This window comes from Mesocricetus auratus, unplaced genomic scaffold (genome assembly GCF_017639785.1).
Source record: "Mesocricetus auratus isolate SY011 unplaced genomic scaffold, BCM_Maur_2.0 Super-Scaffold_4256, whole genome shotgun sequence".
Lineage (NCBI taxonomy): Eukaryota > Metazoa > Chordata > Mammalia > Rodentia > Cricetidae > Mesocricetus > Mesocricetus auratus.
This window is the reverse complement of record NW_024429182.1, coordinates 31,122,082-31,193,010: the sequence shown is the minus strand read 5'-3', so window position 1 is coordinate 31,193,010 and position 70,929 is coordinate 31,122,082. Positions and strand designations below refer to the sequence as shown.

The following is a 70,929-nucleotide window of genomic DNA, read 5'->3' as shown; positions in this document are numbered from 1 at the left end:
ATGGTTTTAACATCAGCAACTATATGCTGTCAGGCCCAGAGCCAGTACACGCTGTTTCAGAAGTCTCCATCTACTGCACTCCCCCACTTAGCCTTTCTCCTATTGTGTGGTATCCCCCAGACCAGGACAACTGAGATACAGTTTCCCACACTCTATTCCACTCTAATACTTGTGTCTCCCAGGACTCCTGTTTCTCCTTTCTTGTGTCCAGCATCACTCAATTCAAAACACAGCTATTCATTTGTTATTCTGGTCTTCCGGTGGGACCAGGAGCCAAGTAATGGACACCTTTAGTCAACTATTTTGTCCTTCTCCAAATACATGTTTTAATAAAAAGCATTATACTGAGCATACACTAATCTGTTTCTGACAAAGGGAAGGAGAATATTGACATAGATGAGTCTGCTGGATTGCTTCTGGAACTGAGTGTCATCTCTATCCCATTGTCCTGGCTCCTCTGACATCACCATTTCATAGAGCAGAGGTCTCTATGTCAGGTGGCTGAGGGCCTCTGAGTTAGCACAGCTGATAATTGAGTTCCTCTACTCAAGGCTTTCTTCCTGAACCCACCCTGACCTCTGTGATATCACAGCAGGAGCCTCAGGCTTGGCCAGCAACTCTAAGGGAAAAGAAACCCAGTTCTTTAAAGATGAGCTACCTGGATTCTTAGTTTGGGTCATCCCTGTAGATCCCCTACCATCTCCTCTGTGCCAGACCTCTCTCCAAACCTGTACTGACTCCCTTTATCAAGGCATCTCCTTTCTTGCCCTCTTCCATTCTCCCCTGTCTCAGTCCTCCTGTTCCTCTCCTCTGCCTTCTCCCCTTTCCTTCTCTCTCCAATCTCCCCTATGCTCCCAATTTGCTCAGGGTTCTTTTCCCCCTCCCCTTCTTCAGGGGGACCATGAGTTTTCCTCCTTGCTTCCTAGCTCTTTTGGTGGTGTGGATTGTAGGCTGGCAATCCTTTTCTCTATGCCTAAAAACTATATATGAGTGAGTACATACCATGTTTGTCTTTTAATGACTGAATTACCTCACTCAGGATGGTTTCTTCTAGTTCCATCCATTTGCCTGTGAATTTCAAGATTCCATTGTGTTTTCCTGCTGAGTAGTACTCCATTATGTAAATGTACCACATTTTCTGTATCCATTCTTCAGTTGAGTAGCATCTAGGTCACTTCCAGTTTCTAGCTATTACAAACAATGCTGCTGTGAACATAGTTGAACATATGTCCTTATTGTATGAATGTGCATTCTTTAGGCAGTGGTGGAGATGCTGTCTTTAATGCCCTTCCTCTGTGAGATTGATGACCACCTTGGTTACCATTCCTAGAGCCTTGACCCAGTTGCTGATCGAAGCAGAAACAGGTACCCATAGACATACTCCTGAAATCCAGTTGTGGAGACAGAAGAGAGATAACCAAGTGAACCAAGACAGAAACAGTTGACCTGATCTAATGAGAGCAGACAGACCCTAGTCATAAAGTGGGGGAACCAGTATTGAACCAAACCAAGCCCTCTGAATGTGGTTATCAGCTAGGAGGCCAAGGCAGTCTGTGGAAACTTTAACAGTAGAGGCAGGGTTTATTGCTAGGTCACAAATGGACTTTGGGTGGGGGGTCGTTGGGAAGCATGGGAGGATAGGAGGGTGAGGGTATGGGAGGATGGATATGTAAGTAAGAGTGTTTCTGATAATAAAAAAGTAAAAATAAAGATGAGATTCCTACTCTTTTAAAGCAGGTTGCTAATAACTTCCCATGGTTTTGCATTTTCTGGTCGGTTCTTACTCTTCTCTCTAATCTGCCATCAGTAGTCTGCACTTGAGCCCAGTGATGGTTTTTTAATCTAAAATTATTGGAAAATTTTCAATTAAGAGAAATATCTTTTTGTCCATCACGTATTGTTCAACTCAAGTATTAGTCCCTGCTCCAGGGAAGTCTGGCAGTTCCACCCACACCTACGGCTCCAATACTCAGTGCACAGTCTCCAAGCAGGATTTTTGGCTGCTTTGGTTTGGTTTTTCAGTTTAGTTATAGTATTTTATGTGTATGGATATTTTGTTCAAATGTGGGTCTAAATGCCTGGTGTCTACTCAGATGAGAAGATGGTTTGCATCCTTCTAGAACTAGAGTTAAGGATGGCTGTGAGCTGCCACTTGTGTGCTGGGAATGGAAAGAGGAATTATTCTTAGCCCCTGAGCCATCTCTCCATCCCATTTTTTAAAAGTAGTTGACTACTAAAGTGTGTTTTTATTGCGGTTCCTGAATTTGATGTTCCACTGGGTATTGACACTGTGGCACAATTTGATTTCTGCTATATAATTCAGCCATTTCCACAGACCTTCTTGGGACATCACAAATCCAACCTACTCCCTTCCCTGTCACGGAACCTGGATCTCCTCCTTAATTTTGCGAAGTTCCATTGCTAGTAATGAGATAGGCCTATAGAAATCTGGCAAGTGAGTCTGGTGGAGATGCACACCTTTAGTCCCCGTGGTCAGGAGGCAGAGGCAGGAGGATCTCTGAATTCAAGGCCAGCCTGGTCTACAGAGTGAGAGTGAGTTCCGTGACAGTCGGGGTTAAATAGAGAAACCCTGTCTTGAAAAACCAAAAAGAAAAACAGAAAAGAAAAATGGCAAGTGCCAGGAAATAGGACACCAAACAAGATAGTATAGTTCTGATCACATTTCCCCACAATTCTTCTCAAGTCTCACCAAATAAAACTCTCAGGGGCCATCCTGAGAACCACTGAGGCAGTACCAAACACCACTGACGGAGAAGCATACCCAAACCCACCAAACATACACCTTATGAGTCCAGTAGGCCTTAATGCTACCAGTTGGGTAATTGATTAGCCCCAGAAGCGGGAGTGTTTTATTCCCAAAGAGCTAAATAATACCGTGCGTGGGTCAACAATATTGGGCAAGGACAACAGCACTTCACTTAAATAAAAACATATTTTATACCAAGAATCCTGGAAACCACAGATGTTTTCTCTTAGCTGTCCCTGAATAAATGGAGTCAATTGATGTCCACAAGTTTGTAAACCCCAGAAATGTTTATTATAACACTTTGCAGTCCTGTCCTTGCTTGTATCAAATGCTATTTAGCATCCTGGTAAGGCAGTTGCGTTTTTGTTTGCCTTGTTTTGTTTTTCCTCAGAGTATGAGTCATTACTGCATTTTAAATTAATGTCAAGTCTTTAAGGGGTCAACTGAGGTTTAAGGCCTAAAATGAAAGGTCAGCAACACAGTGTGCTGCCTTGATACCAGATAAATCTGGAAGGACCTCAAATGACCTGCCTACAAGCTTCTCTCCCTTTCCACCACCACAGATGAAGTTTACCAACTAAACACCCCTCCTTGTGGAGAGAACTCAGCACCATTCTTGCTTGTCCCAGAGTAGTGAGTTTCAATCCTCTGCCAGCTTGCTGGAGTATTAAATAAGCCAATCACATACGCTCATGGAAACCACTTCACCCCCTTGATACTACAAAAACCTGTCTCACACAGACAGCCCTTTCTTATACAGTCTTCACACTTGCTACTCCTGTGTGACCCAGTACAGCATACAAGGCCCATGTTCCAATCATGTAGCAATATGCTTAATATCTGCTATTTCTCTCATCTGCCCACTACCGGTAGGTGTGTTTGGTCACCTGCACAACCCTAAAAGGAGAAGCCCTCCCTCTCCAGTTAAGTGATCAGAAGATGATTCAAACAGCCCACTCCTACAACTTGCCCATCTCTTCCTCTTTTTGCTATGGGGCTGAGGTGGTTAGAAAGAAAATGGCCCCAAAGGGAGTGGCACTATTAGGAGGTATGGTCTTATAGGAGGAAGTCTGTCACTGTGGAGGCAGGCTTGGGGTCTCATATATGCTCAAGCCATGCCTAGTGTCTCAGTTTACTTCCTGCTGCTTGCCTATCAAGATGTAGGACTCTCAGCTCCAGCACCATGTCTGCCTGCACACTGTCGTGTCCCACCATGATGATAATGGACTAAACCTCTGAAACTGTAAGCTGTCACCTCATTTAAGTGTTTTCCTAAGAGTTGCTGGGGTCATGGTATCTCATCACAGCAATAGAAACCTTAACTAAGACAAAAGTACAGGTCTTACTTTAGACTTCCTAACTTATTCTAAGATTCCTACATTTCCCATAACCCTTCCCAAGAGAAAACTGCCCACATGTATTCCAAACCCAGCTGCATCCCTTCATGCTGGGGATTAGGGTTCCTGCTGCTGTACATCACATCAATATTCCTCTTTTTCCCTCTTTCTTTTGGCTGGAGCCTTTCTTTCCTTTTTCTTTAAATTGTGGGTTTTTAATTTTTTATTTATTTTTATTTTATGTGCATTGGTGTTTTTCCATGGTGTTAGGTCCCCTGGAACTGGAATTACAGACAGTCATGAGCTGTCATGTGGGTGCTGGGATTGAACCAGGGTCCTCTGGAAGAGCAGTCAGTACTCTTAACCACTGAGCCATCTCTCCAGCCCAAGACTAGAGTCTTTCCTAACTAAAATATTGCATTATGGTTTTGATTTATAGGCAGTACTTTTGGCTCTTAGAGTGATGCCTGAAGTTTCTAGCTGCAATTTCCATCTTGTTTGCACTCAGTGCTCTGGCCATCAAAATCTGGAGCTCCCTGCATCAGGGATTCCGTGTCTTTTGTGGTTGCTCTTCTGTAGCAGTTCACTTATTCTCACCAGGGCTTGAGTTTTCCACCCATCAGAGAGCCCCACAATAGGCTGACAAGCTCCACACTAGGCATCCCTCCAACCCTATTGGTTGTAGGACCTTTGGACACGAAGCTAGCAAGCTGGCAGATGTAGGACCATAAGGACAGACCTTACGAGTTACAGGCTGGCTTCCCTTCCACGCTGAGCTTTTCAATTGAAATGCCAAGATTGAGGTGCCCAGCCACAAGATCCCACCGCTGTGATAGCTGCTGTGCATTCCCCGCCATGATGGACTGTACCCTATGAGACCTTGAGCCAATATGCCCTTCCTCCCTCACGGTCTTCTTGTCAGGTATATGGTCACAGTGATAAGTAGCCAGACTAGCTATGTTAGCTATGGGCTTGTTGAATATGGACTCGAATGTTCCGAGGTACATTCCCTATATGCTTGATATGTTAAGAAGTCTCATTATGGATAGACACTGAATTTCATGGAATGCTGTTCCTGTATCTACTGGAATGACAGTGTGATTCTTCTTTTATACTATTAATGTGGTGTGCTAATTCAGTCCCCTTTCTCATCATTGGCCAGTTCAGGTTTTCTGTTTCTTCATGATTAAGTGTTTACAAGTTGTAGTTACTTAGGAATTTACCTGTTCCTTCAAGGTTATACAGTTTGTCGGTGTTGATCATTCACAGTAGCCTCTCTCTCTCTTTTAAGATTTATTTTATTTTTAACTATGTGCATTTGTGTCTGGAAGGAGGTATGTGAACATGAGTGCAGGTGTACAGGGAAGTCAGAAGATGGCATCAGATCCTGGGAACTGGAGTTTCAGGCAGTCGTGAGCCACGTTACGTGGGCATTGAGAACTGAACTGTGGTCCTCTGCAAGACATCTATTTAATAAGCGTCTCTCCTATAAATACTTTTGCAACATCTATAAATTTAAGTCACTGTATGTCTATTTTAATTTTTCACATTTTTAAAAATTTCTTTTCAGATACAATTGTCAGTCGGGAACATGTTTAATTTCTACAAGTTTGTTAATTTTCCACGATTCATCTTACTATTTTTTAGTCAGAAAAAGTGTTTGATATTAATTTAATTTTCTGAAAAAAATTAAGATGTGTTTTGTGACAACGCATGATCCATCATGCAGAACATCCCTTGAACAGTTGTTGGGAATGTGTTTTCCACAGCTGAGGGAGGAATGGAGGTCTGTTTGTTCTGAAATGCAATTCAACCTTCTTGCTTCTTATGTAGGTTTTCTGACACATGACAGATGGTAACCTTAGTGTTGGCCACCTTGCCGAGATCCTCAGCAGCCTAGCTGAGGATGTCCACAGTCATGGTAGTAGCTGTTGGAGCCTTCAGTGGCAATGTCCCCAACATCCTCTCAATTTATCTTCCACTGAAGAAGTTATGGCTGAAGGCATACCTCTTGGCACTGTGTCTGGCTTGTACTCCATTTGCTAGGCACAATGGCTTTATGTTCATATAGCCATGACAGGACTAGAGCTCTGGGGTCCGGGGTTGTCGATAATGGTGTATGGTATATAGGAACTGGTGAACCTGCTGAGGAGAATGAAAACATGGTGGGCACCCATCGCTCAGTGGCTCCAGCGTCAGTGTAGAAAGGCTGGCACCCAGAGCATAGGCATGCCCAGAGTAACGTTGGTGTCCACGTACAGGTTAGTTCTGTATCGTAGAGTCTTGTGTCTGAGACGGGAGCAGGCAATGCAACCGAGGAGCATTGCTCCAGACTGTGGGCATTTCTGGGGTGGTGTGTGTTGGGGTCTCCGAAGGCTGGCAGAGGTGGTGGGGAATGTGCAGTCAGGTCTCCCTCTCTGTGGTTTCCAGGAGGAGTGACTGTTGACTACTCCATGGCAAAAGATACTGGCATCCTTTGAGGCACAAAGCCTCTTGGGAATGCAGTCATTCCGCCATACTGTGCACAGCTGATACCACAGGACCTTTCCTTTTGTTACTCGCTATACTGGTGTCTCAGACTTGCATGAGCAGGCGTGTCTGCATAGATGCTTGCATCAGCAGGCCTGTCTGCATAGATGCTCCGTTTAACTCTGCTCTACTGGGTTGCAGGTTTTCCATGGGTCCGCTCAAGGTTATTTTGTTTTTATAAATAGCTGTGGGTTTTTTTGTGAGAGGATGAAGGCTTCTATCTCCTATTTCATCATCTTGGTAATGTCACCTTTTCCCAGGTTGTGTTTCAGGAATTTTCTACCACTTTGAATGAATTCTCCTGAATATTAGGGTTTTTTTCACTCCACATTATTCTTTTATTATTTATGTTTTCTAATGCATGGAGTTTCAGAAGTCCAGAAAAATCAAGTTTTCTGATCTGACAGATTTAGGAAATACCTTAGTTTTTAAAGATGGAAATATGTATCATATGGGATATATGTGTAATATGTAGAATACCCTCTTACAGGTTTCAATGATTATTGTACTACCATTCTTATTTCGCTTGTATCTACAATTCTGTCTCTGTCTCTCTCTCTCTGTGCACACATACATACACACATACACATACATACACACATACATACATACATATACACATACACACATACATATTCAATTATGACAATGACATCTAAAGCAAGAGTTATTATAATTTTAGATAATATACCTTGAAATGCACAAATATTAGGCATGCAGATTTGACAAATGGGGATTATGGCACATGCCATATCTTTATAATGACACAGCCAGTTCTGTTTTCCCTCATAATCCTTTGAAGGGGCTCCTCAACTTTCCAGGAAAATGTTGTTATGATCAACTGAGGTTAGTGTTGCCTTAGGTTTCATAAGTGGAATCATAATGCATGGGCTTTTTCATTTAAAGGAGAATTTGCCAGAATGGGTCTCTCATTAAGGAAAGAGAACAAAAAAAGTGACAGAGAAGAATGAAAATTAGGTAGTGAATAGTAATTGAAGCAATTTAAGTAATGAGGACCAAATGAGCTTAGAAAAAGCCCATCTAACTGAAGTTATCCCTGCCCTATGCTTCCAAATAGAAAAGTAGTGAATGTGTGACTCAGCACTGAGTTTGTGACCAAGACTCTGGCAGCATTCAATGTTTAATTTCAGTACCAGAATTCAGCAGAAAATGTATAATAGAATTCTTTTTTGAAGTTCTTCTTTAACCTTAGATGATAATTTACACTTATGGAAAATATAAAGACCTTCACATTTTCTGAAGTACAGTTCTATTATATAGGTGGGTTCTACACTTAGAACAACAGAGTCACAGCAGTGGGAATACATGAATGTTTTGGTCAGAATAAAACCCACTCTTCATTGGCTATATAAAAATGAACTGACTTGTAAGAAGATCCCTCCACTGACACTGGATTTTGCAGTAACTTAACCTTACCAGCCATGTATGGCCTGTCTGCTGGTGCACACATTCAAGTCAGCCCCCTCACCTCACAAAGACTTCTCTTCCTTGTAACCCTTCTTGATTTCTATAACTTTCAGATTCTCTGAATATACCTGCTCACCCCTTTCTGGGCCTTGTGTTCTGTCTGTACATAACCCAAGTACTGCTCTAGTCTTCATAAGTGAGACTGACCAAATAAGGCATTAAAAAATCAGGGGAAATATTGAACAGTCCATTTTGAAGACAATGCCAGAAAGTTCTTTTTGCCGTTTGGTGGCACGCACTGTCTTCCTGAAATTTTGTGTGGGTGCCCACAAGGCCAAACCCAAGAGAACATTTCCAATCCTCTCACAGAATAGACACACCAAGGGCAAGAAACACCACAGTGTTTGAATAACAACAGACTGTATTGATAATGATTTCTCAGCAGGAGCCTATTTCTTTCTTGGAATGGCAGAACAGAAAAAATAAAAAGTTAGGTTCTGGCTAGTGTCTCTAGAATATCACATTTGGACATTCAGATGTTGGAATTGTTGAAATCTGTATAACACCTCAATGTTATATTTAGAACATATTGGTTACAGAGTTTTTGAAATCTGACATTTTGTGTGTGTACACACTTATGTGCCTGACTCTCTCTGTCTTTGTTCATGTCTCTCTCTGTTCCTCTCTCTGTTTCTGTCTGTCTGTCTCTGGTTCTCTTTTCCTCTCTCTGTCCCCCTCGTGTGTGTGTGTGTGTGTGTGTGTGTGTGTGTGTGTGTGTGTTTATGTCTTTATCTTTTATCTAGGAATTGAGCCCTGAACTTCATACATGCTAGCCAAGCACTCTACCGCTGAATTTCATGCCCCACCCAATTTTCACAATCTGAATCTGTCCATTCCCCATTCTCTTCTAATCCATATACCTTTTGCTGTTCTCTGAGATAGGGTCTCTTATAGCCCGGTCTACTCTTGAACTAAGCACGCAGCTCTGGGTGATGCTAACCCATGCACTTTTGACCCATTTGCATACAATTTTTATGATTATAAGACATGGCCACGGTGACTTTTTTAAAAACCATATTATTTCTGACTTTGGGAGTTTCTTCTGTGGTTTTACAGATAGAGCTCGGGGCTCATTCACATTAGGTAGGGACTCTATCAGTGAGCTACATTCCCAGTCAGTCACTGGTTTTAAAACTTGATTTGGGCCAGTGCCTGGGGACTACTATTGAGACCCCACTCCTGGCAGGAGCCAATGCACGCTAGCATCCTGGTCTCCTTATCCTCCCACAGGTCCAGGCAATCCGGGGCCTGTTTCTGGGCTGCATTCCAGTGCCTAGGGACTGCCACTGAGTCTCCCACCCTGGCAGGAACCAAGGCACCCCAGCGTCCTGATCTTCTTTCACTATTTTCAGATGATATGATAGTTTACATAAGTGACCAAAAAAATTCTACCAAGGAACTTCTACAGCTGATAAATACCTTCAGCAAAGCGGCAGGATACAAGATCAACTCAAGAAAATCATTAGCCCTACTATATACAGACAATAAAAGGGCTGAGAAAGAAATCAGAGAAACATCACACTTTACAATTGCCACACACAACATAAAATACCTTGGGGTAATGCTAACCAAACAAATAAAAAAACCCGTATAGCAAGAATTTTGAGTCTTTAAAGAAAGAAATTAAAGAAGACACCAGAAAATGGAAAGGTCTCCTATGCTCTTGGATAGGTAGGATCAACATAGTAAAGGGGGCAATCTTGCCAAAAAGCCATCTACAGATTCAATACAATTACCATTAAAATCCCAGTACAATTCTTTACTGACCTTGAAAGAACAATTCTCAACTTTACATGGAAAAACAAAAGATCCAGGATAGCTAAAACAACCCTGTTCAACAAAGCAATGTCTGGAGGCATAGCCATCCCTGACTTCAAGCTCTATTATAGAGCTATAGTCCTGAAAACAGCTTGATATTGGCACAAAAATAGACAGGTAGACCAATGGAATTGAATTGAATATCCAAATATTAACCCATACACATATAAATACCTTTTCTTTGACAAAAAAGCTAAAATCCTTAAATTGAAAAAAGAAAGCATCTTCAACAAATGGTGCCGGCATAACAATGCTGGCATGTAGAAGACTGCAGATAGATCCATGTGTATCGCCATGCACAAAACTTAAGTCCAAATGGATCAAAGATCTCAACATAAATCCAGCCACACTGAACCTGTTAGAAGAGAAAGTGGGTGGTACCTTTGAATGAATTGGTACAGGAGACCATTTCCTGAACATAACATCAGTAGTACAGACACTGGGATCGACAATTAATAATGGGACCTCCTGAAACTAAGAAGCTTCTGTAAGGCAAAGGACACAGTCAGCAAGACAAAAAGGCAGCCCACAGAATGGGAAAAAATATTCACTAACCCCATATCTAACAGAGGGCTGATCTCCAAAATTTACAAAGAACTCAAGAAGCAAGTCTCCAAAACACCAAAGGATCCAATCAAAAAGTGGGGTACAGAACTAAATAGATAATTCTCAATAGAGGAGTCTAAAATGGCTGAGAGACACTTAAGAAAATGCTCAACATCCCTAGCAATCAGGGAAATGCAAATCAAAACAACTCTGAGATACCATCTCACTCCTGTCAGAATGGCTAAAATAGAAAACACCAATGACAGTTTATGCTGGAGAGGATGTGGAGAAAGGGGTATACACTCCTTCATTGCTGTTGGGAATGCCAACTCGTACAGCCACTTTGGAAATCAGTATGGAGATTCCTCAGGAAAATGGGTACCAGTCTAACACAAGACCCAGCAACTCCACTCTTAGGCATTTATCCAAAAGATGCACATTCATACAACAAGGGCATCTGCTCCACTATGTTCATAGCAGCATTATTTGTAATAGCCAGACCTGGAAGCAACCTAGATGCCCATTAACTGAAGAGTGGATAGAGAAAATGTGGTACATTTACACAATGGAGTACTATTTAGTGGGGGAAAAAATGGAATCTTGAAATTTGCAGGCAAATGGATGGCTCTAGAAGAAACCATCCTGAGTGAGGTTAACCAGTCACAAAAAAGACATACGTGGTATGTACTCACTCATATATGGATTTTTTAAAGATTTATTTATTTATACAGTATTCTGCCTGCATTCATATCTGCATGCCAGAAGAGGGTGCCAGATCTCATTACAGATGGTTGTGAGCCACCATGTGGTTGCTGGGAATTGAACTCAGGTCCTCTGGAAAAGTAGTCAGTGCTCTTCACCTCTGAGGCATCTCTCAACCCACAGCTAAACACTGAATTGAACTCCTGGAACCCAGTGACAGAAAGGGAGGAGTGATGGGCAAAGGGGTCAAGACTGGGCTGGTTTAGCCCACAGAAACAGCTGACCTGAACAAGGGGGAGCTCTTGAACCCCAGACTGATGGCTGGGAGGCCAGCATGGGATTGATCCAGACCCCCTGAATGTGGGTGTCAGTGAGGAGGCCTCGGCAATCTATGGGGCTTTGGGTAGTAAATCGATATTTATCCTGGCATACAAATGGACTTTGGGTGCCCATCCCACAACGAGGGATGCTCACTCAGCCTGGACACATGGGGCATGACCTAGGCCCTGCCCTGAATGAAATGACAGACTCTGGAGATCCCCCAAGGAGGGCCTCACCCTCCCTGGGGAACGGAGTGGGGATTGAGTCGGGGGCTGCAGAGCTGGGGGGGTGGTGAAAGGGAGGGAGAGGGAGCTGGGATTGACATGTGAAGCAAGCTTGTTTCTAATGTAAATTAAAAAATCTTTAATAAAAAATAACTTGATTTGGTTGCTATTCAGATAACAGCCAATATGCCGTTTTGAAAAGAATCCTGCTGTGGATACTGGACACCAGTGTTTAGTAGAAACTGCTCTTTTTATACGTGAAATTTCTGAAAGTTGTGGAAAAGCACAGTGCTCTTCCTGCAGTGAGAGTCAAAACCATTCAAAATGCTTGAGGGGGTTAAGGAGGAGGCTCAGTGATTCAGAGCACCCAGGCCCCACCAGGGTGCTGACAACCCTTTGTAGTTCCTGTTCCCGGGGATCTCATGCCCTCTTCTGGCCTCTGAGGGACTGCACACATGCAGTATGCAGCTATAAGGGCAATCAAAAATACCCATTCACATAAAATACAAATAAATAAATCTTTAAAAATAATGCTTCAGTATTAAAATATCACAAACTAAGTTTAATTATCACAAAATGATTCAAAATCTTTGCAGCAGGAGTCTACTGGATGCTCACTGATGCACTCCAACCCTGAAGGAGACTTGTCACATAAGTAACTTTGCTTTGGGAAGGGAAAAGCCAAGTGATAGGAATTCTTCCACCATTGGGCAGTGGTGGTGCACACTTTTAATCCCAGCATTCAGGAAGGCAGAGGTAGGTAGATCTCTGTGAGTTCAAGGCCAGCTTGGTTTATAGAATGAGTTCCAGGACAGCCAGAGCTACACAGAGAAACACTGTCTCAAAAACAAAACAAAACAACAACAACAACAAAAAAAGAGGAGGAGGAGGAGAGAGTTCTCCCATTAACTTTATCTCTGACCATGTTATTATAAATCTCTAAATCTTAGTTTCTTAAGGAGATTTCAGTTTCTTCCTTCATTGAAATATTTTCTTTCCTCATTCTTCTTGAAGCCACACCAGAAGTCTCTGGTAATAAGCTGAGGAGAGACCACAGCTGTTTCCGTACTTGGAAACTTAATAAAAGTTATAATTAAATAATCTATATGGCTAAGATAATACAAGAGTGACCGATGAAGCGTTTGTCAATTCAGTGAAAAGATGATGTCATAGGAAAAGGAGAAATTTTGAATAATCAGCAGCTCTGAGGCCAACTGAAACAGGCTTTAATACAGTTGTGCTTAAGGGTGGTTGTTGAGTAGATTGGCTTTGGGTTTTGTCTCTCGATGCACTTGGGAAAGACCATTGCAGAAGTAGATGTATGAATGTGAGTTATTAATGAACTCAGCGTCTACATCAAGAAAAGGAGCTCAAAGGAAGGGTCTCATAGTCAGAGGACCAAGGGGCCTGGCTAGATAGCCCAGCAGCTAAACCCTCTGTAATGTCTTTAGTACCACCTTGAAGGGGCCTTAAGCCACATCTGGCCACATCAGCAAAGTTTGCATATCAAATATAATTCTAAATTTAAAACTCTTGACCAACCATTTTGGGTACCATAGGACACCACTATTATGCAGGTGAGAGAGAGACAGAGACAGAGACAGAGACAGAGAGACAGAGACAGAGAGACAAAGAGAGACAGAGACAGAGACAGAGAAACAGAGAGACAAAGAGACAGAGACAGAGTCTTGCTATGCTGCTCAGTCTGGCCTCAAAAGAACCTCTAGCCTCAGCCTCCAGAGTAGTTGATGTTGTGGCAGTATTCCATCATGCATGGATCCATCAGATAAAATGAGACAAAATCTCCATCTCTTTCTTCTATAAATTCTTTCTATGCATTCATTTGCTTATTTGTTCATTTATCTAACCTATTGTTTGAAATCATCATCTATGGATACAATGAAATATGATATCAACCCATTTCCCTCCTCACACTCCTTATGGAGCCCCATTTATGTCTCTAAACTTCATCATCTCTTCCTCCTCCCCCTCCAAACACTGAACGTTGTAATTCATTGTGCATTGGTCGCCCTTGGCCTCCCGTGTTCTTTTGTGTGGGACAGGACATGCTAGCAGATGCCTGTGAGAGTTGACAGCGAGTGGAAAGTCTGAATGATAAAACCTCAAGCAACAGAACATTGGTGTCAAATTCAGAACAATACAATTTATTTAATTTTGCACTTTGATAAATGTAAAACATACACACACAAGAAATTTGAATGCTATTTAGAATGGTGCCATGATTTGGTTGAGTGGTAGAAATTTTATTCTAAAATAGTTCAACAAATTCATTTTGAAATTTAATATTCTAAAATAAAAAATGCATTGTATCAAAATTTTGATCATTTAAAAAGCTGTAAACACCGTGATTCAAGCCAGCCTTTCCATGCTTTGAGTTGAACCATGTGCTTTGAGCATACACACGACTTCATTTGTCTGCGAAGAATTTATTCTGCTCCCTTCGGACTTTTTCCAGGCTTTCAAAAGTGATCATTCCTTTTGGCAGCTCCAACTTAGTCTTTTCTGTTTCTAATATGTCTTCGGCTTCACCTTAAATAAAATGCAGAAGTGTGTAAGGCAATGGGGGGGTGAGGGGGCCATCAGCATTTTGTGAGAGGGCTTGATTGCTGTTCCGGTGAGACACTGTGTCACTCTCTGTATCTGTGGCCTTACATCTCAGAGCTAAGCATTCTGGAAACCCAGCTGCAGCTGGGTGTGGTGGTACATGCCTATAATTTAGCACTCTGGCGGAAGGACAGAGCCCTACAGGGAGACTATGTCTCAGAAACCGAACCAAAAAATGATAAATGCATGGAGGAGCTAGTTATAACTACCTGGATTTGACCAATATACAACACACACATACAAACAATTGCAAATTTACACTAAAAATAAGTAAGCTGTCTGCAAAAAATAAAGAATACTTATAGAAATTATTAGAATTCTTTCCCAAGGGTTTAAAATTCAGCATTTCCAATCCATGGTCTAGATGATCAACAGGATATAAGGTAAAGCCTTGATTTGGTATTTGCCAGTTCCCATAATGTAAATGCTCCCATCATGACCAAACTCAAGCCACCAACGGGATGCTGCTGAGGCTAAAGTTGTGGCTGCATTTTGTTGCATCTGTATGCTGCTTCTGCATTTGCATAAATGCAGATACCATTGATACAAGTAATCTATAGTTATATACAATAGAAAATAATTAGAAATAGATGAGTTCTGAGTGCTTAATGCCTTTATTTTAAATACCTTTTATTTAAATACAATAAATTTAGTGTTTATTATCATTTAATTCTAAGACTGTATGCTCCTATTTAATTTAATTTTAGTAAACAACTGTGCCTCACACCCACCATGCAAAATTTCTAAACATTTATCAAGTCAGTTCTTATCCTCCTCTGCTGAAGGGAGCAGAGATGTTGGTCATTGGAATCTTAGGAAAATGATCCCACCAGAATCTACATAAGTCAAATAAGTCAAAGATTTATAAGGAGGGGATGCATATGCGCATGTGTATGTTCATGTGTATATATGTACATGTAGAGGCTAGGGGTTAACTTCCAGTGCCCGCCCTCAGACATTATCTATTCTTTGTTTTCGTTTTGAGACAGTATCTCAGACTGGTCTGGAGTGTGCCAAGTAGGCTAGGCTGGTTAGCCAGGGAGCCGAAGAGACCTGCCTGTCTCTGCCTCCCTGGTACTACTGAGATTACAAGCCTTTTACATGGGTACTGTAAACCCTCACGCTTGCAAAGCAAGTACCTTACTGACAGAGCCATCTCCCAGGCCTGATTGGAGATCAGAAGATTAATTAGGAAACAAGTTGAGGGAGACTTACTTTTCATTCTTTGTAGAAGTGTTCCGTAGCCCAGGTCATACTGATAGGTGAAAATAAAGCTGAGTGGAACTATAGGAACGAGAAAGGCTGGCTTCTTTTGCTTTATTGCTCTGTTTCAGAAATAGAAAGATGAACGTCAACAATAACTAGCAAATGCACTTCTTGTCCTTGTAAGAAAAAGCACTTGCATTCTGGAAGAATGTTTCCATCTCATAGGATATTTAATTTATCTGAGTCTTCTATAGAAATTGAATTTCCTCGCCCAGAATATCTCACCCAGATTCTTTGGTTGGGGTGGGGAGCTATGACTTGCTAATCTTTCTTAGACTTCAAGTCTTTGATTGCTCCATTTAAAGCACACAAATTCAGAACCTCTGGGGATAAGTACAGAGGCCATCCATCTTGCTGTCAAGTGAGCCTTCTTTAACTTGTGGACTAGAGAAAAAGAAGGAATCGAAGGAACTAAAGGCAGAATGAACTGTTACTACCCTTGCTCTACAGAGGAGTTAAGCTAGGGGAGGTTTCTTTGTTTACATGAATACTCTTGGGTTCAAAGTCCTACCTCGGTCAACTTAACAGTGCTATGATCATGGCAAAGACTGCATTATTTCAGAAAAATCTTAGAATAAATTGTAAACATACCCAGCTGCTAAAGAGATGGTGGCAATGCCAAAAAATGTGCCAAAATATTTGAGGAATTCCCGAGACCAGGCGATCTGCATAGCCATTTGCCTTTCCCTCATCTCATTCTGCATGGTCAGCTGCCTTTCCAGCTAAGCACAGAAGACAAAGCAAGGTCACTGCCTCTCATCTTGCAACAGTGTTGCAATCTGCTTTTTCGCATGGTCACTCACCTTTCGTCTTGGAACAGTGTTACAATCTGCTTTTCCTTCTTCGTTTGTTCTGATGTATTTTTACCTTGTTTAAATCACAACAGGCTTTGACTAAATTGCTCTGAACAGCTCTGCGTAACTATCACTTTGGCAGTGACAATCTCTTAAACTGTATACAAAACAGACATTGTTTCTGCTCAAAGAGGTCTTGCCTTCATTTTTGTGGACCCAGCCCTCTGTTTCCTATGAGGAAAGATCTGTGGGGTCACTAGACATATCCACCTTGCCTGCCTTTGTTGTTAGTTCGTACTTGGAAATCAGTTTTGCCTTCCATCCATGTTGCCTTCCAAATATACCCAACTACAAATTGAAATGCCAGGCCCTCATCAGACAGTGATGAAGGGGTGTTTCTTTGAGGTGTCAATAGAGGGTTTTGCTTGTCACCTTCTGTGTCTTGTGCCATTTTAGTAGGTGCCTTTCTTGGCTTTGAACAGCACAAAACACAGGACACAACACCTGATTGGATTTAAAAAAAATACATAGAAGCAGCAGTAGTGGCAAAATGAAAACCCAAGCCCATGATTTGAAGTGTCTGCTTTTTTGAGAGAAACTTGTTTCTTGGCTTCTTAATTCTAAAACCTTGACAGTACATATATATCACCATCAAAGCTCAGAAACAGAAAGTTAGAGTTCATGATGAAAGAAAAATAATGTGACTCGGTTTCCGGTCATGTCTGCATGGCAGGAACTGAGAGGAGATTGGTAAAAGGATAAGGCTTGGCCACACGACAGGAGAATGTCAAGCAAACTCCAGGTGTGCCCAGGCATCCTGTAAACAAAGAGGATTCTGGGAGGGGGAACCAAGGTAGAGTGACAATGGTCGCAAGGCAGACCTGGGTTCAGAGCAGGTCTGGGAGAGAGTTGGGTAATTCTCAGCTCCCCAGGTATCTGTGTGGTTCTCATGTCAGGAAATGTTCCCAGGGGGGAGCTAAAAATCAGAAGCAGGTGACATACCAGACTGTCACTAAACCACAGGGCCTGGAGAACTCATAGCAGACACTTGGGCAGAAAATAAGTCATAGATAGTTGGAGAAGGCAGTTGGATCTCAAGGATCCATAGCATGGAAAAGTGTAGGTCATGGCCAGATTCACCTGGAGCATGGTCAATGCTGTCAGAACAAATCACCTCATATTTCCCAGGTGGTTGTAAACAACAGCAGAGACATTTCCCTCAACCAGAGATGCTTCCTCTAATGCCTGTGCCACCTGAAGTCTCCTAGGCCAAACCAAGATTGTTCCAAGGAAAAGTGAACCGAGAAGAAGGAGCAAAAGGCAATTAAGCCACTGGGCCTTACCAAAATTTGCCTTTGTCAGTAGATGTTGAGGTTCATTTTGAGTTCCATTAAAGATAAATAATATGCCCTTATATGCATGAATATTGAATGTATAAAACCCATCCTTGCAAATCACTTAGTTCCCAAACTTGTATAATAATGCATATCTCTCAAAGTAATATAAATGCAGCAATTAGTAACTTGTGTTCATATAAAAAGGCATCTAGGAAAAAAAAGACACAGAAAAATCCAACATCAGTATCTTCAGCCATAAACATCTGTGGAGTTCTTCAGTGTAAACATCTGTGGAGTTCTTCAGTGTAAACATCTGTGGAGTTCTTCAGTGTAAACATCTGTGGAGTTCTTCAATGTAAATATCTATGGAGTTTGTCAATGTCCCAGTATCCATCCCAATAGCCCACAGCTGTTATCCATATGTTAACTGTAGGTAAGTCAGCGTAAGTTTAATTCAGTTTATTTCATTTTGCAGGTGGTTTAGGTAGCTCTGGTATGCAGCTGGGATTGAAAACTACTGCCTAAAGAGAACTATCGCAGGATAGATTTTTTAACCCCCAGTAAACATCAAGTGGATATCAGTCTGAAATTGATGACTGGAAACTGTCAAAGGGAGTAAGCAGAGATTTTTGTAAGGATCATGGGACTAAACAGTATGATGTAGTGGAGAGTGCAAAACACCCTGTCCTTGTCATATGCATAAACTTTATGGTAAAGAGTGAACCCAATGTATCAAAATTTTGTAAATCAGCCAGCAACTTAGAGGATGCCCAACCTGGGATGAGGCTATGACGAGATCTTGTGACTACAGGACAAACACACGATGTAAGGAAGGGGAGGGGAACTATCTAACTAGGCAGAAATGGCACTGTCAAAGATCAAAAGGACTGTTCTCAACACTGGACTCCAGTTGTAAAGCTCTCTCTCAAAGATTACAGGTTAACAGTTCTACGTCAGGCTTGGTAGTGCATGTCTGTAATCCCAGAACGTGAGAGGGAACATAGAATCGTGAGACCAACTCGGGCTCCTGCCACCCTGTCTCAAAGGACACCACCACCACCACCACCACCACCACACACATACACACACACACACACACACACACACACACACACACATACTCACACACGTTAATTTACAGCAGTGTCTGGCACACTCTAAGTGACACATTGTGTATTTATGTGGTAACATAGTATTGTCAAAGCTCTCCAGCTAAAGACACCTAGGATACACCTATAATTGAAAATCTGTTGTGGCTAAGCGACTGGTTGCAACAAAGGAGACATTGCAGTGGTGTCTTAGTAAGGGGTCATCAGAGAGAACTCATCATGGATCAGATGGAAGGGAAACAGGGAGGGAGGGAAGGAGGGAGGGAGGGAGGAAGGGAGGGAGGGAGGGAGGGAGAGTCCATTATTGTTCTAAAAACTCTGAGTTCTTAAGACCAGTGTTGGTGGCACATGCCTTTAATCCCAGCACTAAAGAGGCAGAGGCAGATGGATCTCTATGAGTTCAAGACCAGCCTGGTCTATAAGAGCTAGTTCCAGGGCAGCCTCCAAAGCCACAGAGAAAATAAACCTTGTGGCTTTGAGGTCTTGTTCAAAAATTTTAAAACAAATAAAACTTATAGTTAATGTTTTCCTTTGGGGAAATAAAACTAAAAATAATTATGCCTTAATAGTATTTGGCATCTAAACAATGTGTAATAATTGAAAAAATTAAACTGCACCCATATTTAATAAATCTGGGTGTCCAACAGCATAACTGTCATAATAGATAACCCCCTAACCCAATAGTTAGATTCAGTAGTCTATATCGAAACCTAACAATGAACCTAAAACTAACATCAATTTTCCTAATAGTGTGCTTTGAATCTATTAGGAAACATGATCCAAACATTTTTTTCCTCTAAGAAAAGTCCTACATAAAATATTTGAAACATGTCAGGACAGAGAGATACCACCACTAACTAGCCAGGGTCTGCACACTGCCACGACTAAGCAAGCACTGACTAAATATGTGACCTTTGGAAAAGCCTCTACCATTCTGTCTTTAACAGACACGTTAATATATAGCATTCTTAGCTCTTAACACAATGTTGAACTCATTGGCTGCCATCTCTACCCTGTTCAAGAATGTATGATCCCATGAGAGAAGAAATCACACAGTTTACCGCAGTATTTTAGCTCCTAATTCATGTGGCACTTGATAGGCAATTCACAGTTTATGTAAATGTCTGACTGTGGTAATGTAAGAAAAATCCATCAGTGTGCCTGGAAGTGTTTCTTTTTATTACCACATTTGGATCTATTCTTTCTGATTACATGACCGTGCTAGAAGCATGACCAAAAGCAAAAGGCAGGGTGTATTTCACTTTCCAGGTCCCAATCCATCACTGAGAGAAGCAGGTCCAGAACTCAAGTCAGGAACCTAGGGGTGGGAACCATGAGGGAACATTTTTCTAGCCGGGGTCTCCTGTTCAGCCAGCTCTCTTATACAGCCCAGACATACCTGCCTAGGACTGATACCGCCCACAGTGGACTGGGCTCTCCCACACTGGTCATCAGTCAAGACAATCTCTTAGGGACATACAGGCCAGTCTAATTAAAACAGCCCTTCAACTAAGAGTCTCTCTTCTCAGATGACTCCAGGCTGTTTCAAGCTGACAATAAAAAATTAACCAGGGTAGAAACACTACATCTTCCATCTGCAAGATCTAATTTCATTAAAAACTAGGAGAATCTATACTACCTTAAGTTTCCAGCACAAAAACAGGTCAAGGGCTGGCTATCATGTTTGGTTGGCTTTTGTTTTCTCTCATGTTGTTGCCTGAACACAGCAAACAACAAATTAACATTTACTGCCCCCTGATCTGTGCATGGATGGCCATGCTGCTTTGCCGACAGCCGCACTGCATAGCATGGGCTGGCAGCATCTGTATTTCTCTCTGTGTGTTACCTTTTCTGGTTTCCATTCTATCTCAGTAACATCAAACTTTCCAGACATTTGGGCACTCTAAAGTTGTTTAGGTGTGCCCTCTAGTGGCTCTGTGGAAAATGTTCATTTTTAATTGTAAAGCTCATCTTCAGTAAGAGGTTGGAAGAGGCAGTTTCTCTCCCTATCCCCCCAAACTAACCTCTCTTTCCTCTTTCCTCTCTCTCCCCTTTCTCCCCTCCCCCCTCCCCATCTCTTTTTGGTTGCTGTACTATGTACTGAACCTAGGACCTCATGAATGCTAGGCAAACACTCTACCACTTAGCCACATAGCTCCTAGTCCTAATACATTGTATGAAATTCTCAAAGACTAATTTTTTTAAAAAAGAAAAGAAAGTCTTCATATCAGTCACCAACCATCTGTACAACTGCATAGTCTCCTGAAACTATGCAATGCTTATGTTACATTCTTTGAGTGGAAGATGGACTGAATTCAGCTGATGTAGTATGAACAAGGTTTGCATTAAGGAATAGAGGTTGACTCAATTCAAGATACTGTTGAATGTGTACATGCACACATACAAGTGTATAGTGAATCTGATGAGTCTTGCTTGTATGAAAAACTCATGGTGACCAAATCTCCCCCATCCGTGGGCTCTGATTCTCCTCCCTGGAAGGCTTATAGAAATACGCAGTTGGGGAGAAAGGTAGAAAGGTGCACTTGAGCCCAATATACCAGCACCTACTTCTGAACACAACTTCCAAATACTCCCTGCTTCAGATTGCTAAAGCTGACCCTACCCAAGAGGGCTGCAATATGGCTAGCTTATGCAATAGAAAAAAAAATGTTGTCTCAGTTCCGGAATCTAGAAATCCCAAATCAATGTATCCAATTCCTTGACAAGCTATAGGAGACCTCTGTCTCTAGCTTGTAAATGACTATGTCCATATTTGGGGTACAGGACCAAATGTCCTCTTAAACGTCACTGACAGATCAGATTAAGACCCACCCTAAGGATTTATTTTAACTTGATTACCTCTATGAAGACTCTATCTCCAATGAAGTCATATTGGGGTTAGGATTCCAAAATTTTGAGGGGACTCAATTTGGTTAGTAATTGAAGGATCAGAGAGGCTAGAGAATCATTGCTTTGTTGTTGAGCATTTGTTTAAGATAAATTTTGCTCTATTGAAGCCGTGTGATGCTCAGGTATGACATCTCCATTGTGGGGTGGGGAATCCAAAGCAAGACAAGCACAAGGAAGGGGTCTGTCAGCTCCTCAAATGAACATGGCGTGTTTGAGGGTACAGTGCATCAGGCCCTACCTAGCCTTTTCTCGGTTCCATGCAGGTGAAGTAGCCATTGCTCTAGGGAAAATTTTACCCTGTCTTCTTCCAGATGAGAGAAGGCTGCTGGCTCACGAGGGGCTGTGTTCCTGGGTTGGGTTCACCTTTGGGTTAGATAAGCTGAAAATTGATGACCTCAATGCCACACCTGGAAAACCTACTCATTGGGATTGACTGGCGAGGACTTGAGGTTGTTCTCTTGCCTCTGGTCAGTAAAGTGACTACCAGGAACCATGAACATTCCTGCACATACTTGATGGATGGATCAAAAAAGCCAGGCCCTAGCTTGTGTGCCAGTGAACAACTCTAAGGAATGTTCCTCTTGCTCATGGTTCATTATAAAAGCAGTAGATTACCTTACACTCAGTGTTCCCCATACATGACCTAAATTCACAGAGAGCAGAGCATTCACTTACACCCAGGCCCAGCCTCGTCACCTCTGGGGAGTAGCATGAGGAAGTGACACCATGCTGTTTCCGTGCAGTGATGATTCCTCTAACTCAGGACTCTCTGGTTTCCTGTAACTTCCAAGAGGAATAAACCCCCAAATCTTCACAGATCCTGAGGTCATGGGGTCTTATTAAGAAGGAAACTTCTGTAGTTTCCATGCACAGGTGGCTCCAAGTTTCTGAGATACTAGGCTGATTCCTGTACTTTAGTCACCCCTGGTCACTGCCAGTTACAGAAAAACAAAACAAAACTTGCCCATTTTTTCTATTTCTGTATTTTCACCAAAGAAACCATTATACTGCCCAGGAACCTGGATAAATCTTTAATAGCAGCTGGGTATAGTGGCACATACCCATAACCCTAGCACTGAGGAGACGGAAGTAGGAGGACCAAAATTCAAGACTATCTTAGACTACACAACCAGTTTGAAGCTAGCCTGGGCTACATGAAACCCTAACTTTAAAAAAAAGATTTTAATTGCAATAACAGTAACTCCTAATACAAGCAACAGGCATTATATAATACACATTCTATATATATCATACATAATGAGTATACTGTTTCCCTCTTGGAGTAACTCTGAAGGGCATATTGGCTCTATGGTACAGACCAGAAGACCAAGGACAGATTGGGCATGCCATCAGGTTAATCAGGATTCATACAGGCAGGCTGGTTCACCTTTCACTTATACTTCCCAAGAGTAGTGCTTTCTACCCTTAGAGACATAACAGACCACCGGGGCACCATGATCTTTGTTTAAAATCTCAGCAAAACAATTTGGGCCGAACTTTTTTACTTTCAGATGTGATTTATAACATTTAAAAATACTTTGACAACTCATAATGGGCAATTCAGCAATGTCTTTGATTTTTTTTCTAAACATCTACTGTATAATCCAAGGTCAAGTGTACAGTCTATAGCAGTTTTCTAATGCCACATTATCAAATTATTATCAGAGGTTAAAGGGCAAAAGTGTGGCTCTGCCTCTCTGAAGGTGGCAGGGGAAAATCTGCTTCTTTGGCTTTTCTAACTTAGTGAGACTGCCTGCCTTTTTTGGCCATGGCCCTGACTCACTCCATCTTCAAAAGCCTGTAGAGTGTCTTTCAGCTTGGGTTTGTGTAAGCTGTCTATGTGTGGCAGCAGTATGACATCTTTGAATTCTTTCTCTCTCTGTTTCTGTCTCTGTGTCTGCCTCTCCTCTCTTCTCTCTCTCTCTCTCTCTCTCTCTCTCTCTCTCTCTCTCTCTCTCTCTCTCTCTCTCTCTCTCACACACACACACACACACACACAGAGTCTCCTTATAAGGGACCTGGGAATTATAATGAACCCAATGAATAATCCAGGCTAACACCTCTTTATAGGATACATGCAGTAAAGCCACTTTCCATGGAAGGTATCATATTCCTAATACATGCACAGGTTCTAGGAATCTGGGATACCTTGAGGCAAGGGGATATTCCGTTCATAATATACTCTAAGCAATTACGTGTAGTGTGAAATTTTTGAAACAAGTATCTGAATTGGAGGCAAGGGCCATTCGCCAACGAGCGAGTCATCCACTTCATCTCTTGAGGGTGGTGCCCAAGAGCATTTTAATTAGGGGTCAAGGAGAGTCAAAGAGAACACACCTCTAGAGAACCAGAGTAGAAATTTTATGTGATTAGGAAAATAACATCTTAAGTAACATGTACCTGAAGTCGGGCATGCATAGCCATAAACTCCTGTTGGTTTTTCATGTTTTCATTCATAGATTTTGAGAATATGAACCCCATCTTGACCTAAAGCATAAAAATGCAAGGCAACTTTAAATTACAGTCTCTGTATATCCTTATACATGCTCTGAACTATCAACAATGTAAAAAGAGAGAAACCTACCTAGGGAGTAGTGTAAATGCTAACTAGCTGTTTAACCTCAGGCATACTTACCCAGCCTGGCGTCATTTACTTAGCCAAGACCCACAGATTGAAATGATTTCCCTTCTCTTCCTACTCTGTAAACACATAGTGCCATGTTCCCTCATGCTCTTCCCAGCTCTAAATCTAAGGCTATCCATCTTCTTACTGTCTGTTCAGTAGACAGTAAGACCTTGCTCTGAGGGTGTGTGCTCAGAAGAACTTTTGTCTGTCCTTCTTGAGCCTGTGTTTTAAGAATCAGGTGTCTCCTGGTCAGTGTATCCGTGTTCTTCCTGAAGTCACATGCTCCCATCCCTCTTTGACACACATCTCATCTCTACCTTCTTGCAGCTGATACCCCCTACCTATCCTCCAGCCTCACCTTCATTCTCTCCAAGTTACCGAGGTCCTCAGGGGAGGGAAGGATAAGGATGCTTACCTGCCCTTGCTAACGCACTGTGAAAAAAAACTCCGTGTGTGAGTGTATATGTCCATTCATGTGTGTGAGTGCAGGTTGGTGCGTCACGGCACATGAGTGCAGGTCGGAGGACAGCCCAGGTATTGGTCTTTTTTTGTGACAGTCTATCCCACTTGTTGCTCTCAGCTATGTACATCAGACTAGCTGGCCGAGAGCCACCGAGGGATTCCTGTCTCACCACTGGGATTGCAGATGTGTGCTACCATGCCCAAATTTTCATTGGTTTGGGGGCATCCAACACTGGTCTTCATGATTTATGGCAAGCACTTTATGCATTAAGCCATCTCCTCTGGCCAGAAATGCATTTTTTAAAAGGACTACATTGTAGAGTTTCTCCTCTCCTTCCAGTGAAAGTTATAGCCCAATAAACTCATTGTAAGTTGTAAATATCATTGAGAAAAATTCATTTACCACACCTAATATACTGAACATCATGGTTTACCTTAGCCTATCTTAAATGTACTTAGAACACTTACATACTACAGGCCTCTTTGTATAATAAAGTGCTTGATATAACTTATTAAGTAGTACAGCAAAGCTAAAAACAGAATGGCTGTTCTCGTTTACTAACCTGAAAATGATTAAAATTTGATGTTTGTTTTCTTATGAATGCATGTTGCAACTGTGACTCAAGTCACACAGGCACACCCACATCAGACACCGCTTCAGTTTTCATCTTATGACCTTATCTTGCCTAACAGCTGCCTAAGAGGGCTGTAAACTGCAGGTGGGTCAGAACTCCCAGTTTCGTTCTAAATCCAAGTGAGTATGTACAGAAAACATTTTAGTCATTGACGTTTCCCTCAGAAGACTATGTGTCACAACTTCCCTACTTTCTTCAATGTCATTTTAGTAGGCTGTTTAATACCTTCACATCACAGCAGCCAATCTTGATGCTTTACACACAGGATTTATATTTATTCGGATCCCAGACAACAGCTATCTCCACATCTTTCCTGGATTTAGAGTAATTCGGGAAATGAGCAGGGGAAGAGTGGGAATACAGTTGGAGTGGTTACCCTGTTAGTAGGGTGAGCGGGACCAAGGATGTTTCCCAAGAGTAGAGTGGGAGCTGAGAGCCAGGCTTCAGTGACTTCTGTGTATTCCAACAAAGAACACACCCTGGAATTACATGGCACTTGAACCAATCAGCTGCAGAGCCCGGCAGAGGCTGAAGTACTTACCAAGAAGAAAGAGCAGATCCCTAAGGATTCCTTATGACAGTTCCTTTCTGTCTGTCATTGTCCCACTCAGCACCCTATGAGCAGGGACAAAGGACACTCATGGGGGAGGGGACCTATCAGCTTACCCTGTTATCTAAGTATCAACAGCCCAGATGAGTCATTTCCAACTGAGCTTGCAGGAGAAACACTGCCATCCCTCTTGCTAGTCTCTGTGGCTTCTACTTGCACAAAATAGAATGATTCCACTCAAGGAAAACTTTGGCTCAGGCTACTCACCATCCCTTATTTGTCTTCTGCATGTAGGAATGGAAGGCTGAATTTTTATATCTGCTGCAAACATTTTCAAAGAAATTGATTGTTCTCTAGTGCACGCGCGCACACACACACACACACACACAGATCCAAGTCCCTTGGCACACTCCTATGGGGGGTGGGCTCTCCCTTGTATGGGTGGGACAATCCTCATGTCAATCATCTAGAGAAGAGAAACACTCCCAAAAGCTAGGGTCAGGCTTACCTCTTTCTGGGTCTTGAACTCTTGGACTTGGACTTTGGATATGTCAGGAGTAATTCTCAGGTAGATGAGTTAAAGCCAGAGGGAAACCAGGAACAATGTCCCTCTAAGAGACCGCACCTGCAAATGAGTATGCCATACCTTGTAACTTCACCCTTGAACAGTGTTTTCAACTTCTATTCTCCTATACCTAAGAAAGCCAGTAACAGCCTTTTCTTAGGGTATTCCAAATACCCTCAATTTTCTCTCTCCCAGAGACAAAACATTAGCAACAGCTAAATAAGAGGAGCCTTGAATTGACTTTCTTATGGGTAACACAGGAAACAAGAATGTTGTGGAGGACAGAAAATATTGATGTGGGTCCAGGTTGCTCCTGATTTTTGCTTGCTTGCTTGGGGGTGTTTTTTTTGGGGGGGTTGATGCTCCAGTTCTGCACAGCCATGATTTTAATTACTGTGGAAAGGTGTGTTTCTGGGGGAATAGTGATGGTACAAATCTCAGACTTTCTCTGCTTGCCCTGGGAGCCAAGATTTGATTTGGAAAAAGAAAGAATTTGTGACTTCTGTTATCCAGATCTCTGTCCTGCTTTATTAACTGAATTTGTGGCTGGTCACATCACCGCAGTCATTCTCAATCAGTCTTCCAAATTATATTTCCTATTAAACTTAAGCAGAAGCACATAGCCTCTGGGGGTGTTTTCTGTCATTGTTTCCACTTTGACTCTGTGGGGGCAGTTTACTGTCATGTAGGTATTTCCCCCTAGAGTTATCCCGTTTCCCTCTCCACTGCACTCTGCAGACTTTTCCCAACTTGGTGACAATACTACTGAGAGATCACAAAACCGGGTTGGCGATACCTGCCAGCCTCGGGGGCATTAGCAGAACCCAGAGCCCAGGCCTTCCCTGCCCAGCTGGAGCTGCTGCTAGGCGGGGATGTGTAGCCAAGCCGACCCTCCCTCCCTCCCTGAGGTTGAATGCACTCACGCGACACAGTGCTGGGACGGTGACCACCGCAGAGGCCTCTAGCCAGAGCTCCAGATGGATCAGCGTAGGACTGTGCTTTGCTTGGCGGAGCCTAGGGATTGGACGAGCTTCAGCCAATCAGCATGGCCTTTGGATCTTTCAAGGGCTCCTGTTCTAGCGTCCTGGGGTGTCCTTCCGGTGCAGGCGTCAGGAGCAGGGAGGTGAGTGGGGCGGGTCAGAGCCGCAAATTGAAACCTGCAGGATGTAATCTAGCGGATGATTTTTTGAGGAAAGGCAGAAGAAGCAGCATGGAAATGTCATTTCAAGTCCCCGGAATCCCGAGCCTGTAAAAATGCCACCATCAAATAGCTGAAAGGTAAACAGGAAACAAAAACAAAGAATTTCTATGTTACCTTATGCCCTTTCCAGATTACGTACTCCTACCAGCAATGTCTGTCTGGAGTAAGGCTCCCCAACTTCTGAAGAAACACCCAAGGACCCATTAGCTACCCAGCGGTTTGGAAAAATAGCGTGTACTTCACGCTGTTTTCTTTAGGAAGAGCTCCCTACCTTGACCTTGGCTGGCACCACACGGTAGAGAAGGCATCTAGCCTCTTCCCAGGCACAGAACTCCCAGACTTGTGTGGATGCTCTTAGCTTCAGTTCTCGGTATTCTTTCTGGCTTGTACAGTCTTCATTTCAAACATTTGTTCAATAGCCGGATGGGAAAATTGCAACAATATCTTTATTCCTGTTGGTGGGAGCCTGCGTGTTACCAAGAGTAAAAGCTTTTGAAGGGAGCTGAGCCACAGATAGTTTTTACGCTCGCAGACAAGCCATGTCTTTTTCCCACCTGGTTACCCGCACCCTCTCATTTTGTCACTTCCATCTGCAGTAGAACTAATGTCATCTGATTATCGTGCTTCGAGGGCTGAATGAGGAAATATATTTAGATGCACACAAGGTTTTCCATCTGCGTATAGCATTCAGTAGATCATAAGTGGCAACAGCGGCAGTTTCTGCTACCTATAGTCTTGAAAGCACCAGGGAGAGCGAATGGTTACTAAAGCCAGGTGAGAGCTGACACTTTGGGAGGATGCCCAGCGGGAATAGAGGAAGCCAAGCCCCCTTTTGGGCAGAGAAGGTGAGAAAGTCAACCTTAGGAGGCACGGAGGTCCTTGTGCCCACAGATGAGCTCTAGAGAAACCAGCAATGTTAAGCAAGAGGGGTTGTATCTTCAAAGGGAGAGATGTATAACCGGTTTTCTGCTCAGAGGCTGGGAGCAGAGGTGGTTAATAGCCTGATGAACTTTTCATTATCTCCCCCAGATCCTTATCAAGAGCTTGTTTTTCTCAGTCAGTCTATAGAACCTATTTTTATGAACTATGTCACATGTAGTCAATCTATAGAACATGTCTTTATGGATGATGTCATATACAGTCAATCTAATTAATTTATTTCTTGCCTTTTTAAAGACTTGCTTATTCTGGACAGTTGAAATAAACAAAATGACTTTTACTGGCTTCTTTTACTTTGACACTATTTTCCACGTACATCTAAGTTATAGCAGAGGGTCTGGTGAAATCTGTCAGTGGGTTAATGGGCTTACCATCCTGGGATCCACATGGTGGAAGGAAACCCATTATTGCAAGTTGTCCTTTGACATCCATAAGTGTTCCATGCATGAGTGTGCACCTGTATACACACACACACACACACACACACACACACACACACACACACAATCAATACATTTGAGATAAAAAGCAAACAAAATAAATTGTATCATGGAACATTGCTCCATTTCTTGTTGGGGCTAAATAAAAGCCTTATATATGGACATAGCACATTTTGTGTGTTCATTCAGAATTGATGGACGTTTGGATGGTTCTATTTGGCCTGTTATAATTAACATTGGTAGTTTTGTGAGCATATTTGCAGTTATCTTGGGTGTATCTGTAGGGGTAGAATTGCTGGGCCATACAGTAAGTTAGAGTTTAACTGAGTAAGCTGAAGAAACATGCAATGTGATGGCAATAAATTAGGATTCTCATTTCACTGTACATCTGTGTCTTAGACACTGGAGCCAGAGTTCTGGGTTTGAATCCCACTTGTAGCGTTTCCTATCATGTAAGCTTTGACAAGGTACATGTGGTGTATGCCTCAACTTCAACATCTCTAAAGTAGAACCAACTCCAGGAAATAAAATTCATAAGACTGTTCTACAAGTTGGGTAGTCAGTCTAGCGTATAGATGACAAAGCCTGACATTTTTAAATACCACATGTTTTGCCATAACTGATACTTTTTAATCATTGTGATTGTTACATTTTATCTTATTAATTGGATAGTTTTTTTTTAAATGATGCTACAGCTTGTCAAGGTTTGTCACTGAAATGCTGTAACTGGAGATGACAGAGAGTCAAGGAAAGCTGTTGTGAGCAGGGGCAGTTATACTTCAGAGTGTAATCTGAGTCAGATGAGGCTTCGTGTGGCCCAGTTGAAGCATTTCATAGCAGCCCAAGAATCATAACCCTGACAGGGGAAGAACGATAAGGGTGTGGACTCTAGTCTGCTTCAGCTGTATGCAAATGCTCTACACAGCCATCAGGCAGGAAGCTCATAGGTGATTCTCTGTGGGTTGCTCTTCAGCTGTGATGTCACCACTTGACTGAACCCCTGCTAACTTCCTTCTCCTGGAACCCGTGCAATTCACATGACCTTGTTCTCAACCTGTGAATCTCAACCTCGTGTCCCCAGAACTGCAGCCTTGTCTTCTCCTCCTCCTCCCCTAGAAAATAGTCCCTGAACTCTAAAAATAGTGCTGAAGAGATAGCTCATCCAGTTAAGGACACTGGTTGCTCTTCCAAAGGACCAGGGTCTGATTTTTATCTTCCATATGGTATCAGTAATCCCAGCTTACAACTATCTGTAACTCCAGTTCCAGAAGGCCTGACATTCTTTTATAGCACAGACATCCATGCAGATAAAACACCCATGCATATGGAATAAATAAATTTAAAAAATAAAATAAAATGGTCTGCCTTATTATATGTGGTACCCCGAGACCTCTCTCTCTCTCTCTCTCTCTCTCTCTCTCTCTCTCTCTCTCTCTCTCTCTTTTTCTTTCTGTCCCCCCCCTCACACACACACATACACACACACACATACACTTTTGGTTTCCATTCCATTTTCTGACATAAAATTCCTAGAAACCTGTTGTAATTGTATGATTAATAAGATTGCTTGGTAATCTTTTGTTCTGGGATATGACCCACATAGCTACTAATTCTTTGGAATTTCCTGAGAGATGGAAGTATCCTCTGTTCTAGTGAAGTGACTCTGGTGAGTTCCTGGATTTGATCTTGTCATCAGAATGGCCAAACTACGGTCAGAGCATGGCACTTTCACCCACAACTCCTGTCCTCCATAAAGGAGAGAAGGGCTGAAAGCTAACTGTGGTGATATTTTGCTTATGATCTAACAAAGCTTGCCAGGAGATCAGAGTGCAGAGCTAAGCCACTAGTTAGCTCTAGAGACCAGGCAGTGGTGGTATACACCTTTAATCCCAGTACTTGGGAGACAGAAGCAGACAGATCTCTGTGAGTTCAAGGCCACCCTGGGCTACATGAGATTGATCCCGTCTAAAGGAGAAACAGAGCTCACACACAAATGTGATCCCAGCACTAAGGAGGTGGAGACAGGAATGATATGTCTGGGCGAAGAGAGGAATATAAGGCAGGAAGAGACAGGAGCTCAGGGCAGTCTGAGGATTCAGTCTGAGAGGTCAGTCTGAGGATTTGTACAAACAGGATCTCCCCTTTGGTCTGAGCATTGGTAGAGGTAAGAACTCTAGTTGCTGGCTGCTCTGCTTCTCTGATCCTTTGGCTTTCACCCCCTGATAGCTGACTCTGAAGTTTTATTATCAAGACCAAAGAGAATTTGTGCTACACTGAACTGATCATTGATGCAGTCTCTATGAAAATTCCTGAGCCAGAGGTTCAAGCAGAACATCTGGAGGGTCCTGTTGGGTAGTGAACTCAAAGGGAAGTGCAAAAGCTCCCCCTTCCCCACCTGACCATACCTTACCCTGTATATACTTTTATCTGTATCAGTGGTGATGTCCTTTCAATGAACTGGTTCACACAGGTAAATTGTTTCTCATAGTTTGTGAGCTACTCTAACAAACCAGAGACAGCCATGGGAATCCTAATTTGTTGTTAGTCCCTCAGAAGTTCTAGAGACCTAGTTTTAAGATTGGCCTCTGCCATGGGGTCCATCCTGTGGGGCTTCACCCTTAACTTGTGGGATGTGACTTTACTTCTCCACAGGCAGTGCTGGAATTGAACTGACCCAGAGCAGCTTCTCACCAGAGCTCTGGGCTTCCATGAACACACCCTCAGCCTGCCTTCTGCAGCTGGCTAGAGTGTCATCTGTAGAATGCTATCAGACGCCTCTGCTTGAACCAACCTTTCAGTTTAGACCTCAGCTGCAATGGTGTTCTCTGAGAGACACCTTCACAGTTCACAGGGGTTCTGCTCTCTCTTGAGGAGGACCCTGTGGCAGATTGTTCACGGCTCTCACCAGAATTCACTTTGTGCATTTCCTTACCACAGAGATGTCTAGTCTTCATCATCAACTAATCTCCCCCGAATAAATAGGATACAACGTTAGAGATGACCAACGTGTTCCATTGTTCAGCTTTGGCTAGCACTGTTTTTCTCTTGTCTGAATGTTTCTCTATTCATCTTGTCCAAATCACAAAACTCAAACCATTTTCAGGGCTCCTTTTCCCTTACTTAGGCTATTTGGTTTACATGGTATATTCTGTGTTGATAGAACATTTTTTTAATTAAAGTCACATCCTGCCTTTCTACTTCTGGAGGGCACCAAATTCATTAAGGAGCCTGATCAACTTCGTGGGAAAATAGAAGTCTAAGATGTAGGAACAGGTGGAGAGATGAGGGTAATCTTCAGATTACTCATATGCAAATCGGTAAGAGCAGGCCTTCAATCCCCAAGGACAGTTGGGACAGTTTCAGTTACCTTTGCTGCTGACTATTCATATAGACCTTAAGCAAAACTTGTAAAACAAAACACCTGCCCCTTCAGTTTTAAAAATAATTTACATCATAGGAATTACTAAGGGACTACGACTTAATCCTCACTGTTCAAATAATTTATTAACCAAGAGAACCCAGCTACACAGTGAGTCTCTCAAGTGAATTTTTATAGATCTGAATTTTTATATGACCACACTAACATATCATAAATATTTCCTGGGACTTGGCTATCATTTTTTAGAGAAAAGAAATATTAACTAGAAATGTGTTTGTCTGTGCATGTGTACATACACACATACGTGTTTAAATTAGACTTCTACATATAAAGTCTATATTTTATTTTCAGCCAGTCACTGAAGTTGGGAAAACTACTTTATTCCACTAATGAGGTTCAAAAGGCATTTGGAAGAGGGGATAGCTCAGCTGAGGCTTCCAAGTCTATTCCAATTTTTGAATGATATTGAGAATCCCACATTCTCTATAGATCCTTAATGCAGTATCATCTCCATCGTCTTCAAAGAACAGAGATGCTCTGAGAAGGTGAAAATTCCATTGTGCCCAAGTCACCCCGCATTCACTCAGCGCACTACTTGAGAATTGCAGTGTAGTTAATAAGCCGGAAAAGCGAAGAATGAAGAAGGTTCTTGAGGTCTAACGGTGAGATGCTTAAATGATATCACAACACGCTGTGGAGTTCCCAAGGCTTCTCCTTGGAAAAAGCCCACACTTGCAGTTCCCAGAAGGGCTTTCTCAAGTTCATCTAGAATAGACTTCCCCCACCTGGATCCTGAGAGTGACAGTACAGTATAGTAGATCCACAGCATTCAGAAAGGGCACGGTTTGAGATGGGAAGTTCTTGAATGGCAAGGCGACTCAAGTTTCATTATGTCGAGGAACTTTGAGGAAGTGACCAAATCCACGATTTAAAAATATGTTTCCTATTACATAGACACACCTCCTTTCTAGAATTAAAGCCCAAGTCGTTTGTCTGTGAACTCTTTATGTTGCATAGCTCTATATGTAAAGTTACATCAAGACGATCGCATATCCAGAAAGGGCTTGAAAGAGGTGAGGGCTCGGACAGTAATTTATTAAGGTGTCTGGATTCTGAAGAGAAAATTGAAGTCTGAGATCTTATGACTTGAGATGTTTTGTTTTTTAAAGCACTTACTGCTCAGGCATGGAAGATTTAAATTTGGGTCCCCAGCACCCAGGGGAGGGCCCCGGGGGCGGGGGGGGGGAATCCCTGGAGCACACTGGAGGGTCGGTCTAGCCAGCTGCAAACTCGAAGTTGGGTCAGAGACCCTCTTTCAAAAAAGAAGGTGAGGAGCTATAGAGGAAGGCAACAGATGTGGACCTCTGGCCTTCACAGGCACCCTTCCCCCCACCCCTACCCCCTACCCCCCACCCAAAGAACACCTCTGTGTTTACTCAGAACTGGTTCTTTTAAGAAACCTGTTTTACAAGAAAGCTAACTAAAGTTTCACTTTCACTTTTAGTTTCGTTTTGTTTGCTTTTCTTTTTCACGTCAGGGTCTCTTGTAGCCCTGGTTGTCCTGGAGCTCACTACATAGCTCGGGCTGACCTCCAATTCGTAGATATCCACCTGCCTCTGTCTCCGGAGTACTGGGATTAAAGGCGTGAGTCACCACGCCAGATCCTAGCTTTGTTTCCCTATAAACTCAGTATTTTATCCTAAATTGAGCACAAAATCCAGTGAGACAGGCGATTCGGTTTCAGAGCGGACGTGGGCAGGGTTTCCACACAAGAGGGCGGGCCTCGGCTATAAAGCTGGGGACTCGCTGGCTTCCTGCCACAAGCCAGGCTGCACCTTCGTGTCGCCGCCAGTCTCCTGCCTACAGGTAGGGAGCGTCTTCTCGCGGAGTTCCGGGACCGGCAGCTTGCAGGGCAAATTAGAGCCAGAGTCCTAGAGCCTGTAAGGATGGAGAGAGAAAAAGGCAACAAGGAAATAAGATGGGTTAACAGCAGAACCGGTTGCCGGGCACAGTTAGACCTCAGAATCGGCAACTTGTCTGGTGATAAGGCACTGTTAGCGTTAAAGCCAGGTTTGTGTGCCACTGGCAGTGTGGTAGTGGTCTTGGGGTAGGCAGCTGGGTGAGAAGGATGGGTCCTAGCGCGACTTTGCTAACTAGCGATGACTGGGTAAGTAAGTTGTCCCACTTGAACCATCTCCTGAGGTCCCCTAAAGGAGTCCTGGAAGCTGAGCAGAAGAACTCAACATAAAACTGCCAAGACGTTTCTTAGGCACATTGACTTTGGCTCTGTCAAAGTTTAGCTTGGGGTTGTCATAAGAAGTAAAAGTACAGTGTTCTATCTTTTTTATTTTTAATCTGAATAAATGATTGCTATGTTTTCCTATGAATTAAATAGCCAGTTTGGAGTTTTTGCTTTTTTGTATCCCATTGTGCTGGATAACTAAAGGACATCGCTCTCTCATTGATGGGTGCACAGATTAATTTTAACAGGTTACTAGCCCAGTTGTTCACTGATCATATACCATGTGCAACTGCCTGGAACACGGCTGGGCATTTTATTCAGATAAACTCTTATAGCTACCTAGTTATGTCTGGGTATCTGAAAGACCTTTGTATGGAATAAAAAAATAAAGCCGAAGCTCCATCCCAGAAAGTGCATGCGGCTGACAATGACAATGACTGTCAGTACTTAGGGAGAACTTTCTACTCTGAAAATATTAGCCTTTTCCATCAGAACAGCATAGATAGTTACCACTTTGCGGTGGGACCGAGTGGGGAGGAGTTTGGACACAGGTTTTAGGACCATTTAATAGAATTTGAAAATTTGGTAAGCCCTCACTCTTACTTTTGAGAAAGGAAGCTTGTATCTGCTCCCCTCCTGCCCTCGTGGGAAGAGTGGTGTCCATGTGTTGTTCTGGACTTCCCCGGGGACAAACCTATTTCCCCATCTTGAAGGAGCCATCTCTACTTCCCCAGCCTGTACTTCATTGCTCTGTCTCTGCTCTCGGCTGGGAATTCATGAAAAGTCACAGTTCTTGCCTCAGGAAGATGATCCTGTGCTCTTAGACCCACTAAGCAGAGCAGGTGCAGAGGTCACAGACGTGGTCCCTGGACTTCCTCTTTTTCTCTCACACTCCCCAGGGCTGCACTCTGAGAGCCAGGGAGGAGAGGGTATGATACTGAATAAGGTGAATGTCGGACCTAATCCATAGCCGTTCAGTAAACCTTTACCACACTAAGCTCTTAAAGCAGACTCATAATTAATGGATAAGTGTTCCAACAGAGTCTACCGTCAATATTGACAAAATCAGGCATAGTCCTGTAGTCCTTCAACAGATATCAGATGACTCTCCAATACTTGGTTTGGACATTTTTCCTATAGTCTCATTGCCATAACTCCTGTGTCATCACATCTTATCTCCTTGGGCAGATGACTGGAGAGAAAGATTTTAAATATGTGTCTAATATTAGCAAGAGGATAATGAGCTACTTTACTTTGCTCTTTTGACAAATGCCCCCCCTTTTTTAAAGACAGAATTTCACTATGTAACCCAGGCTGACCTCAAACTCAAGATCCTCCTGCCTCAGTCTCTCAGACGCTGCTGCCTCTGCCCTTTTCTAATATCAAGGGTTCATAATAGCCAATAAGAAGCCAATGACCTTAACAGACAAAATAATCTAATCAGATAATTATCAAGGACTAAATGTTTATTTAAAAAAATTCAAGTTGCATTTTTCAAAAATTGAATTAGAAAAAAGTTTTAAAATGTCAGCACTGGGTAAAAATGCAATGGTACCAATTTTCACAATGTGTCATGAATTGGGAAAGTACTTTTTCTCCGTTGGTCAGCAAATTCTCTTTAGGGAACTCTACCTTCCAGGCCTAACTTTGAACCTGGCACACAATATGTACTCACCAAACACTGGCTAAATACACAAATACTTATGATTTTGAAAAAAGGGCAAAATAAACCCAACACCCCTCAATAAAGGAGTAAAATATTAATGGCCCATTAAATACAAGACTTATGTCCCAATCTTAAACTTTAAAAGGTGGATATTAAATGTATTGAAGAACTTGGGCTAGAGAAATGGTTCAAAGGTTTAAAGCACTTTCTGCGCTAGCCGGGGGACCCACGGTTATCTGTAACTGCCACTTCAGAGAATCTGCTGAACTCTTTTGGTCTCTGCTGCCACCAGGTACACATACATACAAGCAGGTAAAACACTCATACCATGAGAAATAAATAAACCCTAAACATGCAGAGGGAAACTATCTCTTCAGAGGAAAAAGGCTAACTATTTACAGACTTGTTCAGCGGCCATCGTTTCTCCATCTTGACATGCGTGGCACTGTGGGCATCTCTGTCTCTGCCATCAGGTGCTATCCTATGCCTTGGGAGAGGTCTTGGCAGCATACAAGCCTCTATTTTATCGAATCAGTAGTGACTCTCCTTCCCAAGCAAACTTTGGCAACCAAGTATGTTCCAATATTACCAAATGCTCCCTGAAGGAGAGTGTGTGTTGTGCACTTACATTGTTTCTTTTTATAACAGTGTGTTGTGCACTTACATTGTTTCTTTTTATAACAGTGGCAACAAAACATAAAAATAAATTCACGTGATCACTCTACCTCAGTGAAGATTTCTAGACTCCATTTCTAGGGGCCTTCCCATGGAGTCACTTTGTCTGTCAAATACTCAGAAGGTGAAAAAGCATTAAGTTTTTCTTTAGTAATAAAAGCAAAACTTTGTTTATTTACTCATTTGAAAATCGGACACACACATAAAAAAGGAAGAAACCATTCATAATTCCATCTCTCTTTTTCTATCTTTCTTTAACAAAGTATAAATGGGTGAGAACTTACCTGTGCTTCCTGCAAAAGTCACATCTCACTACAGACCATCATGGTCAGGGTTGTTATAAACCACAAGTATAGTTTTACTTTATACACTACCCTCCAAGTTCCTTCCTACATCTTCGTAAACTCATTCCCTATGTAAGTACTAAATTCTGTCCCTCATGGTATTTTGAGTATATACAGTTTTATTTTGTCAGACCACATGGGGTTTTCAAATCTGGGTCTATTGTTAGCCATGTCACCTCTGTTATATTTGTGTTTATTTTTCCCCCTATGGAGTATTTCTAAGTTGGGAATAAAGAGGCCACATGGTATACACAGTTAAAGTTTTAACAGAGATTGCCAAGCTGATCTTTAAAAAGCTATACAATTTCATACCCTTACCAATGAAAGTCAAGAAATACTGTCTGCCTGTATTTCACTAACTTTGAGGAAGCTATAATTTTGGTAGAGCAAAAGGTCAGAAATGTTATCATAAATCTTGAGTATACATTCTTAGAAAGAGCATCCTTTCCTATGTTTGTATTTATTGTTCTTTGAACTCTGTGGGGCTCTCGTTCGTTTTCCTCTTGACCCACATATAGTTTCCTTACTAAGTTTTAGAGAGTGAATGCCAGCGGCCCTAGTCTTCTGCTGTATACGCTTGTCAAATGGATTGTGTATAGACACAGAGGTCAGGGAGATGCTGGCAGGGAAACTGACTTTGCTGTGAATGTTTAAATGTGAGTGACACAGGAGAGGAAATGTTGATGAACAGACTGGCTGGGGTGTAGTACTAACTTTCTTTGACCACCCTCTTCGGACAACAGTTCCAAGGCAGGACGGCTTCAGTTTCCTCTCACTGCCCCACCAATGCCCCAAACAGTGCCAGAATCAAGAAGAGATATTCAGTGTTTACTGGGTGAATTAGGAAAATGTCAGCAGAATGGAAACTAGGGTCTAGACAGCTACATCTCAGAGAGTGGTCCTGAGGCACACAGACCTTAGTAAATGGGCCAAATCTAATTCTCCTCTCTTCCCACTCCTGTTATTGGTATACTTACTCCCTTTACTGGGGAAAAGGATTATAATCTGGAGTAGGTGAGAAGCAGAGGGGAGATTTTAAGGGGGAGGAAATACTGAAAAGTGAAAGTGAGAATCAGATTTTCTTTGCTGTGAAGCTTTGCCTAAGGCAGGTTTTACAGATGTTGAATAGCGAGTGGTGCAGCTGGAGGAGTTGGGAAGGTACTTTTCCCTTGGCTTATTCTGAATGTACATTATCAACTGGGGAAGGAGTTACAGCTCATTATAAAGATGCTCATCTCATCATACTAATTTCTTTTCACCTGGTTCTGTATAACCTTGAGTTACAAAATGGAAAGTATTGACCTTTCAACTTTGCAGCTGTGTTTCCACACTTAGAAATCAAAACTGCTTCAGTTACAGCTGGCCTGTCTGTGCTTTCCATACTGGCTCTTAGCAGTTATTTACGTATGAGAAGGACAAATCTTCTACTGGTGCCTCATTGTTCGGCTATTTGAATTAAGCAATACTCTTTCTGTGTTTCCCATTACTAGATAAGTCAAGAAACATGACTATATTTGTCATTGTTACCATCTTTACAGTCTGCTGTCACTTGCTAAATGGTAAGCCACCAAATCTTTTCAGTGGGTTCTGTATTTTCAATATTCTAACCCTGAGTTAAAAGTTGAAATAATTTGTGTGTGTCCATATGAAGTGTGTGTGTGTGTTTGTGTGTGTATGTATGTGTGCATTTGCGCACATGGGCATGCACACATGCATTTGTCAGGCACACATATGGAGGTCAAAGGACAACCTTGAATGTTGATGCTCACTTCTAGCTCGTTTGAGACAAGTCCTCTTATTTGTTGTTCATTGCTGAGTGCTGCAGGCAGCTGGCCCCAAACCCTCTGGGGATTCTCCTGTCCCTTCCTCCCATCCCACTGTGGGAGAACTGAGGTTGAAATCACAGGCACATGCTGCTGTAGCTGGTTTTTACATAGGTTCCGGGATTTGAACTTAGGTTCTCATGTTGCACAGCAAGTAGTTTACTTACTGGGTGATCACCCAAGCCCCTACAATAATTTAAAAGAGTGTACTTTGTTCATTAAAAGCACATGACAGTTTTCCTTCTTCATAAACAAGTTACTTGTGTCATTGTAAAGATGAAGGGAAATACAGGAGCTATAGGTATAATTTAGTAGTGGGACGCTTGCCTGGCATGAGCAAAGTTCTGGATTCAATATCCCAGCACTAGAAACAAACAAAAGCAAGCAAGCAAAAACAGGGAGGAATGAACCTGAAAATACAAGTAATACAAAACAAAAACATTATCCATTTCCCATTAAAAACTACTGAAAATTCCTGGGAAAATGGCCCACTGGTAGTACACTTTTATTTATTGGTTTCTTTTAAACAAGACTGGGAATATACTCATTTGCTTGTGTTCTTCCCAATGAAGATATTTTCAAGAAGAATTTTAGTATTCATATGATTCACCAGATAAAGTCATTGTAACCATAAAGTGATTGTAACCTTTTACCCATTTTTCAAGTGTGCTTGGAGGACTTTTCTGTCTTCTGAAGGCTGGTCTTTCTTTTCAGCATTTACCATCACGGCTCCCAAGGAACTGTATGAGGTAGAGTATGGCAGCAACGTCACAATTGAATGCAGATTCCCAGTAAAACACCAGCTGGACCTGCTTTCATTAGTTGTCTACTGGGAAAAGAACGACAATCCAGTTATTCAATTTGTAGATGGAAAGGTAGACCTGAAGCATCAACACAGCAGCTTCAGGGGGAGAGCCTGGTTGCCAAAGGAACAGATTTTAAAGGGAAATGCTGGGCTCCAGATCACAAACGTGAAACTGCAGGATGCGGGTGTTTACGGTTGTATGATCAGCTATGGCGGAGCAGACTACAAGCGGATTACACTGCAAGTCAATGGTGAGAATTCCTCCCGATAGGAAGCCTTGACCTGTATTTAAGACACCTCTGTAATGTTGAGAGCTTTTCATTGTTGGAAGTCCTCACCTACCTTTCACAGAAAAATAACAGCCTGTTCGTTCGTTCCTTCATTCATTCATTCAGACACTCCACCAATGAATACTCTCAGCGCCTGTGTTTGACAGTAACTTGAGATCCAGTACCAGATAATACACAGCTGTGCTCTGCAGTTCTGTAAGATATCAAAGATTAAATGCCAGGCGTTTGCTTCTTATTATCACAATATATATATATATATATATATATATATACATATCTAATTCCGATATCATTGAAAGGAATCATAAAAATGCCCACTCCCTTCAGCACCATCATCCATGGCATGCATATACTATTTGTATATCCCTCCAGAGCCTTTTTATTGGATTTTTAAAAATTCTATCGGTGTTAGCACATTTTTCTTTCTTTGAGTATCTCCATACAAAACCCAATACATATGTATATACATACATACATATAACCTACTGTAAGGTTCACATTCAAAAAGACAAGGTCAATCTACAAAGGATGCAAAATGATGTTAAGTATAGAAGATGCCATCGTTTCACAAATGCTACACATTTGCTCTGGGCTTGTATTAGTGTTACTTGGGAGTGTTGAGGAGGAACTACTAGTGTAAGTTCCTGGATAAGGACCCACAAAAAAATGTCATCAGGTCACTTGAGTTCAAGGTTTGGGACCAGAACTAGCAGAGGGAAGGGAAATACCTTACTAACCACCCCTGCTTTCACTGTTGGCTTTCATAGACCTGAGAGCTGCACCCATCCCAGGCATGCACACAGATGATCCAAATGCCTGCCAGAACCAGAAATCCCCCAAGGCTCCTTGCTTCATATACTTCCCAAAGTGGTGTCCCTCTAATTTGGAACCCCCTTCCATGGTCCGCTGAAACTTCTCCCTGATTGATAGTGAGCTGACTTCTGTTTTCTCCAGGCTTAGATGATCCGTCTGCTTCTTTTTGTTTTCATAATAAGTTTCTAAATATTCAGCTATAATTAGATAATCTCCTTTGATCTTTTTATTCCTAAACTAGTGTGAAGGTCAGTATATTATAAATAGGAAAAGTTCACATTTCTCATAAGGGATCAAGATAACTATTACCTAGAAAACTATGTAGAGATAGGAAAACTATGCCCATTTGATGGTACATTCCAGGGTCTCTGATGCTACCATTGTTGTGAAAATATCACTTGTCTTTTAAGCTTTATATCCATTGTCTTTTACTTATGATTTTTCATTTGTGACCTTCATGAAAGAAGGGATGTGATTGTTCATGTGTTAGTACATCAGCAAATATGAGGTATCTATTTTGTTTCAAGGCATTTAAGGAAATTAGGAAGCCCAAAGGCTGTGAACAGTCAAGGTTGCTGAACCTGGGATAGGGGAGAGAAGAAGGAAATGGAGTTTAAGCCTGTGTCCAGAGGTCTCCCATGGCTTCTCGGGAGTAGCTGATTTTGTGGTGAGGAAGAATGTATTCTAGATTATCTGCTCAATAATATCTCTGAGGCAAAAGGCAACCTTCTGGAACTGCCGGCTTCTCCATGGAGGGATCTCTGATGGGGCAAAGCTGATGGCCAAGCAGACTTGAAGGTCTTCTTGTTTTCTTCTAGACATTACTACATTGGCGTTCTACTGCCAATTCATCTTGTCATTTGCATGCAATCAGTGGTTTCAGAGCTCAGCTGAACTAGATGAAGGATCCGAACCTTGGCCTTGGCATGTGTTGTGGCTCAAATCTGTAATCCCCGCTATTTGGGAGGCTGAGGAAGGATAATTACAAATTTGGCGTCTTGTCTGGGATAAATATATATCATGTTCAAGAGCAGCCTGGGCAACTTGGCAGGATCCTTTCTCAATTAAATAAATAAATAAATAAATAAATAAATAAACAAACAAACAATGGGAACTGGACTGAGGACATAGCTCAGTGGTAGAATACTTGCCCAGAATGTGTAGGACCCTGGGTTCAATCCCTAGCACATTGGTGGCTAGCACATAGGAGCTTTGCTTGCAGAGGAAGTAGAACTCCTGAGTCATCTCCTATGCAAATGATTTCACAGTAATGCTGCCCCTCTCCTCTTCCCTTCTGTAAGTGTGTGGTAATACAGCTTCCCAGGAGGGAGTTAATCCACCATGGGATTTTAAAGGTGAAGCATTTCAAAACTGAAATCTGGAAGTTTTGTATTACCTCAATTATCATTATCTCTTTGGGTGCTATTATACTTTCAAAAGGTTACAGAAGACCCTCAAACATCTGGCTTTCAATTGAAATCCTTAGCTTTAGTCACTGAACTTAATATCAGAAAAAAAGAAATGTCCATTTAATATTTCTGGGACCTTAAATGATATTAAGCAGCTGTAGGAAACACCTTAATCAAATGATTAAGGATTGTCATGGCTCAGCAAATCCTCTGGCTTTGTCATCTATCCCTAGCTAACATGCCTCAGAATATCATGTTTATTGTCTTGTTCCTTCTTCTTGAACACAAACTGCAGGGTCAGGGGTTTGGGTCTGTTTTATTCGTTGTTGTACCCCTAGGCCTTGGCATGTAGTGATGTTCCAGTGCAATAAGAAAAGAAAAAAAAAAACATTTGTTAAAGGAAGAAATGGTTGTTTCAAAAATGATCATCTTGAAATGCTTGCTATATGAACAGGTTTGAATATGGGAAATTTTATTTCCTACACTGTTTGTCATGAGCTATGAGAACTTTCTTAAGACCTACTAAAGCAGTGATGGAAAGGGGAGAAACAGCTCTGCTCCAGGTCCTCCCAATCTGACTCGTGACAGCAGGAGAATTGTTATAGTTAACACTTATGCAACTCCTAATCCATGCACTACACTCTGTGCTTATATGAATTCACTTAATCTTTAACATGACTCTGTGGGGGAAGCACTTGATCATGGCCATGCTGCTTTTTCCTCTTTACTATCTGAATGTGTCTTTCAATAGCCGGCACCTTAGATTCAATGATATGTAGCATTATTATTCCCATTTTAAGGTTTTTAAAAGTTTTCCCAAATTCTACCCAGCTAAAATTATAAAACCAGATTCTAAACCTAACTAGTCTGTTTCTAAAATCTATTCCCTTGCTATGCTTTGTAGTCTGTCTTTTATTTCTGGAGTAAGTATCAAGCTTAGAACAGCTTAAAACTAACTTGAATTTTTTGGTTTTGGTCAGCAAATAGGTAGCAGAGTGTTCTAGATTTAAACCAGAGGTTTTGAAACAAACAAAACAATACTTGTTTGTTTACCCTTTCTGTAAAGCTTTATAAGCTTGTATGTGATTATAAATAATAAATCTGATGCCAATTTGATGGCTTATATTGTAAGAAATTTTCATTTTGAAGAGCAAAAGAAGAAAACTGTCACTGATTTCATACAATTGGTTCAATCTAATACATGATAATGTTCTTGAAATGGACACAAATAGACATCTAAAAGGAGAAATAAATGGAATAAAGAATATTTGTAATGTCTTGCCAGTTGTGACCTCATCAGGTTATGTTATGATGAAATTCAGCATTAACAAATGAGATGGTCTCAATAATCTTGAAGCTTATTTTAGCCTTCTCCTATCCAACTCACTGTTAGTTTTTAACTTCAGAAAGTGGTTGTTTTGCTTTGTGTTGAATTGTTAGCCGTATCTTCAAGCCTCCGTTTCTGCAAGGAGACTTTCGAATGAGCTCATTTTTAAATAACAGTTAGTTCAATTAAAAGTAGACAAAGGTCTGTAGCTTAGCTGGTAGAGTGCTTGTGAACCACTCACGAAGTTTTGGTTTAAAATTAGGTGTGGTGGCACATACTTGCCTGTGATTCCAGTACTTGGGAGATAGAGACAGGTCATCTTTGACCACATAGCAAGTTCAAGGCTAGCCTGGTCTACATGAAACTCTTTCTCAAAAACAAAAACTAGACAGGGGAATTTGAAAAATCCATAGTAATGTAAATATGAATCAACACCCCCCCTTCCTGTGGCAGACAGTAAGGTACAGTGACTGCCATAGATATGTGTGGGACATAAGTAATTTAACAGGTACTATAGCAAACATGTAAGCAGAAGTTCTCATGTTTTCTTGTGGCATCTTCACACATGTGCCCATCTCAGAGATGAAAGTTGTGGAGCTTTACTCCATTGTAGATGGATCCACTCATTAGTTCACCATGTCTTCTAAATGAAGCAAAATTCTCCTTCAATTAACACCCAGAAGAAATTAAAATAGAATGCAAATATTTCATTCCCAACATTTTATCATTGACAGTGATTTTTAAATTTAAACCTTTAATTTCCCAGAAAAACTAAGTCATGTTCAATGTGGGATAGACCCTATTGTGGTGACATTATTTCATGAGTCATTATGTCTATTCAATAGGCATAATTGGTGGTTTAATTTTTAATTGTCCTTCAATATGATGAATACAAGACTGAGGGCTCAAGTGCTCATAAAAGCCCCTTACTTTTGTGTTTTGAAATCATAATTATACCTATTTTATTCATGGTCATTTTCTTGATTCAAGGGCAACAAAACTTCCTGTCATTATTTCAGTTTTGTTTTATCCTAATTGCCTTGAGTCAAATTTCTGTGAAGATATATTATGAAGCTTTTATATCTTTGGCTAAATAGATATAGTTCATATTTAAATAGAAAGACCTTTGGTTTCAAGATGATAATTTACTTTTTTAGTTGAATATTTAGTCTAAACCCAACAAAACCCACCGATGTGCTTATTACAGCAATGTGAGTGTTCCTTAAGCCCAAACTTGGCCTAGATTTGAGCAGAAGACCTGAGTCAGACTAACACACTCCCTGCTGCCAAAATAGCTGAGCTGGAGACATAGTTCTTGAAGAACTGGCCCAAGTTGATACTCTTTGTAACACCTGTGATGGGAGAGAGCTCTGACCTCTTTTTGCTTATGACCTAGCCCCATACCGAAAAATCAACCACAGAATTTCCATGGATCCAGTCACGTCCGAGCATGAACTAACATGTCAGGCTGAGGGCTACCCAGAAGCTGAAGTCATCTGGACAAACAGTGACAAACAGTCCCTGAGTGACAAGACTACTGTCACCATTTCCCAGACAGAGGAGAAGCTTTTCAATGTGACCAGCACTCTGAGGATCAATGCAACAGCTAATGATGCTTTCTACTGTACTTTTTGGAGATTACAGTCAGGGGAAAACCACACAGCTGAGTTGATCATCCCAGGTAAATTGACTAACTCTGTCCCTTATCCCCTAGCATGATGGCTGTCCATCATAGGCTTTCAGTGACAGCTGGCTGAGTGAATGAATAAACAATAATTATGTTTACTAAATGTATGCTATTTTCTTGCATGCAAGTCATAATGCTACTTAATAAACATTCAACAAGTTTTTTTGTTTTTTTGTTTGTTTGTTTGTTTTTTTGTTTTTTTGAGACAGGGTTTCTCTGTGGCTTTGGAGGCTGTCCTGGAACTCCCTTGGTAGTCCAGGCTGGTCTCGAACTTACAGAGATCCGCTTGCCTCTGCCTCCCGAGTGCTGGGATTAAAGGCGTGCGCCACCAACACCCGGCTTCAACAAGTATTTAATGAGTATTCACCATGACAAACTGTATGTTAAGCATTGAGAATTCATAGATGAATAGGACAAAAGTCACTGTGCTCCTGCAGAACAGGGGACAGTTGCAATGTAAGAAACACTCTTATACCTGAGGCACCATGGAGAAGGATTCAAATGCTTATGCTTCAGGATTTGAAACCTTATCACTCGGGAGCTGCCCTTTTCTCTCCAGGGTTCCTGCAGTAGGGAACAAATGCTTGTCCTTTCCTCTTATTCTCCATATGAAGGATTCTTTCCCCCTGTATAGGGATTCCAGGCATTCTCTGATGTCTCAACTCCAGGAAATCTGTCTTGTGCATAGAACATGAGGCTCATGTCTCTTGGCAACCTACTAGATTTCTGTGTAGTTCACTTTCCTTGCAAGGGTTATAACTCACCCGGCAAGGCTACCGTAGGGATTAAATGAATTGTAGTGTATGCAAATTGTTTGATATCTTTGCCTATATAAGTTCAGCTTTTTGTAAACTCGTTAGCTTACAGAACTAGGTGGGATGGGTGGGGACAGTCAGGCTCTGAGCGTTATGAGGACTTAAATCCAGAGATGTTCTGAGGAGAGTTGCTTCTGCTTCCAACTATCCCCCAATGTACATCAACAGTAGTGCTGTAAGGAGTTTAGAGAAAACAAATAAAACTACAGAGAAAAGTCAGCTAATATGAAAACTCAGCCCAGGGTGGGCTTGGATCCAGAGACAGCAGACAAGTTTAGAAAACAAGGAAGATATTCTAACTGGAATTGGACTCTCTCATAAAAGCTGCCTACTAGGTTCCTACCATTAAATGCTATTTCTTGAGGCTGGAGATGTAGCTCTGGTGGGAGAACACTTGCCGACCATCTACAAAGAGCTGGTACCCAGCACCAGATAAGCCTGGTGATGTAGGTAGGGCTCACCTGTAATCCAATCAGAAGTTCAAGGTCATCCTCAGCTGCATGGCAAATTCAAGGCCAGCATGGATTACAAGAGACTCTGCCTCAAAAAGAAAACAAACAAACATCATAATAATAAAATGACAAAAAGCTGTTTATTTGTGGGGCATCCTAGAGTAACTTACACTGTCTTCTTGTCAGTAGCTTGTGTTTGTTTTCTAAGAAATACTTCATAGGTCTAACATAATGTTATTTTGAAATGCAAATAAAACATGTGAACAGGTTTTATAGACTGTGTAGTTACGTATTGTGGGTCTCAGTTGATTTATAGTAGGGCCAAATAGGAACTGACATATGACAAGAGATGGGAGTTGGCAATCCCAAAGCATCCTTGTGCCATGGGACCCATCTTTCACAAGCCTTTAGACAGAGAAACTGGCAAGCGAAGCCAATGATTATAATGTCCAGAGAGTTTCAAACATGGGAGAAGAGAAACAAGCATTGGTCCCTGATTATGACCACAGGCCAAAGCTGTTTAGCAGTGCCTAGTGGTCCCCATGTTCTAGAGTGGGCCTTCCATGCCATGTTGGCTGTTAGCATCTGTAGTAAACAGTGTACAAAGAACTCACTTCACTGAGCTCACCATTTAATATTACGGTCACTGTCTGTGGCACTATGCTAAGCATGTCACAGGCAGCCTCCCAAGAAATTCCTAGCACTTCCATTTTATAGGCTGGATAAAGGACTTTGGAGGTTTCAAAGCCAATATGCAGCAGCAGAATTCAGTCTCTTTCATGTGTGCAAGCCCAGAGTCCTTCTAGATCTTAACTGGCCATTAACTTTTAGTAATTAAGATTGCCCTAAAGCCAAACTAGATTTCAAGAATGATCATTCTCCTATTTCCCATCAAAACTTTATCTTTAGTGAGCATCTTTTTATTTTGTTTTTCAGAACCGCTCGCAGAATTTCTCCCAAATAAGAGGACTCATTGGGTACTTCTGGGACCGCTCCTGTTGCTCCTTGTAGCATCCATAGTCTTCTTCTGCATAAGAAAACGAGGTATCTCCTTCATGGCAGTGGTTTCCGTGCTGCCTGTGGGGAAGTACATGAATGCCTTCTTGCCATGACACTGAGTAGGCAGTGTCAAAGATGGTGCCCACTCTGACTTGATAAGGGCAGCCCCACATTGCAGGGAGTTGCCTAACCCAACAGGCTAGTAGAGTGTCACTGGAAAAATCCTTGACCTTGAGGGTGCTGCATTTCACTTTCAGGGCTCACTTTCAGTTATACAAAGTAAGTTTGAGCTGTGACGTCAGTGAGCCAGGGAGCTAAGTCTTCCTTCAGTCCTGCTCATGTTGCTATATTGCAGCATCTGCTACCTGGGCCTGTGGCTCTGAACCATGTTGCATTTTGGAGGGGTATGAGTAGTTCACAGTAAGGCTGGGCAGCACTGCTGTGTGCAGTGTATAGGTGAGGTGTAGGGCAGGTAGCAGTGAAAGCTGAAGGAGACCCTTCTGTAAGGTTTCTTTTTATATGCAAATAACCACAGACTTTGAAGAGGCCCTTGGTGCCTCTTGGTTTCAGTTGAATTCAAGGCATTCCATGCAACATCCTATTGAGCTGGATTCTGGGTACCTTCAGTTGGAAAACGTTTCTCTCTAAGACTGGTATCTTTACCACAAAGAATTTTTTGCAAGATTTCTGGAGGCAATATGACATGCTATCTTAAATAATTTTCATATACTTATTTCAGTGTTTACCCATCAGAATGATCAAAATCTAGGAAAATGAGTACATTCAAATAATGTCTTCCTGTTGTAAGATGACTTAGAATAAACATTTCCCCCAATGCTTTGAGACGTATACCAAGAGAGCCAGTGATGTATGGACTTGTCTGAAGCCAAATAGGGAAGTAGAACATGGAAGGGAACTCCAGTCCTCAGAGAGGAATTCCCCTCCATCCCTTCAGAGAACAAGTGCATATGTAAAGTGATGTAACTGAGGGAGTGACAACCAGCTGCTTCCAAAGAACAGGCTCTGACCAGAACTGAGCGGTGGCCAGGACATAACATTAAGTTTCAGTGATGCATGCGGACTAGGACTAGACTTGTACTTGCACAAGGAGGCAGTTGTTGCCAAAATTGAATCTGGAAGGATTGGTTGAGAATGTGGATGGCAGAGATTCAGTAGTGCATAAAGTAGCTCAGGATGTTGGCCATCTCTGAAGGAAAGATGGAAAACAAAGTAGACAATCAGAGAGACAGAAGGAGGCACGGAGGGAAGAAGAGAGGGAGGGAGGAGGAGGGAGGGAGGGAAAGAGAATGTGTCCTAAATTGTTTGGGGTTTGGGACCTGGAATAAGAAAGTTCATGGGCTAAAAGCCTGGTGATTAAGGATTAATCACCTTGAATTGAAACTTGAGTCACTGTGGGTCATAGTGTTGTGCTCTATGGAATTAAAGATCAATTTCTTCTCATTCAGTGAGAACTTTAGATGTGGAAAAGTGTGGCATCGAAGACACAAACTCAAAAAACCAAAACGGTAAGTGTAGCTAATAGAAGAGAGGGGCAAACTGAAGTCAAGTGAGGGACGAAGCAGCTAAGCATGGCCCTGCAACTCCAGAGCTCGGGAGGCTGAGGCAGGAGGATGATGAGTTGCAAGCCAGCTGAACCACATAGCAAAAACCAAAACATGAAAAAAAAAGTCTATTGTAACAGGAGAAATCTACTAGCCATGATTTCCTCTCGTTCCAAAAGAGGCTGTTAGTGGGCACTGCTGGCTCCTTGGTCTCAGCCTCAGCTCCCTCAGCTGATGAAATTCTGGGATGGCCCTGTAGAATAAGGACCTTGGCCAGCAGCTTTATGCAAAGAGAATCAAGAAGGGGTGGGTGCTTCTGTCTAGGCTGCTGCTGCTCCTGCTGCAGCTACTGCACATGCAGTAGCCATGCGGCCAGGGACAGTGCTGAGTTAGATGACTGTGTAATTATACAAGTGATTCTGCTGTGTGGTTAGCTGTTGACTGTTGCATGTGTGGGATGTGGTACTTCGTTTCTTTACCCTGCCCCCAAGTACTCATATAAATATGAGGATCATCTCCATTTTATAGTAGAGTTGAGAAGATAACGTGGGTAAAAACACACAGCTTTACCATGGACTTTTGCTCTTATCCTGTGTGCTTCAAGTCATTCCACTACCAATGTCTATATTTATAATAGTAGAAAACCCTCACCCAGCCAACTGCTCTAAATTTTAAATAAGTTATATTAAGTTTTCTAATTCACTTTAATGCTGTTGGAACCCAAAACTGCAATTAAAGTGGTCTAATGATCTTGTGAAGACCCAGGTGACTCCCCTGAGTGCATTGCCATTTATGCTGGTAAATCACCCTGAGGAACCAGCCTAACTTGCTCAGACTTTACATTTTAAAACCAGGGCAGCCCCAGACAAGTAAGCACCGTTAGTCATTTTTCATCATGCGACACAGAATTTGTCTCTGTCTTATTGCAACATTATTAGATGATCTAGCAAATACCCAATTTGTTTTTCTTGTGTATCTTCCTACATTTCCCACACACACTCCCTGCCCCCTGTGGAATCACTATACTATTATCCCTCTCCAGATACGCAGTTCGAGGAGACGTAAACAGAGTTGAGGACTCCAGTCATCAAGGAGGGATTGCCAGTCTGTGGTGTGTGAAAGAAGAGGTCCTTGGGATGTAGGGCCAAGGACTCAAGATGAAACCTGGGAAGAAAAGAGAACGAAGAAAGTGTTGGAAGGGGAGCCTGACACAAAGGACATTTCTTCAGAAGACACCGATAAGCAAGTTGTCCATCAATCATCTTGGAAAAGTGGCTTGAGAATCCCCGACTTAACATCTGGTCCTTGCAGAAGTGCCCTTTCCCTCCACTCAGTGTCTGGATGAGAGACAGAGAGAGAGTCACAAGTGGTGGAGTGTGAGTGTTTTCTATTTATTTTGAGCCTGTGTGTGCTTGTCGTGGGAGTGTAGTTGTGATTGATGCATTCTAAAGCCATAATAGATGTTAAAATGTAGTCACCAAACTCAACGGCTGCTTGTCACCTTGTCCATAGGCTGAGAAGCATGCGCATCTGTGAGGCGCTTGGTGTCCTCTGTAACTACTGGTACAAGTAGGACACATGGAGGACCCATGATTGGTTTGATAGGGCTTTTGCTGCTTGACTTGAGTAATCTTTATTCTCAGTCCTCGAGGCTCTTTGGTAGTAGTTGTTCCGTTTAAGTGTCAGCTTTACAAGTGTCTGATACTACACTTAACAATCTCATTTCATCTCCATAGCAACCCTCATGGTAACCTCTATTATACTCACTTCATAGCCCAAGAAGCTGAGCAGTTAAGTAACTTGCCCATGGGACAAAAGCTATCAGATCTCTGTCTTTCAGCCACTATCCTTTTAGAATACAATTTGCAGCTAAGAAGTGGATTTTTAAAAATGGCTTATTAAGTAGCATTGCATATCACACCATGCCTCTAATACTGTGCTGGCCCTTGAGCATAGGTATGTAAGCCAGAGTACTGGTTAGACATGCTTATGCATGTTCAATACTCAAAGCAATGCTCATCAATAAGGAGTATATATTTAAATGACTCTGGAAAGTAACTCTTGAGTTCCTTGTCTAGCATTATATTTATCCCTGATTTGTTATCTTTGCCATACAATATCATGTCCTCCACATAATATCTAGTATTGTTTAAAAGTTCTTTTTTATTTTTCTATCCAAATAATATTGAGGACTGGAGAGATAACTCAGCTGTAAAATCCTCCAGAACCCACATTAAAATAAACAGTTGGGTATGTCTGCACGCTTTTGATCCCAGCACCGGGGCAGAGACAGGCAGATCCCTAGCTCTGGTTGGCTAGCTGGCCTAGCCTGCGTGGGCCTATGAGAGCTGCTGTCTCAAAAAAATGAAGTGGACAGTGCCTGAGAAATGAAGCCTCCACACACATGTGCACCACACACTCACATACCTACATGACCCTCCTGCACATGAACACACGTGCAATCCAAACACATGTGAACAGGAAGCTGACTCAGAATGGTCCCGAAGACAAACAAAACTCTAGTCCATCACCGTACCCTTGCTACTCCCTTCCCAGAAGCAACTGATACTGGTTTTTGCACTTATATTTCCTCAAAGACAGTTAATATGTAAATATATGTTAAAGTAACTATTTTTTAACTCCTAAATGGTAGCTCACTGTGCACTTGATGTATACTTTGCCCTTTTAATTTAATGTATGGATCCTTATGCAGCTGCTAGAACCTATTTCAAGATCCAAGAAGGGTACTGCCTCGTTTCTCGGTTTTCCTTCCCATCCCTCCAGGTACCTCTCATGCTGTCTAGGCCAGACACTGTGTCCTCTGTCTGTGCCTGTAAAATACCATTTGTAGAACACTTACTCGCTGGCTGAGTTTGTTTTTTCCTTATTTGTGTCTGTTCAAAGGGAGACCATGAGTCCCCAGGGTCTACAGAGTCAACCCAATACCAGGGGTAGCCTTATTTGAAACTCGGTGACAGCAGCAGATCTGGAGTGGTGTTGTTACTGTCTTTCTCCTCTGCTTCTTTTCTCTAACACAGATGTTCCATTTGCTTATTAGAGGCTGTCCCTGGAAATCCCAGCATTGCTCCTGGGTTACTGGCCGTCCTGACCTGCATCAGGAAAAGTCCGTTAGCTCTGTGTGAGCCCTTGAAGGCTCTCATCAGCACAGTAGATTTGAGAATCAGGGCTTCTTGAGGGAGGAAGGGACTAGGAGCCCAGAGCTTTCTTTGTTTTGTCACATGTCAAGAGTGAAGAAACAGTCTCTAGTCCAGCACTCAGGAGGCAGAGGCAGGCAGATCTCTGTGAGTTGAGGCCAGCTTAGGCTACATAGAGTTCCAAGTCAGCCTGGTCCCCAAAGGAACCCTTCTATTACCTGTTAACACAAATTTGTTTGCGGGATGATTCTCATGGCAATGTCTTGTTTGTGTGAATTTTAAAAACAAATACAGTTGATTCACTTTACTTGAAATCTTAACACCATCTCATGGTGTTGTATTGTAAAGGCACTTTATACTTTTGTGTTGTGTATCACCATAACTGGAAATTTTATTTTGCATCTAATTGTCATTGTATTGCATTAATTTAATAAAATATTTTTATTTATTAAACATTTGTTTCTTAAACCATTTCATTTAACCTCCAATAGAAAAAGTCACTTACAATTCCTGCATCCCTGTCTTTATTCTCTAACCCCCCACACATAGCTTTTATGTTTACATAGCATGTTATTGAGTATGACTGATGAAAACGATCAAAATGATTCATTAAAAATAATCTAGTAGGGACTGGAGAGAGATCTGTGGTTAAGAACACTTGTTGCTCTTGCAGGGGACACAGATTCAGTTCATAGCACCACATGGTCACTCACAACCACCTTCTAGGGAATCAATCAATCCAGTGACGTCTCCTGGATCCTAGGTACTGAATGCACATGGTGCATATATATGCATGCAGGCAAAACGTTCAAATCCACAAAATAAAAATTAATCTTAAAACTCTATTAAGCTGGAGAGGCAGAGTCAGGTGGATCTCTGTGAGTTTGAGGACAGTCAGGGCTACACAGAAAAACCCTGTCTCCAAAACAAAACAAAGTAAAATCTATTAAGCACTTTCAGTCTCTTTTGCTTTTTAGGTTTAGGAAAATATGAAGAAAACATTCAAAAGTCTTCCATCCAAATTGGAGATCTGGGGGTGGGGTGGGAAGAGAACAGGGACCTGAAGGGCTCTGCTCCAAGGGCACACTCAGGTCTGCTAGCATTACATTGTGAAGTTGCATGCTCTTCAGTCATCAGGCTCTGAAAAGGAAGTGAGAAACCTAGAACTAAGTAAAGTTCAGAACCAAAGACTTCTCTGGAACCGCAGGGAAATCTGTAGTTAAAAAAAAATGTTCATCATGCTCACTGTTAACTATGGAGTGGATCTCTGAATGTGTTGTCTCTCTTGATCATTTCCTCAGCAATTAAGCTTGAAGAAACTTTTGATCTTTGGATAATTTCTTGCCATTAGATACTCTCAAAGCATGGTGGCTGTTTCTAATAACAAATGACAGACTCCTGATGTTTTTAAAGGAAGATCTGTATCTTTATAGTAATGACACACTATCTACAGCAGTCCTTGGACAATCAATGGGCTTACCAGCAGAAGACCCCATGGCAGGATTGGATCATGTGCCAACACGTTGATTAATGTCATTTCTCTGAAAGGTTTCTTCCATCTACACACACACACACACACACTCACACACAGAGTCTTTGATGTCTTAAGAGTCAATCTTCCTCTCCCAGCCTACACCAAAGCTGAGATATGCAAAGTGCCATTTAACCTCAGAAGTTAACCTTTCACTTCCAATGCAAACATCTCAGTGACTCACTTTTACATTTTACTGGGGATTGTGAAGGAGTCAAAGAAATACTCTGTGCCTTCATGGAGCATGTAGTCTCACTGAAGAGGCAATGTAAATATTCATTTAAAATATTAGTGACCATTAATCCATTTGTTAGAATGTTAGAGTTTAGGATGATGCCTGGGGACTTTGAGAAGATAAGATGGTGAATTCTGAATGGATGAGGTTTGACTTGGACATGGTTTGTCCCTCAGAGAGGCATAAACTGGAAGCTTGGTCTCCAAAGCTGTGGATGGGATAGAACCCTTAGGAGCTGATGACTAGTTCTGAAGAGGAATTGATGATTTTCTGTGGGAAGTGAGTCAGGCCATTTGGTTACTGTGGGAAACTAACCTCTCTCATGGATGGTTTGGATGGGATTAATTCATATCGTGGTTGTTCTAATGAGATCTAAATTTCCCTCACTGGCTCCCTTTTTCCATCTCTTCCCCTGCGATGCCTTCTGCTCATCGCACACCGCTCACTGCTCACTGCACACCACTCACTGCACACCACTCACTTCTCACCGCACACTGCTCACTGAACACTGCTCACTGCATGCAACACACTGCACACTACACACAGCACACCACTCACTGCACACCGCTCACTGCTCACTGCATACCGCTCACTCCTCACTGCACACTGCACACTACTCACTGTACACCACACTGCTCACTGCATGCCACACTGCACTACACCGCACCACCACTGCACACCGCTCACTGCTCACTGCACACCACTCACTGCACACCGCTTACTGCTCACTGCATGCCACACACTGCACACTACATACAGCACACCACTCACTGCACACTGCTCATTGCACACTGCTCACTGCTCACTGTACACCACTCACTGCACACAGCACACCACTCACTGCACACCGCTCACTGCTCACTGTACACTGCCCACTGCACACTGCACACTGCTCACTGTACACCACTCACTGCTCACCGCATACCACTCACTGCTCACTGTACACCACTCACTGCTCACTGCACACTCCTCACTGCACACTGCTCACTGCATACCACACACTGCACACTACACACAGCACATCACTCACTGCACACTGCACACTACTCACTGTACACCGCTCACTGCTCACCGCATACCACTCACTGCTCACTGTACACCACTCACTGCTCACTGCACACTCCTCACTGCACACTGCACACTCCTCACTGCACACTGCTCACTGCATGCCACTCACTGCACACCACTCACTGCACACCACTCACTGCTCACTGTACACTGCTCACTGCACACTGCACACTACTCACTGCACACCACTCACTGCTCACCGCATACCACTCACTGCTCACTGTACACCACTCACTGCTCACTGCTCACTACTCACTGCACACCGCTCACTGCTCACTGCTCACTACTCACTGCTCACCGCTCACTGCTCACCGCATACCACTCATTGCTCACTGCTCACTACTTGCTCTTGCTGCTCACTGCACACTGCTCACTGCACGCTGTTCACTGCACACCGCTCACTGTGCAACACTCACTGCTAACTGCACAATGCTCACTGCACACTGCACACCGTTCACTGCTCGCTGCACACTGCTCGCTGCACACTGCACCCTTGATGGCACAGAAAGTGACTTCTTCCAGACAGTATAAATGTAACAAAGAAGCTCTGTGCTTCCTTACATGAACCAGACAATGGGGAAGTCTAGTAGCACAGCCTCTGTGGCAAATAAGTTGACAATTTCTATTAGATTACACATGACCTAGCATTTCCACTTCTGAAGTTTCACATGTGTGCAAACTGTCACATACATAAGCTTATCCATTGTACCCTCATTCAGAATGACCAAACATTTAAAACAACCCAAATATCTGTTAACAGGGAACTGATTGAATAAGTGCAGGTGTATCTCAACAACAGACTACATTAGTAGACAACTACAAAAGCAAATAAGGAATCATTTTGGGGCTGATATGGCAACAATATCTAAGATCTATCTATTGCTAGGGAAAATATAGAACAAAGGATAAATTATACTATACTTGGGATGTTATATTAATTGTATATGGAATATGCCTCCTATGAATATTCATTTGCATTCTAGGTGCTAAGTATGGATAATCTATATTCTTAATTTTTACGTTATGGGCTCTATGTGTTTGTTCATCAAATACAAATTTTTCACTTTGGGAAGAGAACATGTTGCATTTGGCTTGTACTTGTAAAAAATACATGTATAGAATTCTGGAATCCAGTTGCAGAGAGGGAGGAATGATGAGAAAAGGGGTCAAGACCAGGCTGGAGAGACCCACGGAGGCAGCTGACCTGAACAAGGGGGAGTTCATGGACCCCATACTGATAGCTGGGAACCAGCATAGGACTGTTCCAGACCCTCTGAATGTGGATGTCAGTTTGGAGGCCTAGTTAATCTATGGGCCCTCTGGTAGTGGGTCAGTATTTGTCCCTGGTGCATGAATGGACTTTGAGAGCCCACTCCACATAAAGGGATATTCTCTCTGTCTGGACACATGGGGGAGGGGGTCTGTGCCTTGCTCTAAATAATATGATAGACTTTGAAGATCTCCCATGGAAGGCCTCACCCTCCCTGGGGAGCAGAAAGGGGATGGGATAGAAGGATCAGTGGGGGGCAGGGGAGGAGAGGAGGGAGAGGGAACTGGGATTGACATGTAAAACAAGCTTGTTTCTAATTTAAAGTAAAAAAGGGGGAGAAAGAAGGATGAATGAGAAATTGATATAAAATGCTTTATGTGGTAAATTGGAACCCTAAGTAAGCAAATTTCACCAAACTGCCTCTTGTATCTCTCTCTCTCTTTTTTTTTTTCAAGACAGGGTATCACTGTGTAGCCCTGGCTGTCCTGGAACTCTGTATGCTAGGCTGTCCTCAAACTCAACAGAGATCCGCCTGCCTTTGCCTCCTGGGTGCTGGGATCAAAGGCATGGGCCACCACTATGCACCCAACTGCTTTTGATGTTGTAAGCATATTATTATTTCAGATAACTAAGTTATAACTAAAGGTCAGAGCTCAATTATTTGCCTTCCAAGGGCTTTCTTTCCTTCACTTTTAAGACAATGTTAATTCTGTCAATATATAAAAATAATACAAATCAATAGTTAGAGAATTTAAAAGCTTAATTAACTGTCCCTTGAACTTCAGTGTGGACTGGAACTCAACTGAATCAATTCATTTTCTTTTATAAATTTTTTTGACAAGTTTCCTTCCAGGCATAGGGTCTGCCTTTGAACATACAGCAGATTGTTTATTTAGGGGATCTGACTATGCAGCCATAGAGTTGGAACTGGGGCATTACAGAAGAACAAATGCACCATACCAGCCCATTGTTTATACTCCCATGGATGAAATAGTGGAGAGATCTAGATCACACTAAGTCCCAGGAATGAACCTCACTTCTGTCTGTGCTGTCTGAGAAATGAGTTTGTGTTAACACACTCTTGCAAGTGAAGTTTGGCAAAACAGCTGTGGGACTTTTTTGGTCAGTAATTTGGGGCCTTTGTTGAGTCTTGAAATCCCCTAAACCTAGGCATTCCCTCTCACTTAATATCTTGGTTTCTTCCTGGCAAATTTAACTGTCTGCTTGGAGATTAGGTATCCAGCCTTAAACACACACACACATACACACACTATATTTATATTATATTATATTATAATAGGTATATATTTATACTATAAAGGTTATTTATAATATATGTATATATTATAAAAGCTTATAGTGGAGAAAAAGGGAAAGAGAAAGACTTATGAGATGTAAGTCAGTAGACATCAACACATACATAACTGAAATGCATTGTTAGAACTTTTTTTGTGGTGCTGAAAACTGAAGAAAATGCCAAGATGCACCTACAACAGAACAAAACAAACAAGCCTTTCAGCAGCAGCACCTAACAGAGCACAAGCCTTTTATGCGAACCCTCCTTTCTGAATACAGATGGCTTAGTAAGCTTGAACTAAGTAATGAATGTGAATGTATATGAAACCCAATAAAATGATCGCTTTCTAGGACAGTGAAGGTTTTAAAATTTCAAAGAGATTTGAATAATCCAGGTATCTGGGAGGAAATCTGGAAGAAAAAAAAAGTACAGACAAACAAAAAACTAAAACAAAACCAAACAAAACAAAAACCTGTTTGTGCAAGCCAGGACTCTGACTACTGATTGTGAAAGAAAAACATGTCTGTACTGAGGAACCTACACGTACTTGGGAAGGTCAGGAGAGTGCCTTAGAAACCCAAGCCAGTCATGACCTTAGGTGTCATCTAGCTTCCCTGAACCTTTTTGCTTCTGGTAAATGGAGTCAGGACTAACCACTTAGTATCTAAGTGTTTAGTAGACTGCTTGGCATTGGTAAGCAGCAGGAAACCCATATTTTGGTATTGTTGATTTCAGGAAATGATTTACCAAATTATTTTAAGATCCAAGGGTTCTATGTTCATCCAGATTATTACTGCTACAAAGTACTTAAACGGTATCTTAAATTATATTAGGCTAAAAATATGTTTTAAGTTTAATTTTAAAAAGTTTTTTATATTTGTTGATTTTATGTTATGGGTAGGAATGTTTTGCCTGCCTACATGCATGTAAATTCCCCAACATGCATCCCTGGTACCCATAGAGGTCAGTAAGGACATCAGATCTCCTGGAACTGGAGTCATGGATAGCTGTGAGCCACCACATGGGTGCCAGAAACAGAACCCAGTTTCTTGGCAAGAGCAATGGCTGCTTTTAACCACTGAGCCATCTCTCCACCCATCCCCCAATGTGTTTAACTTTTATTCCTGTCATTAATTAGTACAAATACTAATTGAAGTTGTGGCAGACTGGAGAGCAAAATTGATGCACAGTGATTCTGGACAATGTCAAAATTAACTGGAATTTATTTTCAATTTTTGCATTTAAATTTCTGGCATCAATTTCTTTAGAGGGTCTTTCATGTTAGTCAGTGTGGAATTACTGCAAAGTTAAACATAGACTGGATAACATATTTAGAGTAATTCAACGAATGTTGATTTTGGATAAACCATGTTTTGTATTTTGGTTTTAGGAAAGATGCTTTCATTCTTTGCTTATTTTACAACAAAGAACTTTTTAGCAGGAAGCTATCCCTCTTTTCAGACCTGAAGTTAAATCCATCAGTCTTATTGAGTCAAACTGAAAACAAACAGAACACAACAATGACCCCAGATGGTTTCTGACTGGATCCAGGTCTACACACAATAAACAATGATTTACCTTCTCTATCTCTATTCACTGGATACCTACTCTACCCACTTGGCATTTTGAGGGAATAAGTATTAGACATCCACCTTCAAGAACATGAAGGCTGAAATATACTCTCAGGTTTATGGACATAGCCCCTCCTCCTCTAAAAGCTGAATAGCACAAAAGACAGAAAAGTGTCAAAAATAAATCACGGAAGTCTACAATCACTTGTCCTTCTCTGTCATGACTGGGCCATAAGTTTCCTGAAGGGGCTCTTGTTGCATAGCTACCTGCCCACTGATCACTTAGAAGTAGCCTGGTTCATCAGATCAATTGTCACAAGATTGCAATGCTTGTGTCCAAGTGACCCTTATTTCACTTAATAGTGACCTTAAAGCCATTATTAATGGTCATGATGGAAACTGGCATATACCAACAAGATGTCATAACATGCTTCCCTTTAAGTTAAAGTGTAAAAATTCTTGACTCAATAAGGAAAAAAATCACATCCTAAGGATACTAAGATCTACATTATATATATATATATGATGGGCGAAGTCCTATGTATATGTCAATAAAGCACTGTTGGGCCAATAGGGAACCAAGATAGGTGGGACTAGAGTCCAGGAGAACTCTGGGAAGGAGAAACACAGAGAGTCTAAATGTAATCGCCATGCACTTGGGAGGCACGGAACTGTTCTCCGGTAGAGAATACTTAGATTAGCAATTATGGGATAAATACTTAAGTCAGAGCTAGCCAGTAAGAAACAAACAAGGCCAACAGCTTCATAATTAATATAGCCTCCTGTGTGTTTATTTGGGACTTATGCGGCTCTGGAATCAGGCTAGAGAAAGCCTCTCTCAAGGAAAAAGCTTCTTTTTACATATATATATATATCCTAAGGATGCTAAGATCTACGTTACAATAAGACATATTCCGAAAGAGAAATTACTCCTATAACTTTACTGTAGCTCATTATTATAATTATTCTATTCTCACAGTTTTAATATTTCTGTATGTAATTTATAAATTAACACTTGTCATGTATATTACATATATGTATGTATGACACGTATCTATGTGTGTGTATGTAGAAAACATAGTGTACATAGGTTCAGTACTACCTACTGTTTTAGGCATCCATGGGAGTCTAGGGATGCAGCCCACAAATAAAAATGTCTAAGAGTTGAGGGAGATGCACTGCTCGCGTGGAGGACCTACGTTTGGTTGGTAGCATCTATGACTGCCAGCCCACAGCTGCCTGTAACTCCAGCTTCGGGGTGATTCACTGCTTCTGGCCTCTGCACTCCTGTGTGCATATCCCCTCACACACACACACAGACACACATATACACATACACTTAAAAATAAAGAGAAAAGAGGAAAAGGCAGACAGATAGACTGTCTGTGCTCATGATGTTGTTGTGATCCACAGGAGGTCCAGAGACAATTCCTCGACAGACAGATGAACTGAGAATGTCTTTCCCTGCAACTGCTGATGGGTTGTCTGTTATCTCTCTTTATGAAATTACTTGATGATCAGAAAGTCACTGCATATATTTCAGTTTGTCAGTCTCTTCCTTATTCTCAGACTATTTTTGCATACTGCTGTAAACATTTTGTTTACTCAAAATTAATGAAAATTATTTTCCCTCTTTCTAAAATTGTTATTGTTTTGTTTCACATTTAGATGAAATCCTTCCAGAACTTTGTTTGTGTGTATGTGTGTGCATATAATATGAGATAGGAATCAAAACACATCTTTTCTGTGTAGGTCTGATGGTCTTTGTGCCACTGACTATGTTGAAAATATCACTTCACCATTTTACTTTAGTGTCAAAAGACAGGTGACTATGTGTATATCATTTATTTGTTTATAGATCTTCTTATCTATTACATTGATCAGGTCATTTGTTTTTGTATCTAGGAAATTCTATTAAAGCAGTGCTTGTGAGCTTTAACTTTCCCTCTCTGGGACTAGGATAGCATTTAAGGCTATGATATTTTCCACGTAGCCATAGATACCATATAGATATGCCATGACACCCACTAAAGGATATAGCCTGTGGGTCTTGTATGAAGCAAACGATGGATCACCCCTGTCTCTACTGCAATTTCTGACAACATATCCCTTCCTGCTTTTTATTCAGCCTCTACCCTTCTCTGTGTTTGTCTCTCTGTAAGAACAAACTATCCATTTATCACTTGTCTTATCTGTTTTATATTTCTCCTCTTTGTTCATTTCAAAAGCAATAGAAGGCAGATTGCACTGTTTTGTTTTGTTTTAAGATACTACACTTACCTATGTGACTTTCAGTGAAAATCTTTCTACTACAAATTTTGTGGCTTGGGGTTTTATAAAATCATTTTGTGCTCTTCCCCTAATTTTGCTAGCTAGGTATTTGAGATCTGGAAGGAGGTGATTTTTGTTTCAATGCAACAATCAGTATAAAGCAGTATGTTGTTTCAGCTGCAATTTAAACACCTATAAATGTGTTTATAACTGTACCTCCTTAGAAGTCACGCATAGCCTCAGTATTGCAGGAGATCATATTAGTACTTAGAGTCATGTAGAAGGTCCCAAAGTGACCTCCTTGTTCTCTTGGCCTCATACTGACTTGCTTACTGGGCTGTAACTTGCTGAGAGCATACTGTAGGTGATGCCCATTATTCCTTCATTTCTGAAACCAAGGAAGTGGCATAAATGGGCTAGTTCCCTTCCAAGGAATTCTGCCACTCTGAACCAAGCTGCTGATTTGGCTTTCCTAAGGTATGAATGGATTACCAGATGAATGAGGGAAAAAAGAAATAAAAGGAGGACATGACAGCTGGGGTTCAGATTTTTAATATAGAAATAAGGGAGAATACAGGCAGAGGCAGAGACATTTGGGAGAGTCCAGAGTGAACATGACCAGCAAACTGAACCCGGACATGTTAGGAAAGGAGAGTACCAGAAGCCAAGAGGCCAGGAGAGCCAGAACCAAGAGACCAAAAAGGACCTGCATAGCCAAAATGGTGGAGTTATATGGGGAAGAGCACCCCAGTTTCTGGGCTGGAGAAGTTTAGGGTAGGGGTGGGGTATGCCAGCCAGGAGGGCCTTGTAACAGGTAGGGACTGAAAGATGCTGAGAGAGCCTGGTGGCCAGAATCAATCAACTTTGATATGATAATACTTACCATAATGAGACCATCTTCCACATACATGGAGAAGGATATGTAAATAAAGTCATGGTTTTGTCACCGTTGGCAATGGGGTCTGAATGCTGTGTATACCAATGGTCTACAGACCCTAACAGCCTTGTATAAACTAATTATAGCCAGCTGCTAACTAGTTTCTGCTTCCTTGTTTTAGTTCCATTTTGTTAATACTTGTAGGAAGGTCAGTAGCATCCTTAGACACACTTCTGTCCTCACAACACCTTCTTGGTCAGGGAACCTAGGTGCTTTTGTTGACTGAATGACAAAGACTGAATACTGTAGCACCTCTATTCAAGACCCTCACCTTCAGACTTTACCTTCAGACTCCAGTCTATTCTTTCTTCTCTGTCTGTCTCTTTCTCTCTGTCTCTCTGTCTGTCTCTCCCTCTCTCTCCTTCCTTCCTTGCTTCCTTTCTTCTTTCTTTCATTTTTTTATTTCCTTTTTACTTTTTGGTTCTTCTGGTTCTTAGAGACAGAGTTTCCCTGTGTAGACCTGGCTGTCCTGGAACTTGCTTTATAGACCAGGCTAGTCTTGAACTCAGAAATCTACCTGCCTCTTTCCCCTTAGTTCTGGGATTAAAGGTGAAAACTACCACCACCCAGTTTGTCCTTTCTTATAACATGGGTGGCAGACATTTTCTGTTGAGAGCTGAGTAGGAAATACTCAGTCTTGAGGGTCATATGGTCTCTGTCGTAATTGTTCAACTCTCCCCTGGTAGTGCAAAGCAGGCAAGTGTGTTTTGCCAGTCAGCTTTAGGTCACTGTAACAGAATATCTGAGAGAGAAAAGTCAGTACAATGGAGGGCAGTGTGGTGCATGCTTTTAATGCTAGCACTGGAAAGGCAGAGGCAGATATGTCTTTGTGAATTTGAAGCCAACCTGGAACTACAGAGTAAGTTCCAGGACAGCTAGGGTTACACAGAGAAACACTGTCAAAAGGAGGAAATATTCACTTTGTTTCACAGTCAGATATTTTGGCCCATGAGTACTTGGCTCATTGTTTCTGGGACTATGGTGAGAAAGAGCATTGTAGCTGAAGGCCTGGTACAGGAAAGCTGCTGTTTTGTGCTGGCCAGGAGGGAAAGAAAAAAAAAGGAAGGATAAAATATGTCATTTGACGGAATAGCTCCAGTTACACACTTCCTCCAAATGGGCCTCTACTTTCTGTGTTTAATTAATAGACCAGCATGTATAGACAAAGCTTTCGACCCATGACCCTTTGGGGACTAGATAGGATTTCCCTCTTGTTGAGTAGGTCCTAAGTCTAATTAGAGTTGTTGGTTACCACCAAAGTATATGTGCCACTACTGCATTCTTAGGGATTTTCTACCATGGTGGTTGTTGTTCATAGGGCAGGTTATATTTTGTAAGGTTATCAATTAGATTGATCAACTGATTCATATATGAGACTTTTCTCTAGAGCTGTTTCTTAACATTTCTAGGCTATGATACTGTTGAGACAAAAGGCTTGTTTCCTCCCCGTGCAAATCATGAAAATCACTGCTCTGGGTTCTTCACCCTTGCCCTGAGGTGGCCACCCCACCCATGAAATCTTATCTCTGAACCCTTTCACTTCTAAAAAGTGACACCAAGTGAAGAAAGTTACAGGTAGCAATGCAATTAAGATCACAGATAGGCCCACAGACACCGACTGCTTCTTGAGGAACAATGCATTAGAGGCCATAAACCCTTCATGCCAAATGTCAAAGTATTTCCCAAGGTCCTTGGAAACACAAACCTGTTATAAAGACTGAAGTTTGATCTATTTATTTAGTTAGTTCATTTAATATATATATATATATATATATATATATATATATATATATCATCAAAGGATGTAACAAAACTCTAAAGCATAATAGTGGAATGATCATGAGCCAGATTTAGATCTGTTTTGGATTACAGCTATGCTTCTGCTTATCTGTCTGAAGTTGGATATGTTATTTAGCCTGTGTCTTGATCTCCTCATATATGTATTAGAGCCAGTGATATCATCTGGCTAGAAGACTTACAGGGTAATTGCATGGGTTAACACATGTTAAAGCATTGTCTAGAGTATATATAAATTGGTAAAAGCATATATATGTTCAGCCTTAGACATGAAATAAAATTCATATCAGCAAACAGTTTAGGCAGGCAGGGTAGTCACTCCAGGACGCGGGTGAACAGTGACTCAAGTCCCTTTAACACAGAGTTTTGAGTTTTCCTTGGAGTGTCCTATATAACTGTTAAGACTAAAAACATAGAAAATCTCAGCATATTTTTTAAGGGCACACATAATTTCCTCATGCCGCATTGCTTGACAGTCACACAATGTGTAGAGGACTAGCCTTTGAGCCAAACTGCCATCATTTTCATGAGTCCAGCTGTACCAGCTTGCACAAGATCACTGAAGCTGGGTTTGTTGACTATTGGCATTTCCCACAGAAGGAGGGGAGGGAGGGTCATGGCAGTCACACCTCCCACCCAGTTGTATGAAATTGCTCATGGCCTCAGGGAAAGACTAGAGGATGGGTAACGGGAAGGGGAGACAACGCCATATTCTGGTTTCGGGGTAGTCATGCACACTGAATTCAGAAGTTGCAGCATGGCTGTTTAAGGGCAGTCAATTTTCAGGCCCTTAACTGCTCACTCATTGTTCAGTAAGAGTGAATTATCACCATCGCACCTCTGTTGGGAACTTAGAAAGAGGAGCGGATGTTTATGTCTCCTTGCAAAGGAATTTTAGCCATTCCTGGCAGAGCCTGATAACAACCGAAGCTGAAAAAACAGTCTATTTGCCCAGGAGAAGGTGGTATATGCCTGTAAAGGGAGGGCAGGGGTATCAAAACTATCACTCAGGACCTATTCAAAGCCTACAGTAACTTGTGATACTTATAGAATGTAGGCTTTACTGAGTCTTTTTCTTTTGATTTGTTTAATAACAGTTTTTAAACAGTTTTTGAAATTTTATTATTCTATAAGTATTTCCAGAATGTATTTATGTATAGTTTGTGTGTGCGGTGCCTATTGGATCCCCTGGGATTGGAGTTATATTAGGTTGTGAGCAACATTGTTGGCGCTTGGAATTGAACCTGAGTTCCTTGGAAGAGAAGTCAGTAATTTTGACTGCTAAGTCATCTCTCTAGTCTCAAAACATTTTTGACGCTGTTTTATTACCTATATTCTAGGACTACTAATGAAGAATCCTTCATTTTTTAATTTTATTATTTTTAGGATTTACTAGGAAAATTTTTCTTTTGGGGTCTTAAAACTAAAATACTGGTGTTTCCTTCAAGTAATGGATTGCTTTACTTTGACCCCAAATCTTGGAAATTTGTTAGGATTGGCTTAGAAAGACCAGAAGAAGCTTCATTCTTTCAGCCAAGTAACATTTATGGGACACTTACTAGATGCCAGGTTTCCAATGAAGAAGAGAAATCTGGGGGATCAAAGAACAAGGCTCCTGCTCTCCGGGAACTCACATTCTAGGTGAGGCATGAATGTGCAGATAAATAACAGAAAAAATGGGCAGCCACTGCAGTTCAAAATACTAACCAGAGCTGGTAGCAGAGTTGGGAGCCAACTTTAAACAGCATGGGCAGGCCAAGGACTTCTTGTAAATGGCACATTTATATGAACTCCCTATTCATAACCTAATGAAGCCCGAGAAGTACAATATTCATCAAGGCAGTAATAAAGTGTACTTGAGTGTACCAAGTTCAGGGGAAGTTGGAAAGTGATGGACAATGACATGGAGGACACAAGGTGTGCTTCCTAAGCTTGTCTTGAGGGTCCCCAAGACACATAGCAAGTTCGGGTCCACTCTAAACGCAAAGGGAAGCATTTAATGGTTTTTATGTAGGTGCATTAACAACAAGACTGTGAGATTGGTTCTGCTACAGAAGCAACACTTTCCAGGGCCATGGAAGCAGAGAATAGCTGGTGTTGGGAATCATAGCTTGTGGAAAGCTGGCATTAGGGAAGGAACCTTGGGGAGCCCATGGATCCTGCCATTGAGTTTGGTCCTTCTGGTATGTCTCCAAAGAGAGATTTGCTTCCAACTTGGTATTTCTCTTTTCTATCCCTACTTCTGGTCTGTGTTCCTCCTTAGATGGTATAGACCTTTGTAATGGTTTGCATCCTTTCTGAATCCTAGAACATGGATTCTTTATTTGTTCCAAAAGTAATAATTTCACAATACAGATTTGAAAGACGGGGTCATGTTTCTGGGTGGGTGGATCCAAAGGGGAGCGGTAAAGAAAATGGCTCTATCAAACCTACATTGCCACAAATTATGGATGACTGTAGAGCATGGAGCCAAGAAAAAAAAAACGTATTTGATACTTACCTAGATTGCGTGAAAGAAAGATGCTGGGAAATTCTGCGGAGAGGGTTGGGAAAATTCAAGTTTGATTATGACATCACCAACATGGGGTGAGTGTGGAGAGGTGAGATGCAGGAGGCTACTTCCCCAAAAGTCAAGACAATTCTGAGAATGCTCTGGTTTGAACTTCAGGTTACTGGAAATGAAAATTACATGCACATGTGTGTGCATGCAACATGTACCCCTCTCAGAAAGAGGTAGTGTTGGCACACACCTTTAATCCCAGCACTTGGGAGTCAGAAGCAGGTGAATCTCTGTGAGTTTGAGGCCAGCTTGGTCTACACAGTGAGTTCCAGGACAGCCAGGGCTATTATACAAAGACACAAAGAAACTCTGTCTCCAACACCCCCCCCATAAAAAAGAAATAGCAAACATCTTGTTGTTGCTGTTAAAATACCAGGTCTTGCCAAATGAAAATCTTTTGCTAAGACAAAGGGGCTGTTGGCTACCAGTGTGGGCACGGTCAGGGAATGAATCCTTTGTATCCATAAGAGAAGGGTACTATGTCCTCTTTCTAAAGTAGGCATCCCTCAAATTATGTCATTTTTCTCCCTGTCCATTGCATGATGGTTTTCTGACTTTATCCTTTGATCACCTTTCCGTCTCTCCATTCTGTTTCTTTAAAATAACAGTTTTATACATTCATACATGTATTTTTTATCATATCTATCCACCACTACATCTCTCGAACTACCTACATGTCTCACTCTGTCTCCTCTCCAACTTTGTTTCCCAAGTACTGAAATTACAAACACCAGTCATCATAACACAAGAGAAGCTTCTCTTCATTCTCACTACATCACACCAAGGGGCAGCTTAAAGGCCCTTGACTCTAACCTACCTCATTTGACCCAGGTGTTTTTCTGAGTACTGGGAGTAAGCGTTTCAACAGATTGGATGGGGCAGACAGGAATGGATTATGGAACTTGGGAGTCAAAGAATACTGAGTGTTACAGCTCCAGTGGAAATATATTCTGGCACTTGGGAGTCACAGAATACTGGGTGTTACAGCTTGGATAGAAAGGTATTCTGGCACTCGGGAGCCAAGGAATACCACAGGTCACAGTAAGCATAACAGCTTATAGCTTTGCTTCAGGGAAAGGCTTCCCTAGTGTATCAGCTCTGCTCCTGCAGGAGCGGGTTTCCCTGCCAAAGTTGGCAAAATTGTTTCAGTTCAACTCCATCTCCCCCACTCCCCCCAGAGAGGAGTGTAACAACTTCACCTCACCAAGGAAGGCTTCCCCATTGAAAAGTGTTACAGTCCTGCTCTGCTCTGCTCCACTCAGGGTCATCTCTGCTCTGGCCAAAGAAGGTCTCACTCAAGCCTCATTCAAGAGATTTATTGGGAGGAAAGAATCCAGAAGAGTGTGTCCTCTGCCATGGTGGCAGAGGACAGCCAGGCAGCACCAACAGCCACAAGGTGAACAGACACAGGGTTTCTACAGCGATTCTTAGGGGGCGGAGTTTTCCAGGGTAGTGATTAGTCAGATTTCAATCTCTGAGTTTAGGATGGCTAGATCTCCTGCTCAGAGACTGGTTAGTTTTCTGCACAGGCTTGGGGTCAGATTTGGCTCTGTTTCAGGGCTAAAGTGTGTTTCTTTCACTGGTCCTTTTTAGCCTTTTGGTTCTAATTTTATGGCCAGGGTGGATTTCTTTCACTGGCTCTGATTCCAGGGACAAAGTGTGTTTCTTTGGCACTGGTTTCAGGGTCAGGGTGCATTTCTTTGGTTCTGGGTGCAGGGCCAAAGTGTTTCTTTGGCTCTGCTCAGGGTGTGCTTCTTTGGCTGGTCCTTTTTCCCTACACTGGGGTCATACTATGAACTTGGATGTGTGTTTTAAAATGCATAGTAAGCCGGGCGGTGGTGGCGCATGCCTTTAATCCCAGCACTCGGGAGGCAGAGGCAGGTGGATCTCTGTGAGTTTAAGGCCAGGCTGGACCGATAGCCTCCGAAACAATACAGAGAAACCCTGTCTCGTAAAAACCAAAAAATAAATAAATAAATAAAATAAAATGCATAGTAAATTGGGTTACTTTCCCACATTCCTAAAAAATTAAATTTGTGCAGACAAATTGTGTGTGCATGATACAGAGAACATGCACCTCAGGAGAAATTAGTGTGTGTGTCTGTTGGCTGTGAAGGAGCTCATCTGTGAAGAGAAGTTCAGCAGAAACACGAAGCAAAAGGGAAAGGAGGTAGACAAGAATGAAAGCAAAGATGTCCTTCCTAGAATCCCATTTCTGATACAAAGCACCAGAATGTCAGGTAGCAGCACAAACCCACTTGCTGGTCATAGTCCCCCATTCCTCTCCCAGGCCTGGTGGGCTCCACTCAAGGCCCTTGTCTGAGCCTCTTTTGAGGATGGCGGATGCTTTTGTTGTTCTTATTTGCTTGTTTTGTCTCTGCTGGGGACTGGGATTACCACACACTACTATGCTGGGAAGTTTTTCATCACTCTTGAGGTTTTACTTTGAGCTCAAGATTAGCTCTTCTGGAGTCGCTGGGACTGTTGTGTTCTCCTAGGAGGGCTGGTTGAAGAAAGCATCACAGGTCTCTTTATACCAGCACCATCCTACCAATGAAGAGAAGCAACGATGAGTGAAAAATACCCAGAACTAGATGATGCTCTCTCATACTTTCTGCAACCTTCAATAGTCTGTTCACGGGGCATCAGTTTCCCTATTTATGCAGTGGGACTCATGAGGGTGCTTATCTTTGGGCTGTGAGAGTGAACTGTCAGATATGTTCAAAGCAGTTGGAACTGTCTGGCAGTGTTTACACCTCAGCAGAGCTCAGCCTGTGTTTCTGCTTTTCTCCTTAGCAAGGACTGCAAGTAGCCACTGCTGATAGGATGTGTCTGCCTAATTCTCTGTGGTGGTGTCTAGAAAAAGAGGTAGGAGGCAGGAGGAAGTGAGCATGGACACGCTGGCCTTTGGTTTCTGGGAGGAAGAGGGGAGGCTGTTTGACCTTTGGTTTGTAGGTCCAGGCATTTAATCTCCTTCCTCGACTTGCAAAAGGAGCCAGGCATTTAATCTCCTTCCTTGCAAAAGGAGCCAGGCCAACCTGGCCAGGTCTTGAAAAGTCATTCCGTGTCTCCCCTTGTTGATCTTATCCATGTCTGCTCTTCAGCCCATAGAGTCAATGCAGCTTGCAGTCCCCATTCCCAATATCCTGGTCTCATTTGCTAAAGATGCCCAGAGTCACCCCCCAGGGAATAAGGAGGGTTTGGGGTGATGAAGAAATTTATCCCAAACTTGGTTGGAATAAAATACTCCAGACATTGAACCTTTAAAAGGTTTCTCAAAAGTTATATGACATCTTCCAGCCAATTAAATTTCCCTAACCTGTCTTCCTAGGAAAGGCAGAAACTCAGAAGAAAAAAAAATGTAGGGCACTGGAGGCCTGACAAGATAAACTGGTTCTCTCCTTTTGGCCTAAAAAAAAAAAGAAAAGAAAAAACCACCTTGCTAAGGAGACATTTAAAACCCTTGGGCAGGAACAGCCTCTAAACATTCACCCACCCACAAACTGTCCACCAGCCTAGATGCTTTCCCATGCTGCAACCTGAGCTGCTGAGGCAACCACAGCCTTATCAGTGGCATCACACCAGCTGTCCAGTCTGTTTCCCATAGGTGTCTGTCCAGATAAAGTAGACAAGGGTTCAAAGCTGGTTACGCAGAGTTTTGAAATGCAATTGTTTTCTCAGGCACCATGTCAAAGGCAAGCCAAATGGTCCTGACTTGAAGTTGCTTAAATAAATTATGGTGTTCCCATACAAAGAAA

At 42.0% G+C, this 70,929-nt stretch overlaps 2 protein-coding genes across 4 annotated transcripts; one reads left to right on the top strand and one right to left on the bottom strand.

Annotated features, from left to right (window-relative positions):
• Nucleotides 1-13,876: 13,876 nt before the first annotated feature.
• On the bottom strand, nucleotides 13,877-27,688 carry Plgrkt (plasminogen receptor with a C-terminal lysine). The gene is made up of 6 exons (XM_005063710.4): nucleotides 27,535-27,688; nucleotides 26,555-26,671; nucleotides 24,174-24,260; nucleotides 16,215-16,345; nucleotides 15,573-15,682; nucleotides 13,877-14,282 (listed from the first exon to the last, which is right to left on the bottom strand). Exons 3-6 carry the CDS (start codon nucleotides 24,252-24,254, stop codon nucleotides 14,161-14,163), a joined length of 444 nt encoding a protein of 147 aa, XP_005063767.1. The 5' UTR covers nucleotides 24,255-24,260; nucleotides 26,555-26,671; nucleotides 27,535-27,688; the 3' UTR covers nucleotides 13,877-14,160.
• Nucleotides 27,689-34,164: 6,476 nt separating this feature from the next.
• Nucleotides 34,165-53,087, top strand: Cd274 (CD274 molecule). 3 transcript variants are annotated; one of them, XM_005063709.4, is made up of 7 exons: nucleotides 34,166-34,436; nucleotides 38,988-39,056; nucleotides 40,035-40,376; nucleotides 45,361-45,645; nucleotides 47,855-47,962; nucleotides 49,384-49,443; nucleotides 50,522-53,087. In XM_005063709.4, exons 2-7 carry the CDS (start codon nucleotides 39,002-39,004, stop codon nucleotides 50,542-50,544), a joined length of 873 nt encoding a protein of 290 aa, XP_005063766.1. In that variant the 5' UTR covers nucleotides 34,166-34,436; nucleotides 38,988-39,001; the 3' UTR covers nucleotides 50,545-53,087. The 3 variants fall into 3 exon arrangements, with proteins under 3 accessions (XP_021080852.1, XP_005063766.1, XP_021080847.1); XM_021225188.2 differs by lacking the exon at nucleotides 34,166-34,436 and adding an exon at nucleotides 37,160-37,277; XM_021225193.2 differs by lacking the exon at nucleotides 40,035-40,376 and having other exon boundaries at nucleotides 34,165-34,436.
• Nucleotides 53,088-70,929: the final 17,842 nt, after the last annotated feature.

What these genes read in the sequence shown, in the direction of transcription:
- Plgrkt (XM_005063710.4), bottom strand. Translation starts at nt 24,254, where the DNA reads ATGGGGTTCATATTCTCAAAATCTATGAATGAAAACATGAAAAACCAA. An exon ending in CTATGCATGCCCGACTTCAG is followed by an intron (nt 16,346 to 24,173) that starts GTACATGTTACT and finishes TTCTGTGCTTAG; the next exon opens with CTGGAAAGGCAGCTGACCAT. An exon ending in ACTTCTACAAAGAATGAAAA is followed by an intron (nt 14,283 to 15,572) that starts GTAAGTCTCCCT and finishes ATTTTATTTAAG; the next exon opens with GTGAAGCCGAAGACATATTA.
- Cd274 (XM_005063709.4), top strand. Translation starts at nt 39,002, where the DNA reads ATGACTATATTTGTCATTGTTACCATCTTTACAGTCTGCTGTCACTTG. An exon ending in GATTACACTGCAAGTCAATG is followed by an intron (nt 40,377 to 45,360) that starts GTGAGAATTCCT and finishes CTTATGACCTAG; the next exon opens with CCCCATACCGAAAAATCAAC. An exon ending in AGCTGAGTTGATCATCCCAG is followed by an intron (nt 45,646 to 47,854) that starts GTAAATTGACTA and finishes TTTGTTTTTCAG; the next exon opens with AACCGCTCGCAGAATTTCTC.